The sequence below is a fragment of the Talpa occidentalis genome, unplaced genomic scaffold, assembly GCF_014898055.3.
Source record: "Talpa occidentalis isolate TD23 unplaced genomic scaffold, MPIMG_talOcc4v2.1 talOcc4.6, whole genome shotgun sequence".
In the NCBI taxonomy this organism is placed as follows: Eukaryota; Metazoa; Chordata; class Mammalia; order Eulipotyphla; family Talpidae; genus Talpa; species Talpa occidentalis.
This window is the reverse complement of record NW_023604972.1, coordinates 30,585,544-30,657,632: the sequence shown is the minus strand read 5'-3', so window position 1 is coordinate 30,657,632 and position 72,089 is coordinate 30,585,544. Positions and strand designations below refer to the sequence as shown.

The window sequence follows — 72,089 nt, the reverse complement described above, 5'->3', positions numbered from 1 at the left end:
AAAAATCAATCCAAAAAAAAAATCATAGCTTGGACTGTATTATTGCCCATAAACCTTTGAAGACTCCATATTGCTTGCTAAGTACAGATCAGCTTATTTGCTTTCAAGGTTTATTGTGTTTAAGGCCTTTTGTAATTTGGCCCCAGATCATCTTTCCATTCCAGTTTTGCATTTTTCTAATAATTCATGAATTTTACCCACCAACCAAATGGCTCTGCCTCTATGACTTTATTCATATTGCTTTTTTCTCTTTGAATGCTCTTTACTCTCATCTCTGCTTGTCAAAATCCTTGAAGACACAAGCCATATGCTTCCCCCCATCCCCTGACCCACCATGAAATCATCTCCACTCCCCCTGCCAGGAAAGTCTCTCTTTTGTGCATCAGATACTTGTTACATATAAATCTTAGGAAATATACCTCCCCCTGTTGCCTACTATGGTTATTTTTATAGATAACTTATCTTCCTTAATAAGAGGGAGAACACTCATCTAAATAAAAGTTTGGGGAAAAATCAGTCAAAATATGTAAAAGGGCTATTTTTTTTTTTCCCTCCTTCACATGTGGATCTCATTCCTGGCATTTCCTGTGCTCATGTGTTAGCCTCCATCTTAACCTCATAACTGGATTGTTTCTATAGCTTTGATTGTCACTGATTTCAATCCTGAAATTTACATGGGGTTTTCTGAAATGCACTTCAGGATTCCACCTTGTTTTTCTTCTTTGTTTAGGAGGAAGAGAGGCAGGGAGTTGGTAAACATAGCCTGGAGAGCTTCCCCAAACAGGCGGTTATATACTTTGATCATTAGTTCTGTTAAGCGTCAGTCTTCCTTTCTCTTACCTCACGGGGATCTATTTTCCAGGCCTGCTTTAAGGAAGCAGGAGTAGACACTCCCCCATAATCAAAGGGCCATGAAGCTCTCTTATAGGATGTTTGTTTCTTGTGAATTTAATTTCTTATAGTTGTTTTCCCCCCTTTATACTCACGTTAACTGGACAGTGAGGCTGCGTTTCTCATTCATCCTACCATATGGCTGAGAATCACCTGTCCACTTAGATCTTACTATGATTGCCATTTTGCTTGGTATTTGACTATTGGAATCTCTTCTTTTGTAACACAGATTTTAAGGTTACTAAAATATCAATGCAATCCACATCAAAATTCCAGTGGTATTTTTCACAGAACTATAATAAAATATTGTAGAATTTGTAGGGAATGACAAAGATCTTGAGTAGCCAGAGCAATCTTGAGAACAAATAAAAGCTGGAGGTATCATGCTCTCTGAATTTAAACTATATTACAAAGTTATAGTAACCAGCATAAAATAATATACTAATGGAATAGAAGCAGACACTCAGATTAATGGATTAGAATAAAGAAATCCAGAAATAAACTCACATGTATATGGACAACTAATTTATACAAAGGTGCGAAGAACATACAATAGAGCAAGTATAGTCTCTTCATTAAATGCTGTTGGGAAACTGGATAGGCACATACAAAGAATGAAACTATACTGCTATCTTAGACCATATACAAAAATTAACTCAAAATAGGTCAAAGATTTTAATATTATACCTGAAACTGTAAAATACCTAGAAGAAAGCAAAGGCAGTAAACTCCTGAGCATTGAGCTTATCAATGTTTTTATGAAGTTGACTCCAAAGGCAAGAGAAACAAAAGCAAAAGTTAGCAAATGGAACTACATGAAATTAAAAAGCTTCTAAATAGTGAATGAAACCATCATAAACATGAAAATGCAGCCTACTGAGCAGAATATACTTGCAAATCAGAGATCCAACAAGAGCTTAATATCCCAAAATAAATAACTCAGACAACTCAATCACAAAAACCAAACAACCCAATTAAAAAATGAGCAGAGGATCTGAATAAATATTTCTCCAAAGAGGAAACAGAGTTGGCCAAAAGGCATTTGGAAAGATGTTTAATATTTATCATTTGGGAAATGCAAATCAAAACCTCAACATATTATTTTACACATGATAGAATGGTTAATATAAAAAAGACAAGAAAAACAAGTGTTAGAGAGGATATGACAAAAAAAGAAACCTTGTACAGTGTTGGTGGGAATGTAAATTGATACAATCAACTTCTAACTGGCTGGATACAGAAAATAGTATTGGAGATTCCTGAAAAAATTAAGGATAAAACTTCCATATGATTCAGCTATGCTGGATATTTATAAGAATATAAAAACTCGGGTCTCCCTGGTGGCGCAGGCAGTTGAGCACCGCTCTGTGAAGCTGTCCGTAGCCTCTGCAGCGCTGGTTTGATCCCCGCTGGCCCCAGAGCGACCCACATGGCGCAGCAGACCTCTTCTGTCTTGCCCTCTGCTCCCCTCAGCAGTGTATTTCGTCAGTCTGCCTGTTCCATTCCCCACTCTGTCTCTGGTGAATCCTCTCACCCTCCTGCACATCTGGCCTGTACCCCGGTTCTTATATAAATAAAATAAAAATAAATCTTTAAAAAAAACCAGTAATTTTAAAAACTATATATGTTCATTGCAACATTATCTACAATAGCTAAGATATGGAAACAGCAAAGTGCCCATCAGCAGATGAATGGATGAAGATGTGGTACACACACACACACACACAAACACACACGGTGTATATCACATATACATATGGAATACTACTCAATCATAAAAAGGAACAAAATCTGGCCATTTGTGACAGCATGGGTAGACTTGAGCGTATTATGCTAAGTGAAATGGGTCAAATGGCGAAAAGCAAATATGATAAAACAAAACAAACAAATAAACCAAAAGTATGCTGGTAGATACAAAGAGCAGATTGGTGGTTACCAAAGGGAAAGGGAATTGAGGGTGTGCCAAGGAGGTCAATTGCATGGTGATGGAAAGTAGACTTTTGGTGGTGATCAGGTCATTGCAGCATGTGCAGATTTTGAACTATATATTGTACACCTGAAACTTACATAATGTTATAAGTCAATGTTATCTCAATAAAAAAAGAAAAGAAAATAGTTACCAGCTGAGGATATACAGTATTTCCCACATGGTTCTGCAGGTTTTGATTTAACTGGTCCCCAGACGCTTTCACCTGTCCTCGATTGAAAAAAGGTGGGGCAGACTTTCATTATGTTTTCTTTGTGTTCTTTGAGTAGATAAATGTGCTTATACTTAATAAAATCCAAGAACAGTCTTCTTTGAGACAAAAAAGATTGCTAAAATAAATACTACTTAAAAGAATCGCGATATGTCGACACAGTCAGGGGGATAAAAGCATTCCATTTTTCCAACTTTCCCCTCAACTCCATTTTTGCTCACCAAAGCTGACACCAGTGAGGTGTGGTAGTTGGTTGAAAACAAACTTAATTTTTTGATAGTTCTGAGCATATTTGGCTGTAGGAAGAATGGCTTAGCTTAAGCTGGGATCCAAGTCTTTGACTTGCCAGGCGTCACCAGAGGCCACAGACAGTACGCAGGAGCCAGGCACAGGAGTCAACTTTTAAGTGCAAGTTTCCATAGTTCATCAATCTTCACAGAGGAATCTCCATTAGCCTCTATCTGCTGCCCCGCCATCCTGGTCTCCTTCATCCTTTCCAGCACCTTCCTGATTGTTTCATTCTGTCCACATTTCTCCTGAGTATATTGCAGCTGTGTTGGTGCCTGGCACTAGGATCCTAAACTGTTACAAAAAACCCTGACCCCTACACACAGGACTTCTTGGTGTAAGAATCACTGCCCACTGGGCTTCAGGCCTAGACAGGGGTGGAGTAAGTGTTTATTAACCACCACCCATGTTCTGGGCACTGAGCAAATCGGACCAAAAGCAAGCAGAGTAGGAGGTGGAGGCAAAAGCAGGGAAAATAATCTGCTTTCATTCAACATTTAAGGTTCCCAGTCATAAGGATGAGTGATCATATTTATCCTTACTTTGAGGGAATGTGTATTTTTTTTTAAAGATTTACTTATTTATGCATACAAGAACTGGGGTACACGCCAGAGATGCAGGGGGTGAGAGGATTCATTTACCAGAGACAGAGTGGGGAGCAGAACAGGCAGATTGACTGAAACACACTCCTGAGGGGAGCAGCGGGCGAGTCAGGAGAGGTCTGCTGTGCCATGTGGGTAACCTCCCCCGCCGGCCGGGGAATCGAACTCATGCTGCAGTGGCTGTGCACAGCTTCATAGGTTGCTTCTTAACCCCTTGAACCACCAGGGAGGCCCTGGGAATGTGCATTTTCAGTTAAAGTCATCTCTTTGCTCTTCTGGCTCTGAACACCTGAGCCATGGGTTCCCAATTCACAAACTCCTGGTGTCTTGCTTCACTGATGAAGAAACTGCGATGGTTCACTGACTAGACCATGTTATTAACTCATTTATTCTTTATTTATTAATCTCTAATTCTCTGCAAAGACCTTGAGCTCACCATAGTGAAGGAAGGAAATAGAAATAATAAATTCCTGATGCCTGATTTCTGGGCTGGTAGCAAAGGGGATCTTCATACAAACCAGCCATCATAGAAATACACAGGAAAGAAGTATTTATTAGGGTATAGAATACACAGGCACAGAGAAAAGGAATAATTAACTCTGGAGAATCTCTGGAATTTTATTTAGAGGTGAAACTTCATTTGGGTCTTAGCGGATTAGTTGGATTTGTGTAGATGAAGAATGGGAGAAGGGCAATCTAGGTTGAAGAAATGAAATAAGCATGCTACTGAGGCTTGGAAACTGTGGCATATGCTGCTGTGGTCTCTGGATTCTGGAATGTGGGTGTGTAGATAGATGAACGGTGTTGAGGTAGGAAAGGTAGACTGGTGCTAGATTTTGGAAGGTCTTCAGGGCACTTTATTTTGCAGGTAAGAGAGAGCCATTAATGTTGTATAAGGAGGATAGTTAGTTGGATGAAGTTGTGATTAATTTGCTAGCAGCAGGGTAAAGGATGAGCTGAAGTGGAGAAGTTTGAGGCAGAGAAACCAGGTAAAAAACTTATCTAAACAAGAGATAAGGAAAACTTAAACTAGCACCATAAAAGGGATGCAAGACTATTTTATCAACCTAATCTACTCAGTTCTTTCCTTTCTTTTAAAAAATGCTTGATTTCCAGAAACACTTGAAGGATGAGGGTGGTAGTTTAATTTTTTAAAAAAGTAGACATAGAGAGGACATTTTAAAACTCTGTGTTAAACTACTAGTAGCAATGACACATTTCTCGAACATCTAGAATTGGGAAGGCCATTCTCGGAGATACATGAAGAAAAATGGCTTAACAAGACCAGTTTTATTGAAGAACCAGGCATTGTCTCATAAAATAATCAAGGATACCAAGCTCCATATACAATAGGGGATTAGATAATAAAATGAGGAGGCTTGATTTCTTTTATCCATTTCTTTTTAAGAATTCTGTTAGCTTTTTAATCCTGATGCCATTAACAACTGGAAGACAAAGGCAGAAGAGGAGTTTGGATAGTTTTGGGGGTATTTAATTGGAAACTGAAACTTTTGCCATCTCTAAGGCCTTAAACCTTGGCATATGATTATAACAAATCAAATACAAACATTCTTTGTTAGGATATAATTTAGTCGGTTAAATTGAACTAACTTTTGTGATGTATCTATGAAGCACAAGCCACTGCTCTAGAGTACAAAGATGAACAAGAAAAGATCCTTGTCTTTACTGACAAGTGGGAGAGCTGAGGTATTTACTCCCACAACTGACTGTATTTGATTAGAAGCCTTCTCATTGCTGATAAGATAAAGCCATTAATGAAGGTCAAATGAAATAATGGTAGTGAGCTATTTTCCATGTTTTCTCTTTTCTCATATTTTCAGAGATTTCACCAAATCACTGTTTATTTTTCTCATCTGAAATACAGCAGTAATATTTGGAAATGTGAAAGTACCCAGCTCATAACCCCTGGTATATAATAGTTAATTTTCTTTCCTTTCCTTGTTAGATGTGATTCCTCAGCCTCAGAACTGCACCTCTTTCTCAGGTGAATTTACTGTTTCTTTCAGTACTCCATGGTAGTTCTTTTTCCATTTTCCTGTTTGGTCTCTCACCTCCCATCTCTCTCTGATGATTTATTTCTCTTTTCCTCGGACTCTTTTTTCTCAGTTGAATTGTTCTCTATTCTTTTGTCTGCTTCCTGATACTAAATAGAGATCGAAGATTGAGTCTCCAGTAGAGTTTGAAGTTTCCATTTTAAGACTCTTGTGCTTCTTATATAAACCCTTGTATTTCTGATTCTAAATTTAAAAACAGGCAAATTTAATGTTTAACATGGATACATTTTTATTTTTAAAAAAACAAGGAGGTACTATTTACTTCACTTAACCTTGTCAATACTCCCATTCTCCAAGGAGAAGTGACTTAGGGTAAAAAGGTCTGTACCTTGGTATCTGCTAGAGATAAGAATTGCCCCACTGAATTTTGCAAATTTGATCAACCTGTTTCTGATTATGTTTCAGGTAACTACTAGGCTAGTTTTTGCCAAGTACCTCACTGTTAAGTATTTACTCTGTCTAAACCCAGTACTCATCAGCAGCCAGATTTCAAATCAGCTATTCTGAGCAAAGCTGAGCTCTGGAACAAATTTTGGAAGGTATTTTTTTTTTTTTTTTTTTTTAGGCTTTGCAGATCATTTGTTCTTAATTCTTTTTTTTTTTGATTTTTTAATTTAATTTTATTTTTATAATAAATTTTATTTTTATATTCCCCATACAATTGCAACCCCCTTATTTTGACCCCAATCCCTCCCCTCCCGCCCCCTACCCCCCATAGAGTGTCTCTGGTTCATAGTTTTTTGTTGATTTTGATTTTCACTTTCTTATAGTTATTCATTTTCCTGGTGCCTTATTTAAGTTTTCTAGATTCCTGCTATGAGTGAGACCATCTGGTATTTTTCTTTTTCTTTCTGGCTTATTTTGCTGAGCATGATCCCTTCCAGCTCCATCCATGTTGCTGCAAATTGCATGTGTTTATCTTTTTTGAATGCTGAGTAATATTCCATGGTGTATATGTACCACATCTTCTTGATCCAGTCATCTATTTTTGGGCATTTGGGTTGTTTCCAAAGCTTAGCTATTGTAAATAGTGCTGCTATAAACATAGGGGTGCAGGTGCTCTTTGGAATTGATGTTTCTGTGTCCTTTGGGTAAATACCTAGGAGTGGAATTGCTGGATCATATGGAAGCTCTATGTTTAGTAGGTCCAGAAATCTCCACACAGCTCTCCACAGTGGTTGGACCAGTTTGCACTCCCACTAACAGTGCAGAAGAGTTTGGAAGGTATTTTTAATGAAATTGTTTTGCCTCTGCCTTCCATGAGCACATGTTTGGAGAGGTGAACTGATCTCAGTGGACTCTGGAAATCTATGTCTGTTTCTCTTGCGTTACATAGAGGATAGTAGCATTCATTCATTCATTCATTCATTCATTCATTCATGTGTGTCTACTTTGTTCTGTAACTAGTACTCCATGTTGAATGCTATTGAATACTCTAAGTATTTTACATATGGGGAAACTGAAGCTCTGAGGGAGTAATGATGTTACCATGAGCAGATTTTTTTTTTAAAGATTTATTTATTTATTTATACAAGCACTGGGTATAGTCAGAAGCGCTGGAGGGTGAGAGAATTCACCAGAGCTAGAGTGGGGACGAGAACAGGCAGACTGACGAAATACACTGCTGAGGGGAGCAGCCGGCACAGCAGGAGAGGTCTGTCGCGCCACGTGGGACACTCGCCAGTGGCCAAGAATCAAACCAGCGCTCAACCACTGCGCCACCAGGGGAGGCCCACCATGAGCAGATTTTTGAGATTCAGACCCAACTCTGACTTCCATGCTACCTTCCTTTTTTTTTTTTTTTTAAACATGTGCTATTTGCTGGCCTATATGTAATTTACATAACAAAGGTAGAAACTAAGATTAATAGCCAATTGTGCAGGTGATAACTCTGGACTAATAGCTCAGACTTTAGTACTAAAGGGAATATATTTGAGAAAGAGTGGAAGGTAAGACTAGGAAGGCAGCCCAAGTTCAGGTAATTAAGGGGCTTGAATAATGCGTGAATGTAGACTTCATCTGAGGGGTAATTTGAGCCTTGGAGATTTTTTTTTTATAGTCCAGAGACCTATAAATATATATTTTTTTCATGTCACCATCAAGCCATGAATTCCTAGGCACAGGGCTCCCGCAGCCCAGGCGTCTTTCCAGGGTCCTAAGACAAGCGGGCTTCTCTGGGCGCAGTAGGCTGGCGCCCCAGTACCTCTCTTTTTGGCTTCCTTTGTATCTGATCATTTTCTTTCCATATTTCGGGAAGCCGTCTCAGCTCTTAGAGTGCTTAATATGCTCAAGATGAATATTATTAATTCTCTTGGCCAAAATCTTGCCCTTTCCTTGTGTTTACAACAATGCCAACTGCATGCTTGGTACACTGCATGTCTTCCAGTGTTGCCATGGTAACAGGTGCGGGGCATTCCTATTGGAACAGTGCCTCCCCTTGATGTCTGCAGTAATCACCTTTCTTGTGGATTCCATGTATGTGGCCAAAGGAACAACTTTGCTTTCCAAAAGGCCTAGGCAACATACAGCGGGGACCTCTCCTCTGTTCCTTTGTGTTGGTCATTTTGGGGACTTATTGGAATATGGTGATTCTGGCCAAAATTTGGAGTTTTGTTTTTATCTTTCAGCTTATCTTTCAGTTTATTTCTATAAGCGAAAGCATATTACCCAGACTTTTAAAGTTTAAAAATTGCTACAAAAATAAGTCACTATGTAAACAGACTTTCAAGTTTTTCACAGAAAGGAAACTTCTAAAACGAAGTGTCATTATTTCTTATTGCCTATAAAATGTGAAAGATTATTTTGAATGGGGCCTCCCCGGTGGCGCAGCAGGTTGGGCGCAGCGGGTTGAGCGCAGCGCTGTGAAGCTGTCCGTCGTCTTTGCAGCGCCGCTTCGATTCCCGGCCTACCAGGGAGAATCGCATATGGCGCAGCAGACCTCTCCTGTCCCGCCCGCTGCTCCCCTCAGCAGTGTATTTCATCAGTCTGCCTGTTCTGTTCCCCACTCTGTCTCTGGTGGGTCCTCTCACCCTCCCGCACATCTGGCCTACACCCCAACTCTTGTATAAATAAAAATAAAATAAATAAATAAATAAATAAAATAATTAAAAAAAAGAAAGATTATTTTGGAGGGATTTATAGAGGAACTACATGAGAAGCTGCAGTATGGAATGATGAAAATTTAAGTCACAGCAGGAAAACTATTAGGAAAAATCAAAAGACATAATGATTTGATATGAGCAGAAAATAAATCCGCTTCAAAGAAGCTGTCACTAGAACCAAGTTTAAGGATATTTACAAAGTCAGAGTTCAGAAGTCAAGGAGAAAGAAACCTTTGTGAATGGGTGTTTAATCTGAAGACGTTCTCACTGATTGGACACCATAGAATCCAAATTGTGTAAGTTTACTTTGTATCCATGAAAAATAATTGTCCAACAACTTGCCATGAAGATATTTAAAATGCTTAAGAGCGGAAATTATTAAGCACCTCCAAATGTTTCAGAAAAACATTCTATACATAATTTATGTACTATCTACACCTTATTTTTATTAGCTGCTGTGATAGTTTCCCAAGGCCATCTTTTAAGCCTCATTTTAATTAGTTTGGTTTTAGTATACAGTTTCAGGGGAAGGTACATTTATAAAATCTTCAAAAATATTCTTAATTAGTACACAGTAAAAAGATTTTTATTCTTCAAAGTTATATGTATATTTTTAGCATATTATACTAAATAAATCAGGTAGGCTTCAAAAATGCGAGATAGGTTATATGAGCCAAGCACATTCATTTGAATAAATTGACAATCATTACTTAATTGTAGACTTCAACCTGCTTAATATATTTGCAATTAGTATCTACTGATTAGAAGTAGAAACTTCCTTTTACTAATGGTGTTCAGAATATTTTGGGAGATAAAGGGTCAGAATCTTATTTCATTAAATTTGTTGTGCACAATTACATATGAAAATAGTTATTTTTTTTGGGCCTCCCGGTTTGAGCGCTGGGTTGCGAATGCGGCGCCGGTTCGATCCCCGGCTGCTAGGGTCCCACATGGCGTGCAGATCCCTCAGCAGTGTACTTCGGTCCTTCTGCCTGCTCTGCTCCCCGCTCTGGCTCTGGTGAATTCTCTCACCCTCCCGCGCTTCTGACTGTACCCAGTGCATGTATAAACAAAACAAACAAACCAGCAAACAAATAAATAAAGCATGCCTCTATAAAAAAAAAAAAAAAAAAAAAAAAAAAAAAAAAAAAAAATAGTTATTTTTAATTTGATGTAAGATCTAGAGGATTATGTGATTCAGGCTGAACATAACATAAAGGAAGAGTGTAGTATACACAGCTGACTTTAATCTTCCTTTTTATTCTCTATAAAATTTTATGTCAATATATGTAGGGTAGAAAGGGCATTGAAACTATTATCCTAAATAAATAAAAGCCTTCCATTATGCACTCTTTTCAATTATCTTTCTGTTTCAGATAGGGGTTTTCAAGTTTTTGCCTACAATTTCCAGACATCTATGTAAATTCTCACTTCATGTTTCATGGATACTGCCTTTTGAAGCTCTTCTCAGATTAGCCTGGTGTCCCAGGGAGCATGTTTTACATACTTTGAATTTCCTCACGTACCTGGTGCAGTGTTCTGTACACATTAAAAGCTTGATAAAGATTTTAAAATGAGTGGTATTGGAGTTGATGGTGATGATATGATAGAGAAAACACTACATTGGACACACAGCAATCTCAAAATATCAAAAACATAATGAAATATCATTGTAATATGAAGCCAGACAGTCCGCTATTAGACAGTGGTTACAGTTTAAATACATATAGAAAGCATACTCTATTTTTTTTTTTTTGGTAGTAGAATACATAGGGTAAAAGTAGACACTGATGTTGGATTGGCTGAGGTAAAATCCTTGTTGTTCTACTTATTAATTCAGTGTCTTTGTGCAAGTGCTTTAATTGCTCTGTGCCTTAGTTTCCTCACCTACAAAATAGACATAGTAGTATTTACTTTTTATAGAGTTGTTATAAGGATTAAAAGTTAAAAGATTGAGTATTTTATAAAGGTTTTATAGGAGTGCTTGCTATATTGTAAACAGTAAGTGATAACTAATATTTTCACTGTTATTAAAGTCCTAAAAAGATACACGTGTACTATAGAAAATTTATGAAGTTTAAGATATCCAGTTGACATTAATGATGATAAAATTAGGTGAATTTTAGGTCAAAACATTAGGCAGTCATTATAGAAATAAAATGTTAAGATTATAGAAAAATGGAAAAAGTGGAATAAAAAATGTGCACGTTCTATGTATTCAATTATATAAAATTAAATATGCAAAATAAAACTAGATTTAGTGAGGTAGCATTATGTGTAATTTATAATAATTTTCACACTTAGAAGACTTATTAGCATTTTTATTGCTAATTTAGCTTTTCTATATCAAATTTATTTTTTAAAACACAGTACCTGCTTGATGTTGGAAACAACTCAAATGCCCAAAAATAGATGACTGGATCAAGAAGATGTGGTGCATATACACCATGGACTATTACTCAGCATTCAAAAAAGATAAACACATGCAATTTGCAGCAACATGGATGGAGCTGGAAGGGATCATGCTCAGCAAAATAAGCCAGAAAGAAAAAGAAAAATACCAGATGGTCTCACTCATAGCAGGAATCTAGAAAACTTAAATAAGGGACCAGGAAAAAGAATAACTATAAGAAAGTAAAAATCAAAATCAACAAACAACTATGAACCAGAGACACTCTATGGGGTGTGGGGGGCGGGGAGGGGAGGGATTGGGGTCAAAATAGGTGGGTCGCAATTGTATGGGGAATATAAAAATAAAAAAAAATTTATATTAAAAAATAAATAAATAAATAGAAATTTGCAGTTAAAAAAAAACCTGGGTTGTTGGATGGCAGTGTGAACTCTGAAACCCCCTTGTACCTTGGGCCTGGGAGAAACGCCTTAACTAAAAGCAAAGGAGGAATTTGCTTGGAGTGCTTGGTATTTGCAAGAGACCAATGTGTTGATTTAGTTTGAGCAATTATGTATTCTGAGGTGGTGTTCAGATCAACATTAGTTAGATATGGTGACATGGAGATATGAGGACAAGCATCCAACGCAGAAAAAAGTCTGTTTGTGTTTGTGTGTGTGTGTGTGTGTGTGTGTATTTTGGAGGTAAGGAGGGAGAGGAAAAGCTAGGGGGAGGTACAAAAAGAAGAGGTGAGGGTAAATGAGATCTAAGAAATAGCAGCTAAATGGGAAGGGTTCATGGGCTAGAAGTCTGCAGGAAACATTTAGACCACTATGAATTACATATTTGGTTTTAGATGATAATCAACACTTTCCTCATATCTGCATTTCCTTTGCTACCATTTTTTGATATGTAAATAAAAAGGCACATTTGTGTTGGACATACACGTCATCTCTACTGGGAATCCTGAGGCTAAGTGACATAGTGACTTGGCAGGGTACATTGGGCGGGACATTTGCAAAACCTATAATATTGTCACAGGACAAATAACTTTATTTAAACTGCCTGAGGTTTTCCTAAAGAAGCAGCCAGGTTATTACACTGTACCTCCTGCTCTGCCAATGGTAACTTGACCCCCTGCCCAGGATATGTACCCATGCTTGCCAGGTTTCAATGAATTCCAACAGCAGTTTTTTTGATATGATTTTTGAGAAGCGGAGGTGGAGGGGGTACAGGCTGGTGAAAAACCTTAGGGTATGCAGAAATATTTATTTGTTGGACTCATTTTAGGAGCATCTCTTAAATTGGAAGGATGAGGTGCCTCTATTTCTTAGAACGGCTGCGTGTTGCCAGATCAGAATTTTCCTCATAAAACCTCTCCTATTGAATAGTTGTAAAAACAACAAATAACTCAGACATATAGCACCTCTCCCTATTAGAGAAAATCCCTAACTGGAATCAAAAGGACATTTTAATCTTACCTCTTAGGGTAAAAGAAAAGAATATCAATATATATTTTTTTTATTTTGCATAGTTTCATAAAACTTTATCTCTAGTTTTGTTTTTCTTCCAGCCCAGAGAAAGCTACAGTTTCAGGGATGCAGAGGGCCCTTTTGAATGTGGTTGCTGAACTGTCTATTGCCAATGTTTTATCAAAAGCGACATCAAAATGAAGGAAATAGTCCCCGTGAAAAAGGGCAGAAAGTGGTGTGTGCCTGGACACCCAAAGAAATATAAGAGCAGCAAAAACAGGAAGGAAAAGAAATTCACTTTCAGGGAGAGCTGGAGGACTTTGGAGGACTTCCGACCGTAATCCTATCTTCTCTCCGTGTGTTTGTGTAACTAATACCCGCCATCTGCGCAAACACATCAAGGGGCACGCATCTTTTGGGGTGTTTCTCTGGGAGGAGTTTTCTATCTCCGGGTGGAGGTGGAGGACTTCACACTAATTAATTCCATCTTAGAAGGCAGGATGGACAGTTAATGAGCACAGTTTCCTTAGCACATTTCAGAACGAATCTGTACAAAGTTACAGAGAGAAAAAAAGAGACTTGAACTTTGGAAATTTTAGCCTATTAAAATTTTTAGCAGCTTAATCTTGGACCAAATACAATTAACAAGTTTAAAACCCAGCAATACTAGCAGATAGATCCAACTGGCTTTTGGGAAACTCAGGGGACCATGGGGAATGTCAGTGGGAACTGATTTGCATATTCCACCAGGCTGTGGGTGACCGAGGGGTGGACACGGCTGGCGCAGGCATTTGTCACCACTGGCCTGGGTCTAGGACAGAAGTAAATATAAGATTCCTGAGCCCTCATCCTCCATCTGCTCAATGAATTCATTTAATCTTTTATTTGTATGAATTATGGATATTTAATTGTAGCTATACTCTCTATATTGGACTTACAGAGTAAGGCACCCCAAGGGCCTGTGTTCAAGGAGCTCAAGATGGGTGGACGCATATAGAACAATAAAATAGCATAACTATTGGAATAACTTCAGAAATATAATAATGGTAAGAAACACCACTTCTGAAAATTAACACACACACATATACAGTTTGTATATTGCACAGTATACATGTTTATGTATAGCAGTACATGTTCAAGTGATGTATATATAGCATATATATAGCAGTACATGTTCAAGATCTATATAGACCTATATAGAAATATAGATTTAACATTTATCTATGTATCTCTCTCTATATATTTATACCTTGATCTCTATCTCTATGCCCTGTGACTTAATAATTCCACTTCTCGGTATATACCCAACAAAAATAAGTGCATATGTCCACAAAAAGGTATATACAAGAAAGTTCATGATTGCTTTATTCATAGAACCTTATTCATAGTAGCCCTTATATTGAAGCAACCCAAATGTTTATTCAGAGTAAATAAATTATCATATATTGATGAAAGAGAATACTATACAAAAGAGTACTGTGCGATCCCATTTATATAAAATTTAAAAAGATGCAAATTAATCTATTGCAATAGAAGCTGGAACAGTGGTTACCTTTGCCGGGGCAAAGTAATTGGCAGGGAGGAGGTACAGGAGAGTTTGCTGAACTGCTGGAATGGTTGAGGTCTTGATCTGGGTGATAATTACACATACGTGAAAATTAATTCAGCTTTGCTCTTATGATTTGTGCCCTTTACTGAATGGGAGTTATGTCTCAAAAAATATCATACAGTGATTATTTTATAAATAAGGGAAAGTGCTATGGTAACATTGAAGAGGGAACCACTGATATTTCCTAGGGGAATGAGATGCACATATGAGGGACATTTGACCTGCTCTGTTGAAGGGGCTTGTTCCTTCAGGTCAAGATTTCAAGGAATCAAGAGGCAGTGTTAGTGGTACAGAGAGAGAGTTGATTGGAAGTAAAGAGGCAGTGGAATGGAAGGAGGCAGAGGTGAGGGCATTTCAGAGGTAGATGGGTCTCAGGTGACTGAAACTGTGTGTGTGGATGGGGAATGGGGTAGGAGGATAGAGGTGGGAAAGAGGAAATAAGAATAAAGACGAAAATGGTTCTAATTGTCCTCCTTTGGGTGACTGGGTTGCTGATACTCTTGCTAATGGTCTGACTTGGCAGCAATGAGAACCAGCATTTAACATAATTAACAGCATCTAATGTGAGTTGAATTCTGCTTCTTTTTGTTCTACAGAACGATCTCTAAGCATAAATCCCTTATTCTATGTCTATAAAAATGTGGATCCTGTATAGTCTTTTTGGTGTCTTAAGAATGTTTTTAAAAAGTTTAATCGTGACGATATTTATCCGTTGGTGTGCTTAGGCACATTCAAGCTCACATTCATTCTGAAGCACTTAAATTTTGTGAAGAAATGCTTATGCAAAATGCCCAACTGAGGATACACTCTTAAACCAAGTCCAGGAGCTTAGGTAAAGCTGCACACACACAAACACATACACCCATATGTATAGAGAAAGCGTGGGCTAACTTCTCTGAGTATTGTTATGTTTGCTGGGGTTGGGGGGAGGTGCTATAATTCATCTTGCTATTTATTTTGAGTTCTTATAGTTGAATGCTATGATGATTTAGGGTGATTTGACCCAGAGGAGCTCTTGGCCCCAAAAAAGGCTTTTGGAGAAGAGCAGAAGCTTTTGCTGCCTGGCAAAACTGTTATTTCCTGCTTTGTTTAAAGCCTAATTAATGTCTTTTGAGTATACATTCCTTTTCATTTCCTCAGCATTAACACTGCGGGATTATCATGTGGCTGTTGCAGTTGCATGGGATGCAGATGCTGTCTGCATTCTACCTACCAGCCCAGGTCGTAGGCTGAATAAGCCATTTTATTTCCTGGACTGGGTCAAAGTAACTGATATGGCTCCTCCTCCTACTCTTCCTGTTCTGGGGGCAGGGTAAGAATGGCTGACAGAGAGCTTCCTGTTTCCTGTTTGCCTCTAGGAGAACACAATTCTAAATGGCCCCATTTCTCTGCCTTTGGAAAGGCAATTGTCTTCTGCTCTTAATCAACCCTCATGGGAAGTCACCTGCAATTCTTCGGAGGGCCCAGCCTTCAAGAGATAACACTGTTGTTAAGAATTCCCCTCTGCTTATTAGAGAGAAAAATGCAAATGGTAAATTTGCTGATGAATTACAACTATTGTTACAGCTATTGTTAGAGTTCATTTGAGGAAGACTTTCTGAAATTACAATATAGTGAACTAATCTTTTGAATATGTCTATATTTCATTTGTTTCGAGCATTTACATGCTCAAATATAGCTTTAGCCACATTCAAAAGCATTTGTACTATGTAATTACATTTTTATGAAAATAAAGTACAGGTAAAAATAATCTATGGTGACAGAATTCAAAATAATGGTCACCTCTGGGAAACGAGGCACTATTATTGGGAATGAGGCAAATTTCTGGGATGATGTAAAAGTTTTGTACCATAATCTAGATATATACATGAGGATAAAAATTGCATTGAACTATACACTTAATATTTGTGCACTTTATATGGTGTAATTCAATACAAAGGAAAATATAAATATATGAAAAGAATGTCTTAAACTGGAAAGCTCTATAATAAAATATTGATTTACATTTTTTAAAAGCAAGAGAAATTATTTTTTATGTACAACCTGTTAAATTTATGGATTGGAATAAATTAGTTTCAGGCCTCATGAACTCAATGAAGATTTTTAGTTAGGTAATCCGTTTTCTGAAATGTGTAAAAGAGGATCACCAAATCCACATTGGGAGTCAGAAATTTACTGATGATATGATCCTTTGCCAGAGATTCCAAACTCTCCATACTCTGATTCCATCTGTGTAGTCTCAGTGCTTTTTATGCTGTGGGAATCCTCTATTCCTGTGAAACCCATCTACCCTTTGTACCTGCTTTGATTTATGCAAACCCCCCAAGAACAGCGGCTCTCAAAGTGGTTGAGTGTGCATCACTTGGAGGGATAGTGACAATACAGATTGCTGAGTCTCACAGGTAGGTCTCTGGTGAGGCCTGAGAACTTGTATTTCTAACAAATTATCAGAGAATACTGCTGCTGCTGGCTCAGGGTCCACACTTTGAGGACCACTGCATTAGACCTTTGCTTGAAATATCTGTGGTAGAATAATGGTCCGCCTGTGAACATACTGTGAAAGTACTAGGATGCCCTCCTTAGCCTAGCAGACAAGAGAGCAAAGCCACCCGCATAGGCTTAAAATCACGACAGGCTCTTGCTGTTCATTGAAGTAAGCCATACAAGAATCTGGTGTATGTGGGTAAAACCAACCCTTCATCCTCCACTAATGACCAAGGAGCCAGATAAAGAAGATTTAAACAATGGGGACCTAGCCTTGGTGTCTCCAAAATGCATTCTTAAGTCAGGAAACTGATTAAGCCCCAACATTTGCCCTCCCTTATGTATAAATGCATCACCATTTCATTAGGTCAAAGATAACTTGGGAAATTAAAAGATCTAAACCTATAGATGAAACCAGAAGCCCCCTGTAAAGAATAATCACATTTTTATGATCAGTGACTCATTTTTCTTTTCTGCTTCTACACAGATGCTACTCTGAAAGCAGGCATATAAACGGAACTCAAAATTGTGATTGTCAGAGCAGTTCTTACGGAGTAAAATATGGCACACTGTTTGTTGGGAAAGTTCCTCACTCTGGATGTGGCAAAAGGAATTATGTAGATGTGATGAGGAATTTGGTGGGGAAAGGTGATCCTGAATTATCTGGTTATGCTGGGTGTAACCACAATGGTCCTTATGAGAGAGAAACAGGAGGATCAAAGGCAGAAGAGAAGATTTGGTAACAGAACATTCACTTTGGAGGTAGAAGAAGGGGCCCCAAGCCAAGGAATTCAGATGGCCTTTAAAAGATGGGAAAAGCTCTTTAATTCGATGTAGTTCCAGCTGTTTATCTTTGCCTTCACTATCACTGCTTTGGGTGATGTGTCTGTAAAGATGTCTTTGATGTGCATGTCACATAGTGTTTCGCCTATATTTCCTTCTATATATTTTATGGTTTCAGGTCTTATGTTTAGTTCTTTAATCCATTTTGAGTTGATTTTTGTGTATGGTGTGAGGTAGTGGTCAAGCTTCATTCTTTTGCATGTAGCGACCCAGTTTTCCCAGCACCATTTATTGAACAAACTTTCTTTGCTCCAATGCATAGTCTTTGCTCCTTTGTCAAAGATTAGTGGACCATAAATCTGTGGGTTCGTTTCTGGATTTTCTATTCGATTCCATTGGATCAAGAAGATGTGGTACATATACACCATGGAATATTACTCAGCATTCAAAAAAGATAAACACATGCAATTTGCAGCAACATGGATGGCGCTGGAAGGGATCATGCTCAGCAAAATAAGCCAGAGAGAAAAAGAAAAATACCGGATGGTCTCACTCATAGCAGGAATCTAGAAAACTTAAATAAGGGACCAGGAAAATGAATAACTATAAGAAAGTGAAAATCAAAATCAACAAACAACTATGAACCAGAGACACTCTATGGGGGGTGGGGGGCGGGGAGGGGAGGGATTGGGGTCAAAATAAGGGGGTTGCAATTGTATGGGGAATATAAAAATAAAATTTATTTAAAAAAAAATAAAGAACAATAGAAAATGGAAAAAAAAAAGATGGGAAAAGCAAAGAGACATTCTCTCCTGGACCCCCTAGAAAGAAAAGCACTCAGTCAGCACATTGACTGTAATTCTAATTTCAGACTTCTGACTTCCAGAAATAAAAGAGAATAAATTGGTGGTGTTTCAAGGCACTATGTTTGTGGTAATTTTTTACAACAATAGGAAACCAATCCAACATCCTACCTATCCTATATTTCAGTCTACCAAAACCCTGTCCACTTCAGCTCAAATGTTAACAGAAGTCTATCTCAACCTACATCTTCATGATGCTTTTACTCAGTGAACAACTATAATTTCTGCTCTCAAGGATCTAATCTACGAGGAGAGACAGACATAACAGCACCACTTTAATAATATATGTCACATACATGAATATGTTATATAACTACATGTGATTTATGCATGTATCATATATCTATTATATTACCTTAGACTATGATCATTCAATTACCTATATCTCAATTTAGAAATTGTAACTTCCTGGTGGAAAGGACACCAAAAAGTTACAAGTGGCTTTTAAGAGTGCATCATTATATATCAACATCTGTATATAGCATATTATGTTCACCACTAGAAGTCTAAGTCCATCCTTCACCCTACAGTTGGTCTCTTTTACACTGTTTAACTATCCTCCCTACCCACTTCCCTTATGGTAACCACTAATTTGGGCTTATAGACTAAAAATTTATTTTTGTTTTATATAGTAAATTTATTTGTTTTGCTTCTCTATGGACCACAAATGAATTAAATCATATGTCTTTCTCCATCTGACTCATTTCCTAATACCCTCCAGGTTCATCTGTTACAAATGACAGGATTTAATTTTGTTTTATAGCTGAGTAGTATTCCCTTATGCACATACACCATGTCTTCTTTCTAATGGGTCTACTTTTTGAGTTATGTTCATTATTTTAAAAAGTCTGATAGAAAGATGATGCTTTTCTTATATTAGGATTACGTGAATCACCATTTTAGAAGTACAGTTTATTTAGTAAAGACTTTCAGAAGTTTCAGTCCTTAGTGAAGGGAGGGAGAGAGAGAGGAATTATCTTTTTCAGACCAATAACTTGCACTTCATCATGAAAAAACATTGAACAAGAGTTAAGAAGCCAAAGTTCTTGTTTTAGGTCATATAAATGTTCTGTGGACTGAGTGAGTTTTTTACTCATTTTTTAAAAAAGATGCTTTTAAGGACCCTGGTATATACCACTTGCCCTCTACCCAGTTCCTGCTTCTTGGAATGAGGAATAATGACTGAGTTTCAGTAATTATATTGGTTCACTAAGCCACAATAGTGGTTAATTTTATGTGTCAACTTGGCTAGACCGTGATATTCAGATATTTGGTTAAATACTAGTCTAGATGTTGCTGTGCAGGTGTTTTAAGATAAGATTAATATTTAAATCAGTAGACTGTATTAGTCTACTCCCTGTAATGTGTTATGCCTTACCCAATTAGTCTCTAGAAGAAGAGGGAATTCTGCCACAGTCTGATTTTGGACTCGAACTGAAATACCAACTCTTCCCTGGGATTCTAATCTGGTGGTCTATTGTATAGATTTTGGACTTGCCAGCCTCCACAAACATATGAAACAATCTCTGAAATCAATCTCTCTCTCTCCCTACTTATGTATGTGTGTATGTATGTATGTATGTATGTGTATACATATATATGTATATATACATAGTGTATATATACACACATACTCACATACACACATATACATCCTATGTTGGTAAGATTCCAATTTTCATAACTGAGCAGTATTCCAATGTATTTACATGCCACATCTTAATCCATTCCTCTGTCATTGGCCACTTAGGTTGTTTCCATACTTGGGTATTGTAAATAGTATTGCAATGAGCATAGGAGAATATAGATTCCTTTGAATTAGTGTTTTTGCATTCTTCTGGTAAGTACCTAGGAGTGGAATTGCTGGATCATAATATGGTGATTCTATTTTCTTAGCTTGTTTATTTGTCTCTATTTAAAAATATGTAAAAGGACAAGGAATATATATTTTCTACTATGGATTATTAATAATGAATGACCATGAATCAGGCCACCTAAATCTTTCAGGTTTATCTGGCCCTGCCACATGGAGAGAAATTTCTCTGGATTGATAATATACAAAGAAAAAGTGACTAAAGTTTTTTGCCTATCAGATACCAAATCAAAGCTAGAAATTAAACTGTTTTGCACTAGACTGTGTAATCCTGTGGAATCAAAATAATGTAACTGAGTTTTTATTTCCTTCCATTTGCCTTGTTCATCTGCTATGGCAGAGTTCTTAATGGTATCATTTATGACAGTGATTATTTTTTCTTGCTTTTAAGGATATAGTTGCTTTTCCTTTAATGACAATTTCTTGTTTAACATGTTGGAAGGAATTGATAGATGTTCCTGTAATGGATTTTTTTTCTGGATTCTGAGAGAAAATTCTACCCATGAATTTTCATGTGAAAGAATGCTGTATCATTGACCGAAGAAAAATTATGTTAAATGTTAGCAAAGTCAGAAATAAAGGAGAAACTTTGTGACTAATGATTAATACATTATTTAAACTAAGTTTTATCAGCTACATCATATCTATAATTGGTATGTCTGGGAAAGAGTCGGTGATACTTTTTTTTCAGCAGACCAGTAATAATTTCGCACCCCCAGCCCTGCTCCATTTGACTATAAAGTTAAAAAAAAAAGTTTACTAAAAGCAACACATTTTCTAAACCTGGGAGCTTATTTTGCTTTTGTCTGCCATTATCTTGAGAATTAACTAGGATGTTCACATTGTAAAACCACCATGGTCAAAAATGTGAAGGCCAAGAATGGAAAAAGACCGAAAATCAAACAGCAATCTGAATTTCTCCATCCTCTCTCCATTTAAATATTGTCATTAAAAATATTGCTTGTCTGTGATGAATATCTCCTGTAGACCTGTTGGCTCATAAGCCAAATTTAAATAGTTGAATGAGATACCTCTACTTTCTCTGTTCGATGGTATACTTTCTCACTTTTATCTATGTTCTATTCTACTGTAACTCTCAACTCTTTTTATGTTATAAATAACTGGTTTCCATTCCCTGGAAAAATTTCCCTCTTTTGTGTTCTACTTTATTTTGAAGAAAAAAGAGTTTCAATAGTTTAAAAATACAACAGAAAGTATATATTATAATTCACATGTACTACATTTAATTCATTATGTTAACTTCCTCTGTTTTCCTCCAATGCTGTATTATTTAATTTTTTAAACTAAACTTATTTTGAGGTAACTGTGTACTCACATCCAGTTTTGAGAAATAATGCAAAGCAATGGTGCACATACTTTACCCAGGTTTATTCAATGGTAACATCTTTTAAAACTACAGAACAATATCATAATCAGGACATTAATATTGACAGAGTCAAGCTACAGATTTCCATTACCAGAGGGATCCCATGTCACTCTTTTATATTATAAAAATGTGGTCTGCTTTCCCCAGACCACATTCCCCGCTTACTCACTGGCAATCACCAGTCATTCTACACATTTCTATAATTTTGTCATTTTCTGAATATTATGTCAACGGGAAAATGTAGTAGTAGTAACCTTCTGTTTGGATTTTTTTCACTCAGCATAATACTCTGGGGTTGAACATATTTTCATGTACTTGCTTTTTGTATCTTCTTCAGTGTAATATCTCTTCATGTGCTTCCCCATTTTCTAATTTCCTCATTTCTGTTTGGTTTTTTACCTTTCAGTTTTGAGAGTTCTTTATATTGGGCTCTGGAAAAGTTATGATGCATTTTTGCTTGAAAAACAGAAAAAATCATGACTTTTCCAATAACCTGGTATATTCTATATACTTGTTCTTTTTCAGATTTGTCATTTGCAAACACATTTTCTAAGCCTGTAAATCTACAGAATATATAAGCTTTTCATATTAGTAACAGGATATTAAATTTTTAAGCAAAAGTTTTAAATTTTTTGAAGTGTTATTTATCAATTTTCCCTTTTTGGCTTATTTTTTGGTGTGAAATGTACGAACTCTCTGCAGAGGCCAAGATTCCAAAGGCCCTCCCCTGTTTTCTTACTTTTATGTCTTACATTTAGTCTCTGACTTATTTTGAGTTAATTCAGGCCAATAATTTCTTTCCCCCCCTTTTTACCTGTAGGTGTCCAGCATCATTTCCTGAAAAGGTTATCTTTCTTCTATTGAATTGTTTTGTTCCTTGTTAAATTCCAGTTGTACATTTTTGTGTGTGTCTCTTTCTGAAATCTTTATTTTGTTTCATTGATCTATATGTCTGTCCCTTCATAGTTTTTATTATTGAAATTACATCATGCTTGACTCTCCTACTTTAATTGCTTCCTTCAAAATTATAATATAAGTAAGAGTAGAAACTAATGAAATTGAAAATGGGAAAAACAGTAGAGAATATCAAAATAAAGACCTGGTGCTTTGAAAAAATCAACAATATTGACAAGCCTCGAGCAAGACTGACAAAGAAAAAGATACAAAATGCCAATCGAAGTATCAGAATGCTAAAGGGATAGCACTACAGAGCCCACAGAGCAAAAAGAGAGGAAGGGAATACTGCCAAACATTGCATTAGTTTCTCCTCTTATTTGTAATATGTCTTCCTTCTCTATCTCTCCTTCTCTTTACCTTTCAGAGTTTCTTTTTTAATATTTGTTTTATCCATAATTTCTGGGCTTTCAATTGTAGTTAATGGGAAGAATAGGGGAAAGCACACCTACTTTATCTTCCCAGACTATATATTTTGTTTTTATGTGTTGATAATGCCTTTGGATTTCACTATTGAGGCATAGGTTGAGTTTAGCCTTATCCTTTGCTATGTTAAGGAAAAATCTTTGAAAATATTTCTTGTGTTGGGAAACAACTTTTTTATGGTGTTTCATTCTTGTCATGATGGATGATCAGTGAGTAATTATTGGAAGTCAACAAGTCATAAAACTTACGGTAAGTATACTTAATTTAGTGAATCATTACAGCAGATCTAAAACTTCCTCTACTTGCGGTAGGCAGCTGCTACTGTCAGGACTTACCCTCAGTTAGCTATTTGTTGGGGAGGAAAAGGAGCATTAGAATGAGAAACCCTGTGGTAACTCCTTTCCCCCTCTTAGTTTTCCTTCTCCCTTGCTCCAAAAAGATTTCAAATATGGAAAGAGAGAAAAAAATATGTCTTTCATGATAGAGATAATAGAAATCATGCTTGGCTTTAAATATCTATCCATCCACCCATCCATCCATCCATCCCAATAAACAGTTTGATTATATTCATTTACGGTTCACATTAACTGCAGGTCACTTTCATATTGCACTTGTTATCACTCTTTGGTTACCCTTTATCATTTTGATGTGAAAATCATGTTGAAGTGGAAATTATGCATATAATGAATATAACTTGCATCCTAGGGGCCTTGAAATGCAGTTTACTAAAGTAAACACAAAAGACAACAGTCTAAACATAGATCTCTCCATAGTCAAGCTCTTCCTGTGAAGGTTTAAAAAAAAAAAGCAACCAGGGGAATTGTCACACTTCCCATTGTTATTCACATGCCTGTTTGGAATCTGATGGTGGCAGCTGCCAGAAGCCTCGTATTTCAGCAAGGAGGAGAAGTAGGCAAGAGATAGAAGTCTATGGATCCAAATAGTACTCTCAAAATCACTGTAGCTCTTGGGCTTTCTTCAAAGTAGGTAAAGCTTGTAAAATTTGGATATGATTTTCTACAGTAATATAAATTCAGTTCACTAACAACATAACTGAACATTACAGAACACAGAATTAAAATAGCACCAACTCCTATCAGTAGCTTTAAACTCTGCTTATTAAATGGCTTGACATTCAAGTCAAGTGTTATTTAGCTAGAAAAACTGTGTGCTGGCACTGTTTTAGGGGCTGTTGGGTATACAAAGAAAAAGCCCCAGTCCCTAAATTTCAGGGCTAAAAAGTCTAGAGAGAAAATAAAAATGTATATAAATAACTGTTCTACAATGTGCTTGAAATGAGTCATTTGAACTGACTCTTGAAAGACTTTGTTTAGAGGTTGCAAGCAGCAGAGATGGATTCTGGTTAACTGACGTGGGGGAGGAAAGGAGACTCTACTGTGGGAGTGACTCCTTTGAAACAAAATTGAACCTCTAAGGAAATAGCCATGTGGATTGTCATATTAAATATTGGTGGCAGATTTTACTTCATAGCAAGGTCTGTAAGATGAGTCAACTCTGACACTATTGGGGTGGGTCTCGCCTCTCAACATGCAAATGTCAAGGCAAAAATACCTAACAAGATGACTTGGATCACCTCTTGGTGCCCACCTCTTGGTCATTGCAATATTAGGGGGGTCACTCCTTGAAGGGAGGTCTTGGGCTTAAACAGATGTCAAAGCTCTGATAATGTGTAACCAAATCACAGACAGGAGGAGTGAATGATTGAGTAGAGACACAATGATAAGAAATAGGGGGAGTGCCTGAGCATAGCAATGAGTCTGAATGAGGCATAATATGAAGGGGAGGACTAATTGGCAGTCATGAGAAAGAAGAGTCTCAGTAGAAGTGGGTGATGAAAGCCTTGGACACTATGTTTGGAATTAGTGATGGAACCAGTGGCTATGAGTGGGAGAAGATCTGGTAAAGTCTGTGCTTTAAGGACATTTCTCTGGAAACAGACATGTAAAAAGGCAAGACTGAGGATAGAAGTTTGTTTAGATGAAAAAGGGGAGAGAAGCCTTCTAATGATATTATAGCTTACTTGTTATTAAACAATGACAACAATGAACACTTTCACATACTTATTTTTACCCAACTTACTTTTCTAAGTACATATTGACTTACCAGTGACTTCTCATGAGTATGTACCTATGGGCTTACCATAGAGCCCGAAATGTAGACAGTACTTGGTAAAGGGGTGTACATTGCTTACCTCTTTTAACAGATATCAGAAGCTGAGGACCTGCTCTAGATCTGGGGTGGTAAGGAAGAGACAGGGCTCACCCTCAGGTCATCTGTGGAGGGCTTTCTCTAACATGTTATCCAGCTGACTCTGCCTCATTGCACCACAGATTGAGGCTCATTTTTTTTCACCAGCAGGATTATGTTCTATTGAACTTGTGCCTTTGGGTAAATAGCACCAGTACATCTGAGTCTTGGCTTGTGTTTGCTTATGTGCCCTGAAAGGGTTTTTTTCTTTCCCTTGAGAGAGATTTTTTAAAAGTGGTTTCAAAAATAATCTGTGGTTGTATTGAACCTATGTTCAGCAGCTAAGGGTAAGGACAGTAACAGAGTAGGGGGAAACAGAACAGTAGTTAAGAACATTGGGTTGTAGAGAGTCAGGTTGTCCAGGTTAAAATCCCTACTCTGCCTTTTACTAGCTTAGTTAAAATAGTTGACTCTCTAAAGCTCAATTTCTTCAACTGTAAAATGGAGGGATCTTTTCAATAGATTTGTGGGGATTATGTGAGATAATAGTTGTAGAGAACTTGAAAAGATACCTGGCATATAGTAAGTGCTCATTAATGCTACTATTAAGGTTATTATTATTATCTTAAATAAAACATGGCGGGAGAAATGTTCCAAAGAGTTCTGTGACATTTGAGCTTCGGTGCCATCTAGTGGCCAAGACATTTCAGGATGTGCCATAGGTTCAGGTGCTGCACCTCAGGTAAGGAGAGAGCCTGTGATGAATTGATGATTTCCGACGAGTCTGCAGACATGCAGACCAAGGCCAGGTGTACTCTCTGACCTCATTGCTGGCTTGAGTTGTCTAAAAAGTATGCCTTTCACTGTAGCTAGAAAAAGAAGTCAGCCCATAAGGCCTCTGGTACCTTTTCTCTGTTACACTGGCCACACAAGGGAACTCTTTTGTTTCCAGTATCTGTAGCAGCCTCTGGGAATGATGCAAGCTACTGACTGACTTACCAGTGTAGTGGTTACGAATGTGATTATGGTGCTCACATGTTTGTGACCGGTAAGTAACTTGACTTAAGTTTCTGGGAGTGTGGAGATGGTGTGGAAAACCCTACCTCACCGACTTTTCATGAGAATGTTCATTCGAGCTCTCCATAGAGCATGGTGGTGCTTAGTAAATGTTAGTCATATTTGTTTCTCAGTATTGCAGTAGTCCCTTATGTTAAAGGAGGGACATTCATTTGTTTATTCATTCCATTAATCATTCAATTGCCATCTCTCGATGTGTTCAGGAAACTAAGCTAGATGAGGCCATGCATGAAATACTCACAGCTCTTGGGGGATGGATATTACCCCATGTCCATTACCAAAAATACTCCTGGTTGGGTGATGGACATTAAATGAATGATTCCTAGGGGAGCCATGTATTATTGAACTCGCCTTGTAGACTGAACAAAGGACCTTGTATGGACCATCATTCACATCATACATATTGTAGATTTGTGCAAATTCGCATGATGCTTTTAAAATAAGTGGGAGTGAAGTTTCCTGTTTTTAGAAACAAAATCACTATAGAACAGTGACTTTTCAGAAAAAGAAAGTAAAGTGTCTTGAAGAAGGGGAGCCTTTACCTAATTTGTCTAAAAGTACCATGTGGACTGGTAGTGGACCTGGTAATTACATTAAAATATCTTTGAATTCATTCATTATTATAGTTCGGGCTCAGGTGACCACTTTCACTTTTTTTGAGGAGCTAAAAGACATGATGTTTATTTCTGCCGGTATTTATAATCAATGCAATTATACTCTTCCTCCACCTTTTCTCCGCATTAGTCTTATGTTTCTGAATATTTCCTGACTTCAGTTCACAGGAATTCAGCAAGTCTCCTGGTCTCTCTTCTTTCAGAAAACTACCCTGCAATATGTGTCAGAGATGGTATAATTCTAAAGCAGTGATTTTTTTTTTTGTGGGACCCTCACAGGTGGGGAACGAGCCAGCGCTGCAGAAGCTGCAGGCAGCCTCGCAGCCCAGTGCTCAACCGCTGCGCCACCAGGGGAGGCCCCTAAAGCAGTGATTTTTATGAAGGATTTGGTGAAAAGTGTTGGATAGAAGAGAAAGTAGTCATGTAGGCTTGGGAGAAGCATATTTAATATGATAATGCATTAAATAACATAATGCAAAGCAATACAATACTACATGCATGAAATATTTTTTATTATGCCAAATAATAGGAAATATGTATTCCTTTCATAATATAAACAGCAAAATGTAAAGCTCAATGAATTCTTCCTAGCTGGTAAACCTACAAAGAAAGACTCTAGGGATTCCTAAGGGTGTCCACTTAGAAAACATACTCAAATTTAGGTGAGACAGTAGGGGAAGATATTTCCACGTATCAAAATGAAACATGAGTTAAAACAAAACTGGCTAAGAAAGCTAAAGGTTGGAAAAGTTCTGTGTATCTGGTTTCAAATAGCACTAAATCAACACTGCTTGGGAATTCTCAGATGATGGCGATGGCATTGGTTTTGTGCCATACCCTGCTAAAAACAACGCTCGCGGCAGCTCCCACCCTCTTTACCATATTGAGGAAGTAGGTGAGAGAAGTTTCGGTGGTGAGGCTGCTACTCTTCCCACTTCAGCAAAGCTCAGTGACTTTTCTGGGGTCAGTTGACTCTTTTTTCTGGACCCCACATTCCTGCTCCAGTGCTGTTTGCTTCCTGAATAGCAAACACCTTCCTTGATCCTACTTGGCAGGCTGTTTCATAAATTAGTTTCCTCTCATTTAGGTGTGCTCTGCAACCTCTGGAGGATAATTAAAAAGTTAATTTTAAAATAGTTAATATTAGTGTAGATATTCAGGGTCAGGGTTTTTACTAAAATCCCACTTCTTTTATATTTCCTTTCCAGGCCCTATTGTTGAAAAGTCTGCAAAAGAGATTTCTATTTACACACTGTTGGCAGGGAGAGAACAGAATCTTTCCCATATAGCTGTTTTTTGACTTAAACATTTGGCTTATAAATGTGTTTTAGCCTCATAAATGTGGGATCTTCTTTTTCATTTTGTTCTATAGGATTGGCTGATAGCACTGACCAAGTTTTGCCTAACGTTACTATCAATGAATAGATTTCCAGCAGATCTTATTCTGAGATGGCATAACTTAGCATTACTTTTGAGATCATTAAGTTAGGGAGGAAATAGCCACATGATCAGAATAGAACTGTCTAAGTGTTGGCCCTTAACTTGTGTTCTCCAAAGAATAATTGTCTAAAATCTCACTCCTTTTTATGTACTATATGGGCACCTTATTGATTAGATGCCACACTGTGTTCATCAGTCTTGAACAGTAACCCTGTTACTTGATTCTGTGAGATAGCATGTCTTTATTCTGTGGAGGCTGGAGTTTTAGGGAATGGTACTTGAATCTCTTTTTTTTGGCATTTTACAAAAATGTTCCCTCTCTCCTGCTGGCTTACACAGGAAGCTTAAGGCATAATCAGACTATAAAGTCTCCACCAGAGAGGAGATGGTAATTTCAGCTACAGACTGGGCAGATAACAGACCACGGCTGTTCACTAGTCAGAAAGATAAGGGAGTGAGTTTGATTCTTCATTAAAAGCTTCTTGGTTTAAGTTTGAAGAAAAAAAAAAAAAAGCACTAGGTCTTTGCTTGTTAAGTTACATAAACAGAGTGAAGTGCCATGGGGGAGAATGGAAACTCTTGGTGTGACCTATAATTAGAAAATTTCCACACAGAGAATAAAAACAGAGACCACTTCCTGACCCCACTCACTCACAGAGGCCAAGCCATTGGTGGGAGACAGATAAGAAAACACCAAGGAAAGAAACTCCAGTCAGGGGGCCTGTTTGCTCTGATGGAGCTCTGCCCGAGGTGGGTGCATTGAACGTGCCCTTTTAATTTAAATCACCTCTTAGCACTGGGCAAAAGAAAAGGCATCACTTTCACGAGCTGCAATTAGCCTAATAACATGGTGCATCTATTCTCTCCCTGTAAAAAGACCTAGTACAGCACAGTGCCAATGATATAGCCAGCGACTGACGACTGGTTATAGTGGAATAAAGTTCTGGGCTCTTTATAGTAGAATAAAAGGTCTGGCTCTTATCCACCATTTCTGGTATTTGGGGCAAGTTTATTTTGCACCTCCTCCCCACCTTTCTTGTTGGCCTGTCCATAGAGTTAGGGGGATGATGCCTTCCCTGCCCTGAGGGTTGTTGTAAACATCCAGTGAGATGGTGCATGTGAAAGAACTAGCCACGAAGACTCTCACGAATGCTGGTTGTTATTATGTTGTATTTTTTAAAGTAGATTTTAAAAAATAATGTTTTTCTCACCAGTGAGGGATGTACTTGGTGGTATCAAGAGGCCAGTTGAGGTTGCCTCCACTTCTGCTGTGGCTCACAGACCATGTGCGCTGATCAAGGGGTAACCCTTGGCACCCCCTCCGCCCTGCCCCAGGCTTCCCAGTGCCCAGGCTGTGTGCATTCCTTGGTGAAAGCTAGGGAGTTAGAATCTGCTCTAGCACTTATTCCTTATGTAACTTTGGGAAACAATACTCACTTTTCTGAGTCTCCATTTCTACTTATGTGTATGTCTTTCTCTTGTGTATCTCAGTATATCCTAAAATGAAACAAGAATATTGACCCTGGTGGTTTTTGTAGTTCCCACGAGTCAACAGATTGATGTATTATTTCAGGAAACAGATTCCTTCCAAACACATAATACAGTGACTGGCACAGGGCTGCTCAATTAATAGGAACTAAAATAAGGGTAGCTCTTAGCATGATGACTGGTACATGATAATTGGTGGCTAGAATTTTAGTTCCATTTCCTCAATACATTTTTTTCCCCTTAAAAAAAGTTGCCACTAATTGGCTGAGTGACTAAATAAATCTCTTAATCTCCCTGGGCTTCGTTCTCCATCCATAAAAGAAGTCAGAGTAGTTGATCCCTCATCTTGGTTCTATCTGATAAAGATTTGCTCTTTTCAAAAATCAAGCCTACCCCAATGGAGGCCAGTTTGTCTCCAATGAAGATTCTGTAACTTTGGAGCTTGGCTTAAAAGCAGGTAGTCTTAAAAAAAAAAAAAAAGAGAGAGAGAGAGAGAAACCTTAACATTTTAATTGATTTTCACTTTTGTGTGAGACGTTCTCTATTTAAACCTGGATAGCCCAAATTCCCAAAAATAGATGACTGGATCAAGAAGATGTGGTACATATATACCATGGAATATTACTCAGCAATCAAAAAAGATAAACTCATGCAATTTGCAGCAACATGGATGGAGCTGGAAGGGATCATGCTCAGCGAAATAAGCCAGAAAGAAAAAGAAAAAGAAAAATACCGGATGGTCTCACTCATAGCAGGAATCTAGAAAACTTAAATAAGGGACCAGGAAAAAGAATAACTATAAGAAAGAAAAAAATCAAAATCAACAAACAACTATGAACCAGAGACACTCTTTGTCGGGGGTGAGGGGAGGAGGGATTGGGGTCAAAATCGGGGTTGCAATTGTATGGGGAATATAAAAATAAAATTTATTATTTAAAAAAAATAAAAAATAAAAAGACTGTATAAAATATTCAAAAAAAGTAAAAAATAAACTTGGATAGTTCTCTTTTCTCCATATCCGGTCCAGTTAGTATACTTACTTCTCAAAGTGTCTGGATTTAGAAGATAAATTACATGGTCACCAAACTATGAACGATGAGGGGAAGGGTTGCCTGGTAGATGACTGATCTTTTAAGCTCTCGGCAGAAGTAAGGTTCCTGCCTGCTGCATTGGCCAGACAGCAGTTCCAGACATGCTGTTGGGTCCTGGGGACCAAAGAAGATCCAGTACATTCGGAGACCTCTAGAGCTATGGCATGTGAAGAACAAACAACATTAAGAATAGTGGATCTTCTTGTATGTACAGTACAAAACACAACAAAGCAAAAACAGACAATTATAAATCAGAGACATCCTGCAGGGAGGAGGAGGGAGAGGGATGAGAGGGAGGGAGGGAGGAGCACAGGGGACTGAGGTGATGGTACACGGGTGCACTGGTGAAGGAAACTCTATGGGGACTACACCTGAGAGGGTGGGGGAAGCAAATATTGTTTAAAAAGATAAAAATAAATAAATAAATAAAAACATATGAAACATGGAAGTATATGGGAAATCTCTATACTTCTCACTCAATTTTGTTATAAACTTAAACTGTTCTGAAAAATAAAGTCTATTGCAAAAATTAAAAAAACAGAATATTGGATCTTTAGTTTAGAGAAAACTCTCACTTGAAGATTGACTTTAAATATTTTAAACCCATCCAGATTCTTCTAAGTGGCATCAGAAGGCTAAACAAAGACCAGTGAGGAGTACGGCTAAGGGAAACATTTTTGCTTAATCATGGACCATCTTGACAATGATAGCAGTTCTTGCATCAAGTTATCAGACTATGTCCACGAGATACTATTACATTTTTAATAAACTGGCTGCTGCCGTGCCTATACAGCCTGGCTCCATTTATGTAAAAAATGCATATGGACATAACTGTGTATAGATAGAAAATGGAATGGAAAAATCCTGTTCAGAGGAGGCATCTCTGCAAAATGAAATTTGGTAGAGTGTAGAGGGGGAATTTTAATATTTTACTTTACAAACTTTTATAATATGTTACAAAACAAAGTGCTGGGTTGTTTGTATTATAGATTTTTTTTTTAATGATAAATGAGAAAAAGGTGTAATGAGAGAAGGTGATACACAATTTTAGGAAGATAATTAGTATCATCAGAACTCAACAGAAAAAAGTCAGTTGCCTTTTGGAAGTAGTGAGTATCCCTTCTTGGTAATGCCCAAGATTGGAGAGCACCTGCTCACTGCCAGGGGATGCCAGTGGTGTTGAGTAAGTGACTTGTGAAGATCTGTCATTCCTGAGATTCAACCACACTGGCGATTCTAAGAGATAAAACCATTGTATGGTTAAATCTGTATGCATTTAAACTGCACTTGTGGGCTGAAAGCAGGAATTAGGCTATTATTTTTAAACTTTGTCTTAAGAATTCCTTTGTTTAAAGTTGTTATTCTTATTTGTGGTACTATTATCCCAGAATATTTCCTGAATGGCAACTATGTTGCAGATCCGGTGTTTTATTTACCTGATGTCATTCAATTTTCAAAACAGTGCACCACAGCATAATTATTATTCCCATTTTATGGATGAGGAAACTTAGGCAAAGAGAGGAAAAGCAAACTTGTACAGTGTCACAGAGTTAGTTGTGTGGTGGTGATTTGTGGTGTCAACCATTTACCATCCAATATAACCTTGGGAATGACCTCCTCTATAAAGAAAGTTTCTGATTAATCTAAGTCAAAAATTGTAATTACAATTAAAAATTTTAATTTTCCCTTTCCCTATTGTAAGCGGTTTAATGATTTAGAATTTGTTCATGTGCTTCTTCAGGTTCATCTTCCTGAATGAACAATCTTGACCCTGGGCAGATCAGGGCATCCATCTGCCTCAGTGGGTGGGGTGGGAAAATGCAAGGAGAGGGTGTAGAAGTTTGAAATCATACAGAATGCAAAGACAAAGGTGCAAGTAACAATTGCTCCTGACATTGCAAATGAAATTGCATACTGCAGGAAGACGGCTATTGTTTTGAGGAGGAATTTTCTGAATTCCTAAATTTCCCCTTAAAATACACAAAGGAAAAGGCTTTGCTTTCTCAAATAAGGATGAGAAAGCCTGGTTACTCGGCTTCTTGCCCTGCCATATAACATGGCTCATAAAGGAATATTCCACCCCTTTCCAGGCCCAAAGAGTGGTGGGTAGGATGAAAAGGAAGAGCAGGGAGAGGGGAGAAGCAGACACTCAGACCTGTCCCTCTTTGGGTTAAAACTTCTGAGGGAGGATATATATTAAAAGTGGTAAGAGATTATCTTTTTTGATTGCTGAGTAATATTCCATTGTGTATACGTACCACATCTTCTTGATCCAGTCATCTATTTTTTGGCATTTGGGTTGTTTCCATAGCTTACCTATTGTAAATAGTGCATAGATGGAGCTGGAAGGGATCATGCTCAGCAAAATAAGCCAGAAAGGAAAAGAAAAATACCAGAGGGTTTCACTCATAGCAGGAATTTAGAAAACCTAAATAAGGGACCAGGAAAAAGACTAATTATAATAAAGTAAAAATCAAAATCAACAAGCAACTATAAGCCAGAGCATACTACAGGGGGCAGGGAGGAGGGAGTAGGATCAAAACAAGGAGGATGGGAATTGTATGGGGACTATAAAATGCATACATTGTGCAAAAATGAAAAATGATGTAAAAAATATATAAAATTTAAAAAAAAAGTGGCAACAGAAAGAAAAAGTCTGAGGGCTAGTACCTTGTTCTTACTTCTCAGGCATAGCCTGGGATCACTGCAGTCTCTTTAGGGAGACTATACATACATCAGAGTATGGGAAAACTGGATGGTTTGCTGACTTGAGATAAGAGGTGGCTGTGGAGGCTTCTGGTGGAACAGAGTCCCTAGGTTTTGAGGTGCTGAGGCTAGTGTGATGGGCAGTCTGAAGAATCCTGCGGGCCTAGACTGAACAGTGGGTCATAGAGTGTGGTCAAAGGAGGGAGGCTGACTAGCTTCCCACAGATGTCCCTCATGCTTGGGAATGAGGGACTGGGTCAGTAGAATGAATAGAGACTGGCTTTTGTAACTTCCTCTGAAGTCAGGAAGTTGAGGGAGAGATGTTGGTACCTGAACGCCAGTGGAGGACCCCACAGTCAGGCAGTTTGAGCTCAAGAAGGACCAGTGACAGGCCACTGGGCTCCTGCCTGCCAAAGCAGGAGAAACCAAACTCTCTTCTCTACCTATCCAGAACCACTGGAGATCTCATCCAGACCCCATCAGCCAGGGAGGGGCTGGACGGCTAGGAATCTGCAATTGACTATTATCTGCACTTGATCTTGGCCAAAAGGCCGAGAAGCCATTATTGACTATTATCTGGAGCAACGCTGTCCAGTGCAACAGTCTGGGGCAACACAAACATTCTGAATGTCCAGTATGGTAGCCAAGAGCCACGTGTGACTGATAAACACTTGAAATATGGTTAGGATGCTGAGGAATAGAATATTTTTCAATTTAACCATTTTTTTAATTGTAGAAAACAGTATCACTACATTAAAGATCTTAAAATAGAAAACAATAACATTCAGAATCCTTGAAGCACAGCATCAAGTTACTTGTATATTCTCTTTGAGACTTGATCTCCTTATACCTCTGCTTTTAGAATTTTTCAAATCACAAAATACCTCTGAGATAAAAATCATTAAAATTATTTTATCACCAAGACTATCTAGGAATAATATTTCTGATAAAGGGCTGTGAAAATAAAACTTTACATATATTTTTTGAAAGTGATTTGAAAGAATTGAAAAAGATATCAAGTGGTATAGCTGTGGGGGAAATGTGCGAGGGAAAACTACAAAGCTAAGGGCTACCATCCTGGACAGTACATATTCTAGAGGGATTATTTAATGTATTATATTGAACTTATGTTGACTGAAAGTTTTCAGTGGCTGAAATGTTAATGTTTACCCTCCCACAAGTGGGTATTGCAAAGAAGAAAGATTAGATAAGAAAACTACTTCTTTCTGCATATCCAGTTGTTTCGAGGTACATTGGTGACACTATTCCCTGTCCCTCTCTTGCTACTGCATATGTGCTTATTGTTGAAAATCTGGAAAATGCAGATGAGCTAAGAGGAAAAAAGAACTAACAACTGTAGAAACACCACTTCCTCTTTTACTTTGATAAATATCCTCCTAATCGCCTCCTAGTGTAGGTATATATGTGTGTGAATAAATAATATTTAAGAATGGATTTATAGTATCTTATTTTCTTGTAATTTACTTCCCCACTGCCCTGATTTATAACCCTCAAGTATAAGATATGATCATTGATTTGATAAAAGTCGTGGCTAACTCTTTGTATGCAATCCTTTTTTTTTTTTTTTTGACTACTGCTGCCCTTCATCATATATCCTCTGACTTCTGTGAAATCGTCTCCCTGGCATATGCCATGTCCCCTTCTCTACAGCCAACTAATCTACCCCAAGGACAATGTCTTGCTCCCAGTGAGAGAATTATCAGAAGATCATTTACCTCACTTCAGAACAGTTGAGTATTTACCCAGATTGAGCTGAAAGGGAGAAGGTAGGCTCTCCTCCTGGTTGGGAGCTGGGCTCTCCACTTGTCTCCACTTAATATTTAAGAGGCAAACAGGCCATATGGCCATTTCCTGTTTATGGAAACCTCATCTTTCTTCACCTGTCCTTCCTGTTGCCTCCTTCCGAGCCTTGCCTTCCTGTGCCCCACAATTTCCTGCTCTGTGTCCTGTCATGGAGCTCATGGTGAGACTGTGAGTGGTCCCATGCCAGTGGCCCCATGTCTATTCCACTTACTCAGCTATAAGTTAGTTACAAAACATGATTTCTAATTTGACTCATTCCCACTGTTTAGGAGTAAACTGACTCCAGACAGACTTTACTCTCTCAGTGGCAAACCATGGCTTTTGTTCTCTTCTCTGAGACAGAGTCTTTAAATTACTAAAACTGGGGCATCCCTGGTGGCACAAGGGGTTAAGTGTCAGAACTATGAAGCAGTCTGCAGCTACTGCAGGGCGAGTTTGATCCCTGGCCAGGGAGGTGACCCACATGGCGCAGCAGACCTCTCCTGTTGTGCCCACTGCTCCCCTCAGTATTTCAATGGATCTGTCTGTTACTGTTCCCCACTCTGTCTCTGGTGAATCTTTGTACCCCCAGCACTTCTGGCCTATACCCCAACTCTTGTATGCATAAATAAATAAATCTTGAAAAAAATTGCTAAAACTGACAAGAAATAGGAGTCATTTGTTATCGATAATTGTCTTCACATTGTATGAATCACCCTTTCCCTATTTGTATGCAGAGTGAATAAGAACTTCCTGGAAAGAGTTGTCATAAAAGTTATATCATTTGTTTGGTAATACATGTACAAGAAAAAAAGATTAAGAAAGCCCAAAAAGGTATGGAATGAATTGTAATTCTTACCTCATTCCCAGAGAGGTTATTCTTTGCAGGGGAAACTGTTGTTATCAGTTTCTGTGGAGAGAGCAGTGCCTGTTGTGTCCAGTCAGGTAGTGACATTGTGTGTGCTGATGTGTGTGGCCGCACTGAGCACACAGAATGCAGCTCATCTGAACTGAGAAGAGATTTAAGTGTAAAACATGCAGCATCTTCCAAATCCTTATGAAAGAAGCATGTAAAAATATATTATCAATAACTTTTGTATTGATTGTTCATTGAAGTGACAATATTCTGGATAGTAAGTATATCAGCTGTTACTTTTTACTTTTTTAGCAGCTGCTAAAAAAATTAAAAAATGACAAATGTGGCTCACATTTGCAGCTTGCAATGTGTGTGTCTATTGGACAGTGCTGGTCTATACAGCAATAAATACATACCTACGTGTGTGTGTGTGTGAATGCACAGCTGTGTATGTAGCATAATATAAACATTTTTTCTGCAGCTTCCTTTTTCCACTTAGATGTTTTGAGAATTGTTTCACATCACTACATTAAGTGATTTCTGAAAAGTTATTCATGGCATGTTGTTGTGTAAAACTCTATATATACAACCAGTCCCTTTTGGTGGATTTTTGATGGTTGCTTCCAGATGCACCCCCCCACCCCCAACTTTTTACAGATAATGATATCAAATCAGCCTTTTATAATTCATGTTTATGTAGCTGGAAAAACTAGATCAGGGAACAGTTGTTTGTGTTTTTGATTTTGACAAACACCATGAGGTTGATCTCCTTAAGTATGTGACATTTTACATCATTTTACATACAACAAACATACTGAGGTACATGCACATTGCACGAACATGCTCATTTGCCTTAATTCCCTCAACACAATATGGTAGCAATCATTTTTATCATTACCAGTCTGATAACTGGTAAACTCTAGGATTAGAGTAGACAGCTTGGTCACAGATCTTTGTTTAAAATAAAATAAACCTGAGAGTAATAATTTTTTTAAGATTTATTTATTTATGCATACAAGAACTGGGGTACAGGTTAGAGGTGAGGGGGTGGTGGTGAGAGGACTCCCCAGAGACAGAGTGGGGAACAGAACAGGTGGATTGACCAAAATACACTGCTAAGGGGAGCAGCGGGTGAGCCAGGAGAGGTCTGTTGCGCCATGTGGGTCACCTCCTTGGCCAGGAATCGAACTCATGCTGCAGTGGCTGCGAATAACTTCATAGTGCTGCATCTTAACCTCGTGCATCACCAGGGAGGCCCCCTGAGAATTTATAATTATAAATTTTATGTAGCAAAGTATTTTCATATGTCTTCTTACTCTAATCTTACAATAACCTAGTGATACAAGCATTTTGCCCAGAAGCAAACCAAAGTTGAGGAAAAGAGGAGAAATGAACTTTTGTGTGTGGTAAAATATATAAAATATTTATATACAGAAATTCATTTAATTCTCACACAATATGAGCAGATTTTATGGGTTATATTATTCCCATTTTACAGATGAGGACTCTGAGGCTCAGTGTGGTTAAGTGACTCACAGAAAGCACACAGGTAGCACATGGAGGAGCTGATGCTGTGACTTGTCAGACTTGAATAAACTACTAGTCAGGTATATTTGGACAAGTGTATTGATGTGCAGAAATGGGGAGAATAAGAATACCCTTCTGACTGTTGGGGGCGAGGTTGTCAAATTAATTAAGATAGTGTATATAAATACTTTTCATAGTAACTGGCACAACAAGCCCGTTTGTGTGTGTGTGTGTGTGTGTGTGTGTGTGTGAAGCTCAAACCCAATTTCTTGGTTTCCTATGCTCCTGCCTCTTCATTTTTGTCCTCCTAGTGACTCAGTCCTTTCTGCATTTGTCTGACTTAGTTACTGTCTTTGTTTGAGGTGGGGGAGGGGCAGGAGCAGAAGGAGTTTCACATCTTCATGTGCCACCACCTTCTCTCCAGTGAGGTCAGGTGCTGATCCTCCCTGTATCTGTGTATCTTTCTATTGATAAGGGGGAGACTCTTGCAAGCTATCTTTGATGTCTCGGAGCAAAGTAAATTGGAAGCCACATGGAGTTGCCCATGAAAACAAGGTGACACTCATACCGGGGATTCATGGAAACTGCCCTCTGCCCAGGGACATACTGACTTGTCTGTGCAGGTCATGGTTGCACTTAGCGTGCCCCTAAGTCAAGAAATGATTGTAATACTATAAACTACAAATATGAAATTGAGCAGAATTCGCTGTGATTTTAGAATGGTCTTTGCTCTTTCCCTGTTGAAAAAAACGACAGGAAGTAAGCCATCAGGAAATGCAGGAACAATAGCCTTTTCCTGGAAGAGCTGCTCTCAGGCCATGACTAAACCGACAGACATGCGGGCCTAACTGGCAGCGGCTGAAGCCACAAAACCTCGCAGAGGGGCCAGAAGTACCTCATGGGAGATGGACAGAGCTGTCAGCCTGGCTGGAGTGCCTTATTTACTGCCCCCTGCCTGATGCAAATAAATCAGAGATTACGGCAAGGTTACCTTGGACCTGAGACCATCAAATTGTTAATTGGCAAAAACTGCTACCTGACTTGAAGGCTTTAACATTTTTTTAATATCATGCAGGAACAGCCAAGAGGGACTGTTCTCATTTGCTCTGATAAAGGAAACATTTTAAAAAACATTACTTAAAAATGGTAGGGCTACACACAGGTTTGTCTTGTGTGGGTTTTCAGTCTTTTAATCTACTGTATTTTGATTTGAAAGCCTTTGTGGGACTAATGGCATTCATTAAGCCAAAGGTTCTTTTCTCTCTTGAAAATTAATTAATCATAATCTGTAAAAAATAAAACTACCTCTCTGAATGTCTCATCAGCCTAAGGTAATCAGTGTTATCACATAGAATTAATGTGATTCCGGCCTCCAGCAGAGATCCACGCTGTTTAGTTGTGTTAAGCAGCCATGTTACAACAAATGCATGATTTCTCCCAGGCTTTGTGAAATGCTGAAAAGCTCCTCTTGGGTCCTTCTTTCATCTGTTCAGACCCTTTAAGGGACCAGGAGCCTTGGCATATGTTTTGAAGGATTCCTAGAAATTTAGGAAGTTTTGCCAGCATTCCTTGGAAAGGCAGAAGTCCCTCTCTAATGGAGCATCACATTCAAGTACCACTTGGTGTTTTTATTTCTTGAAATATGTTTAAAGATGAGAGAAAAATAGTCATAATTCCATTACTTAGATGGATTATATAAAAGTGTCTTCTTCTGCCCTTCTCAAGCTGTGCCCCAGAGGTAACACTGTAAAAAAAAAAAAGGATTATGTTTCTCCCACTTCTTTCCTTAACAGTGCAATTATATGTATGCCTGCTTTCTTAAACAAAATGGGATGCAATTTGCTGTATTTTACTTAGATTTCCCGTATCATTACCTAGAATGCTTTCTTTTTTAAATGGACAATATAGTTGACATTAAACAAAGTATATTAGGTGGTATTTATTCTTTTAAGTACATATTAACTCATTTGAATCCCCACAACACTCTATGAGGTAATCAATTTGATCACTCCCACTTTAAAGGGGTAAAGGATTGAAAACTTGAGAGGGTAAGTAATTTGCCCAGCAGCTTACAACATTAGTAAGGAGGCAATGTGACTGTCATCCACACAACTTGGCTTCATTGCCCACATTTGCAGCCACTGGGCCATGGATGAACCAATCATCAGCCATTTCAATTTTTTCTCCTTTGTTATTTCAGTGCTTAATAAACATCTTTGTAAAAACATGTTCATGCCTTTGCAATTTTCTTTTTGAAGAGTTAATCTCCAAGAAGTCAGATTTCTGGATCAAAGAATAGGTGTATTTAAACTTTTGACTTGTTTCCTTTTGGAACTTGTGCTAGATGCCAAGCATCTTTTCCTGTTTACCATCGTATTTAACCTTTACAATAGTCCACGCATGTGCATTGTTTTCTTTTGTAACCTGTGAAAGTTGAGGCATGTCCTGAATCCTATAGCTGTTCAGTACATGAAATCCCAACTCCAATCTCCTGAGCCTACTTCCTATATGAACCAATGTACGTTAGCTTTGAGTGCTCTAATTGCAATGAATGTTTTTATGATTTGTTCTGGTAAATTCAAATTTAAGCCTAAACCACCAGTAGCAACTCATCGGTATAGGGTCTGCTCTCAGTTAGAAGAGGGATATCTGCTCCTAGAAAAAAGCCAAATATATTTTTGGAGCTCCTGAATGTGTTTATCCTGAAAAATTATTTCTATAGTTTTATTGTTTCTAATATTTTGACATGACATATGAAAGAATACAGTCTATACATATTTTATGTTTGCTTAGTAGACATTCTAAAAAGAGAACCATAGGTTTACTTAAAAATATAAACATGGTTTGATCATGGAACAATTGATTAGGCAGTGTGTGGATTTTCTAGACTTCTTCTTTTCCCCCTACATTTGTGGCATGTTCCTGCTCTATAACTTACTGATGGGCTCCTGATGGGCAAATTACATTATTACTTTAAGCTATATTTTATTATCCAGAAAAATGGGAATGACAGAAGTATCCCATTCTTTAGAACATTATGAGGATGGAACCAGAAAATTCAGGCCCAATGTTTGACATTGTCCCTGGCACTGAGGAGGCCTGAATCACTGTTGGCAGGTGAGGTGGCAGCAGCATCAACCTCTGTCAAGGCTGAAGAGTCACTTCACAATCAAATTGGGTGCAAAATGCATCCTGCATGAAGATTTCCAAAGGAGAGCATGGAGAAAGCTTCCAGTGAACAAAAGGAGGTTCTTTGGCATACGAGTGAATGGGGTGAGAAGAGTCTAATATGAAATAAAACTGACTGCTCAGTGGGACACTTCTGGACAGCTCCTTCTAAGTTGGCCTCCATGGTAATCCTTCCTCCTCCATGTTTCCCCCCAGCTTCATCGACAATTCCTTATTTTCCTCAATTGGCTTCTTTACATCCTCTGTCTTCAAAGTTCTTTCTTCAACCTTTTCCGTTTCTCATTCACAGTCTCTCCCGGGCAATCCCTTTGTGCTTAGGTAGTTACAGAACAATAAAGAATAGATGAACATGAACATATTTTATATTAGGGGGATGGTAGGGATGATGGTTGGGAGCTTTGGCTAACCTGGAGATGGGAGTAAGGCAGGAAGAAATTCAGTGTAAAACGTCAACTTTTGTACTCAATTTTAATCATTGGCTTTTTGAGACTTCATTTAATTGAATCTTTCTGCCAAGATGATAAAATCCTCCCCTTTTGCATTTGGAGTAATTGATATGAATTAATCAGACTGTTTGATGTGGGTGAGGAGTGTGTGACCTATGTAGGTATGTGTGGGAGCAGTTTTACCAGATGTGAAAGTCAAATTAGTCTGTGTTGCTCCCTGCAGCTGGGGTGAAGGTTTATCTGGGGAAAAGGCTGAAACTGTTGGCTAAAACAAGACATTGGGTTTTATCCATGGTTTCCCATATTCTGTGTACTTCAATAATTAGGAGTTGGCTCTATACTAGCAATGTGGGAGCCTCAGAATGAATATGTAGGAGTTTGGGTGAATAATGTTTTGATGCTTAATATTACCTGGAGATCACTATTGGGTCTATAAGACTAGCCAGAAATTCTCATGAAAAGAGTTCCTTTGTTGATATATTGGCTCCTGTTTTATTATATTTGGTGCAGAGATCCAATGAAAACAATAATTTTTACTTTTCTGGTTTATTTGTGGGTTGGACCCAGAAGCTAAGGAACTCAATACTGAAAAAAGGAACAGGACAAAAATGAATTAATGAACCTCCCCAAAGCTCTGAGTGAAGAATGCTATAGCGATCATCTGGTTTGGCCTGTGTGTGCCCTTCTACACACAGAATCCATCTCTTTCATTTGGAGAATCACATCTCTCTGATACTGATCTTATGGTTTGGATTGAGATGGCATTATCCCCTGATTCTAGTGGGGATTCAACACCAACCAGTGAGAATACCGCATCTGTCTGGCTATAGTAACTAATTCTGGGGTGGGCCCTTGACCATGCCAGATCAAATAGAGACAATCCTAAGCATCTTGCTCAAATTCTTGGAAGAGAGATACTTTTTTTCTGTTGAGATTGCTAAACTGGCAGAATTGCTACACCTAGAGCTGTGGGAGGCCATCTTGCCACCATAGCAGTAGAGTCTTTCAGAGAAGGAAGCCAAAATAAAGGAAAACAGAGCCAGGAGTGGATTCTAACTCCTGATGACACCAAGGGAGTATCTGGATCCCCTCATACCTAACTGCAGAACTGCTGGGATGCTTTTATATGAACAAATAAACTCATTTGGGGGGATTAAGTCATTTTGAGCCCTTTTAGACCTCTAATAATTTGGAATATAAGTATTCTATACCCAGAAAAAAATTAATATATAAATGTATAGCAGTACATATAGTAGTTAAAATTTATAGTAATAAAATGTCGGAATATTCTGTGATTTTTCATGGTGTGGAAAACAGAAAAATATCTCTGTTGGCTGGTTTCCAGAATATGTCAGGATGAGAAATCATATTAGTCTTTTTCTTGTTCTCAAATGTGTTTCTGACAACCACATGGTGTTTAGACAGCCAGAGTTCATGTACAGATTGCCTGTATGTCTAACCTCATCTAGTTGTATCTGTTTGCAAAGACTAGGTACTTCTTCTCCCTATTCTGTCTTCAGTCTACACATTCCATCTCTTATCTGGAGGTCTGAGGAAGTCAAGTTTCTCTTTTCAGATGAACATCTCCCCATATTAACACATGAATCATAGTGATGTCACAGAAGGTCCTTACCCTCTAGGTCTCAAGGAAAAGAGAAGGCATGGAAGTTTTACGGAGAATGCGTGGTGTCAAGCTCCAGAGAAATGAAGCTGCTGAGATGAGGAGTGACAAGGAGGGGCTGATGGAAGCCCTAGGTTAGAGGATCCTTCCCTGGAGAGCAGAGTCAGTGCAGCTACTGGTGAGTATGTTCTATATCTTAGATCCTTGATGGGGGATTGTATAGTTGGCCTCATGGCAAAAGAGCATGGAAACTGGAACTTACTTACTGGCTCCAAATGTCTAGCTTTATACTGTAGGAAAACCAAGCTCCATGGACAAGAATTAATTTCATGTTCTGTATCAGTTTGTAGTGAACCATTTGCTGAGCATCTCTAGATTAAGGGTTGAAAATGGAAATGCTTGTTGGGGCCAGGTAACTGGCACCGTTGGGTGAAGTAGACCGTGTGGAAGCTGATTGCTTGATGATTAAGGGGTCTGTCACTGTGTAGCCCCTCTGAGAGGTATGAGCACAGGCAGCATGGGGCCTTCAGTGCTTTAGAGGGAGGCTGAAAACCCAGAAGGTATCAGTTTGCACTCTCTAACTTGATAACATCAATGATAATGCCAGATGGCTGGATCTTGGAGTGTGTTTAATTTAAATCACTGGGAATAGAACCCAAAGTGTGGTGTTTTAGAGCACAGATTGGTGTCAGTGTGACCTGGGTTTGTGGCCTGGCTTCCACTCTCAAGAATGTCCTGACCTTAGTTAAGGAATTTAATGTCTTAGAGATGCAGTTTTCACGTTTGTAAAACAGGGTTGCAGTTTCCACATCTGCCTCTTGGGTGGCAGACTCTCAGGTTAAATGACAATGCTTTTGAAGCCCTTGCACAGTGCCTGTGTAAAAGTTTAAAGCTTTAATAAATGCTGACAAGTCCATGACTGGTGCTGTCAGAAATCCATGTAAGCTTTTGTTTTTGTGCTCTCCAGAAACAAGGAGAGACAATATTGTATAGTGGCTTAGAGTTGTAACAAACCCAGGAGTCAAATATTGCTACCTTTCTAGCCGTGAATCTTTGGTTCCAGTTTTCTCATCTGTGCAATGGACATCTAAGTTCTCCTAGCCCAACAGATCCTGAGAAGGGTTGAATGAGTCAACACATGTAACTCAGTTCTCATTCCTAAAGCATTTAGAGCAGGATCTGACATACAGTGAGGAATATGGGGCTGAAAGGTTAGAACACAATAACTGCTGTCAAGTTTTAACAGCTCTTTATCACTTTTCACATGAGTAAGACTGAATACACAACTTGGAACTTGTGCTTTACATTATACTAACTTTGATAACATATTATGCAATTATTTTCCCCTTAAAAATTGGAAAAGTTTACTTACTAAGGGCCACTTCAAATCCACAGTGAAAGGTATAAAAATGTAGAGTATAAAAATCAGTGCAACCATGTCAAGTTGTTTAAAAGTAGGTTTCACAAAATTGACCTAGAGGAGAGGCAGGTAGATTAGAAAAAAATAACTCATTGAGAGTGTTTTTTAAGCCATGCACATTGCTAGTCCTAGAAACAAGGCGAAAACAATAAATGAGTGTGTAAGCACCCCTACTTCAAGTCAGCACACTAGATGGTTGGTGTGGAGGCTTTTCCTCCGATCTTTTTTACTCTCAGAGATTACCTGGCAGTGCGGATGTGCAGAGGGAAGAGATGAATAGTGGGTGCAGAGATAATACAGATGCCCACAGTCCTCAGGGCGGCGAGGTGGCACAGGCACCCAGCTATAAGGGAGAGGGCAGCAGGGAAGGGGACCGGATGGGGGCTGTTGCACGCCTGTGTTCTTCTTCCCAAAGCCTAGAGTGAGAGTGACTCTCCAAGGGCTTTCTATCCAAACTTCATGTGTGTCTACAAGAGCAGACTAACATCTGCCCTGGCTAGAAACCCACATGAATGAGCAGGTCTCCTAAGAACCCAGGGAGAGAAGCAGAGCAAGGGGTGGCCAGGGCTCGTGGCTCAGGAGGAGAATCCATCCCGTCCAGGACAGCAGGGTCATGCACTGCCAAGCAGTTCAGGCTGCAGGAGCCAGATGAAGAGATGTGAGGTGAGGTGCATGCTCCTCCGAGGCCAGAAGTCTGGGGAGCCCCTCTGGGATCACTCGCGTAGAACCTCTACTCTGTGACACTGGCCTCCATGAGGTCACAGCAACCCACAGCCTTAAAAACCCATGGTAGAGGACTGTCATCTCCCCATATGTGGGGGGGATGCCCACCTTGCTCCCCACCCTGTGCCTCAACCCAAGACCATGCTGTGCCTGATCAGGGACAGAAAGCAGTTAATCTAAAAGGGACTTGTTCTTTATTCACCAAAAAGTGGTGGGAAGTTCTGGAATCAGGATGAGAGGTGGTTTAAGGGAGGTGCTTTCCAGCTGGAAAAAGGGCAAGGGTGTTCTCCCCAGGGGAGCTGGTAGCAATACTTTGAAAACGTTAAGCACACTTCATGGATATGCAGCTCTGATGAGTTGAAAGTCTTGACTTCATACCCCAGGGTATGAAACTTGAGGGCGGTTTTTGTGACCAGTCAGAGTGGATGATGGTGTCAGAAAGCTGGGTCCACTAGTGGAGTGACCTCAGGTGGGTAGAGTCTTTTCAAGTCTCTGAGGCTCAATTTCTTCTTTACCTTGAGGATGACAGCAATCCCCAGCTACCTCCCAGAGCTCTGTTTAGGGTCAAATGGAGCAAGCTGAGTGAAAGTTCTTTATGACTAGTCAGGTGTAGAATGAACATCAGCTATTAAATGAATTTCAGATTCATTCCTCTATTTGCTGTCTGAGTCATCTCATGGTTTAGATATAGCTGCTCAAAATAGAGAGTTAAATATTAGCTCAGTTCTATAGATATTTATTGAATGACTCCAGTTGGAAGAAGCTGTCTATATGATTTGATCAATGTGGACAGTTGGTTAGAATAAAATGAACTTCTTACAACATTTGTCAATGGTGTTTGGAGGGGCTTGGGGGTGTATTATTGACTCCATCCGTTTCAACTGTTCCTTCATTTTAGTCATGATTGCCTGTTGACCTTCCATTTTTTTTATTATGGAAAACATCTGTGTTATCATGAATAATTGACTTTCTTTGTTTCTGTGTTATTTCCTACACCTAATTCATTCTGAGCTAGAACTGTACTTAAATACTATTAAATGGTTTAATGTGGGGTTTCATAGTTCAAGCTAAGATTATTATTTATCCAGGGGAAAAGTACAATTTAATTATTTACTTTAGTACAGTCATATTATTAAATATGTAGACAAACTCTCTTAAGGAGAGTTCCTTTCCCAAACACTATGTAATAGAGAAGGGAAAAGTCCAAAGTGGTATTTCAAGAAAAGGATGTATAATTTAACTAGAGTAATTTATAGATCTAAAGGCCTGACCCTGTAACTTGATTTTTTCATTATAATCTCATTATATTTAGATACACAGAACTGTATTCTCTTCTTGGAAGTCCAATCGCATGTATGGTTTCCACATAGTTTTAAAACTATAATCAAATTCTGCCTCATATCACCTAAATGTGCAGCATAGATATTAATCCAACATGAAAAAACAGTCCTTAGAGTGAGGTTATATTGCTTGTTTTTAGGTCTCTCCAGTTAGTATCTTCATAAAACTGAGCTCAAAGTTGTTGCATAATACTTTTGGCTCTATTAATTGTCCAGGTGCTTTTGTTGTACTGTAATTTGTTTCTTTTGAAGCAGGCACTATTTTCCCTATTTGGCTAAATACTCCACAGTCAACTTTCAATTTTTTGTAAATTTAAGCCTCTTATAAATTATCTTGGGCTCTCAGTCCTCTGTAATCATTTCCAGAGGATTCTCACTTCCCTTCTTTAAGCTGTATAAAATTAAAGGTATAACGTCTCTTAGAAATAGTTCAGAAAGACACTTGTGTGAATGACCTTGACGAAATAAAACTGGAGAAATGCTTTGCACTTATGCCCAGCCAACACAGCTGTTGTTGTTTGCTTTGGATTTTGGGTTAAGGCTCACAGAAAGTCATCCCCTTCAAGAGAGCCATCTTGGATGGTATTTAACCTCTAGTTTCAAGGGGGTGGGGGAAGAACCAATGATGCTTCTTTCATCACTGATCACTTTGGTGACATCAAAGGATTAAGGAAAGTGTTGTTTTTTTTCGCCCAGGCCTTTCACCTACTTCTCTTCACCCTTCCTCTTCACTCTCCATAAAGCTTATCTTGGACGCCAGGCACCATTTGCCATGTCCCAGTAAGGTGTGTGTAATACTTGCTCTGATAGGCTTGTGTTTATAACACAGATACATGAAGTTGTCATTGAGGCAGGAATGGCTTGCTATCAGGGTTTGTATCCTGAATGGGGATTACCAAGGCTGGCCTGTGGTCAGATTGTCTTCTTGACATAGCTTTTTTCTCTCTTTAATATCTATGCGTTCACTTATGAAAGTCCCCCCTTTTGGAGTTGTGATTGTTGTTCAGTTTCTTTTCTTATCTCAACTCATCTTGTGCTTAAACTTTTGTTTCATCCTGAGAAAAAAAATCTCTTCCAATTTCAAGGGGGAGGAGGTGGAGGAGAAAACAAAATGAAACGGAAAGCTGTTCAGATAACCCAGGAGGATTTTAAGACCCCTTTGTTATAACAATCCTTTTATGTTTGAAATATTTATTGGGCCTCTTCCTGGTCACGATCGGAAGGGAAACCTGAATTGGTGCCCTCTAAGCTGCTTGGGCAGACAGAAGAGCACATGTTTACAGTCAAGATGGTGCTTGATCTTGGAACGACAGGAAATGATTTTGCAAATCCAGATAAACTATTTTATCCTAGAAAGCATACATGCCAAACATAGTTTAAAGTAAACACACGAGAATCTTTTTGTTGTGCCCCATGGGTAGAATATTGGGAGAAATTAACCCTCTTCCCGATTAAGAATTATTTGGTGAAATACTTACCTCTATGGACTAGTTTTGCCTGTGTGTCCTCTATCAGTTTTGAGCTTTAGATTTCAAAATGGGGCCATGCATAGTGAATAGTGGAATTTGTTTGAATAAATGAATGAATGAATGCATGAGGTAGCTCTTTCCTACCCCATGACTTTTGGAGTTTGCATCCTTATGTGAAAAGTTGCGAGCACCTTCAGGTGGGTCATTATAGACTTGAACTCTTTTGGTACTAGTTCCCTACCAGACAGGGTAGAGCTGGTATCTGAGTTCTCCATTCTTCCATCCAAAATTATTTTTAAAATATTTGAAGTTTATATAGTGGAATATTATGGGATAAGATTATTTGAGCAATTATATATGTGGATACTATGAGAAATCACCAAGAAAGTTTTGAACAAGACTAGGGAAAGGGACTTGCCCCACCAGATTTTAAAATTTGTCCTAAAGTTGATAATAAAACAATATAGTACTCATATGTAGATTGTAGAACACAAGAGAGTCTGGAACAAATCCAATGATATATGCTAACTTTATATTGCTAAAAGGGGCATTTTTGATTAAAAAATTGTTTAATAAATGTGGCAGGACTTTTCAACTGGACCAGTTATTAACTAGCCTTTAGTGAGTATTTACTAGGTGCCAGGCACTGTTCTAAGAATTTTTCATGCATTAACTCAATCCTCATAACAACCCTTTGAGATAGAAAGTATTATTACCCTTATTTGAACATTAAAAAAAAAAAACAAAAAACAACACTACTGGGAAGTTTATTAGCTGATCCAAAGCCACACAGCTATTATGTGGTAGAGTTAGGGTTTGAACCCAGATAATAAAATCAGGTCATTACCTGTTTTATGCAATATAACAACTTAAATTCCAAATGGATTAAAAATCTAAATGTGTAAAATAAATTTTTATAACTTCATTATATTATTAGAAAATAACCCAGGACATTACCTATTATGTTTTCTTGAAATTAAAGAGACTTTTCAGCAAGACAGAAATCGCAGAAAAATTCAATTAAAAACATTTGACACCATAAAAATAAAACTTCTGTTGACAAGTTACCATAAACAAAATAAAAAGTCCAATGATTAGTCAGGAGGAAATATATTTGCACTCCATTTCCAAAAGAAGAGTTTGTATCTGTAATGTACAAGGAACTTCTTAAAATGACTTTTAAAAAATGTCTATTTGAAAAATAGACAATAGACATGAACTGGTTATTCATAGAAGACAAAATGCAAATAGTGAATAAACATGTAGCAATGACAATGCTTACAGAGTTATAGACTTTTAAGGAAACTCAATTTTTCTGGTCAGTCTCAATTCTCAGGAACAAAGATTTTCCTTGAAGTTATTTCCCCATCTCCCACACTTTCTGTCACCATCCCATCTTCCACTCCGAGTACTAACCTTTTGAGGTGTGTGACTTTGTTCTCCCTTGTGCAGAGCCCGCTCTCTGGTGGAGGACTGTCAGTGGTTGGAGAAAGAGACACTGACATTTCACACCTGAGTGTTACCTGGCAGCGACTTCCTTCTGCTCTGCTTCCTGATCCTTTTAGCAGAAGATATTTCTCCTTTTCATATTTCATGACCTCTAATTCTCATCTTTCCATCCCTCTCTCTGACCCTACTTAGGCTGGATCTTTTGCCTACAGTTTCCATCTCTTTCTTCTAAAATTTTAGAACTAGTTGGGATCAAAACAATTATTAGAGATATTTAAGGCAGCTCTTACTGTGCCAGGATAAGTAACAATCACAGTAAAAAAGCTAATTAGTGGAAGATAAGAACCTAGAATTTGGTCTTTTTGTTTGTTATTTATTTTTTAAAAAACTTCTTTATCTTAAACATTTTAAATTTCTTTATATGCTCACATATATACAGTAGTTTCCATTTATATGATAATAAGCATGCTATTTTTAGTATAAACTATTGATTTTTCATTCCTTTTTTAATACTTATCTCCTTCCTCCTTCCAACATTACCTTCCTCTCTTCCCCAAACTAATTAATACTAACAACATAAAAAAAATCACATTTTGCCTGTGGTGCTATGAATCTCCATATACACACATTTACAAATGGAATTTTTGTAACTATTGTACAAAAATGAGATCAAGTTTTATCTTTTTCTAAATGTTGCTGGTGGAATTCCCTCCAAATCAACGAGTGTCTATTTATTTCATTATTTTAAATACCTGCATAATACTGAACCATAGGGATATTTTTAATTTATTGAGACCATTGATGACTGCTCACTCATTGCTTCTGGTTTTTAATATAATTTTTTAATGGAGAATGATACAATGAACATCCTTGATTCCTTGACAGGGTCCATGGGTCAGAAACACCAGCATCACCTTGGAGTATGAGGTTTTTAGATATGACAATCTCAGGTTGTAGCCCTGATCTACTGAGTTCATATCTGCATTTTATTAAGTTCCCTAGGACATTCATATTTACATTAAAGATTGAGCACAGAGCTTGGATATACAATCTTTCATATAGTGCTGTCATTTCTTTTTTTTTTTTTAATTAATAAATTTTATTTTTATATTCCCCATACAATTGCAATCCCCCCATTCTGACCCCAATCCCTCCCCTCCCCCCCCACCCCCCAAAAAGTGTCTCTGGTTCATAGTTTTTGTTGATTTTGATTTTCACTTTCTTATAGTTATTCATTTTCCTGGTCCCTTATTTAAGTTTTCTTATGAGTGAGACCATCCGGTATTTTTCTTTTTCTTTTTGGCTTATTTCACTGAGCATGATCCCTTCCAGCGTCATCCATGTTGCTGCAAATTGCATGTGTTTATCTTTTTTGAATGCTGAGTAATATTCCATGGTATATATGTACCACATCTTCTTGATCCAGTCATCTATTTTTGGGCATTTGGGCTGTTTCCAAAGCTTAGCTATTGTAAACAGTGCTGCTATAAACATAGGGGTGCAGGTGTTCTTTGGAATTGATGTTTCTGTGTTCTTTGGGTAAATACCTAGGAGTGGAATTGCTGGATCCTGTGGAAGCTCTATGTTTAGTAGGTCCAGAAATCTCCATACTGCTCTCCATAGTGGTTGGATCAGTTTGCACTCCCACCAACAGTGCAGAAGAGTTCCTTTTTCTCCACAACCTCGCCAACATTTGTTGTTGCTAGTTTTTTTAATATGTGCCATTCTCACTGGTGTAAGATGGTATCTCATGGTAGTTTTGATTTGCATTTCCCTGATTGCAAGTGATGTTGAACATTTTTTCATAGTGCTGTCATTTCTATAGTTAGTGTCCAATGAGTTGCATTCTGGAAGGAAAGGGAATACGGACTTTTAATTTTAATAGCTGCTTTTACAGAATCCTCCCCCTCTTTCAGAATTGCAACACATTAGATTTCTATCAGCACTGTGCGAGAACACCCTTTCAACCCATGTTCCCATTAGCAGTGAGTATCGATGTTGAGACTTTTTGGGTTTTTGCTATTTCAAATTTCTTTGATTGCTGGATGCCTCTTTGGCTAGTGTTTGGAGGATCACTCTTCAATGCTATAATTGATGTAGTTTTCCAGTTGCTCATATTTTTGCTTGCAAACCACCTAGAACTCTTATTTCCTCTGTTGAACAGTGTTCTCTTTGACACTTTTACAACAAAACAGAACTTATGCTGTAATCACACAGCATAATATTGAAAAGTATGACTAACTGATTTGTAGAGGGTATTTATTATTTTTTCCCTTCTATTTTGAAATTATTTCTAATAGTTTCTAAAGATGTGCTTGTAGCTGCCTGAAGCATGTCTTCTTCCCTCACAGTATCACCTGGTTTACTGCCACGTGCTCCTGAACTTGTGGTTGGTCTTTTACAAGGATGTGAAAGCTGTCCTGGTAGATTCTGTTGCTGTTGTTGCTGCTGCCACAGCTGCTACTTTTCACTGTAGGCTTCTTATCTCTTTGGTGGCTTTTCTGAAATAAAATGTGTACCTGATGTCTATGGAATATCCTGGGATACATTGCTGCAACTGCTTTGCGTACTGAGCTGAATAGCCCTGTGGAGAGCTACTTCTTCATCTTCCATGTCAGTTTCTTGGCAACAGTGCCAGAGCCCTCTGCAGATCTTCCTCATCCTCGTCTAACATTACTGATCCTAAGACTTGTTACAGCTCCATCTTCTCTGTTTTTTCAGTTGTGTTAATTTTTCTCCAAGCTATGTTTTGGTCAAAGGATCTGTTGGACACTGATCATTTGCAGAGTTGACAGCTTCATAATCTGACAAATTGCCCTTAACAGCAAATATAGAATAACTTTCCTATTGTAATTGAGCCAGGAAAAGTGCAAGGTATGTATCTGATAGTAATTCGGGACCTGTCAAGAAAGAATTCAAGTTGAACCATTATTTTCCTAATATTCTAGCTCTAAACAAATGTTCTTTAAAATTGCATATGTGATCTTTCATTTATAGAATTGATCTTGAGCCTCTTATACTCTGGACTTTAATAAGATTGATTCTAAACCCCAAATGTTCAAGATGTTGCTTATAACTTGAATAGAAAAAAACCACTCTTGTCCATATTTTCAGAAGGCTGCTGTAAAAATGTGTGATTGTCTTAGCTAGTAACTCTCCTTTTGCCACTCTGATTTTCTTCTTCATCTAGCTGATGTGCAACTGATGATAATTCCACAGAGCTAAAATATTCTCCTTGCAACAGATTATTCAAGCAATGTTGAGTGCAATGGACTTTCTTGTTTCTTGTGCAAGATGGACTCCATGTTTGTTTTCTGATGTTGAGATTCTAATGGAAATTTGCTGTGAGAGTAATATTTGGGTTATATTATATTTTCCCATGTAATTGAGTTCCCCATGTAACTGAGTAAACATACGTAAGATAGTACTATTAGAATGATACCAATTTAGAATTTCAGAGTTCCAAGTCCAATGATAGAACACAAAACAAAAAAGCATTGAGGATAAAGACAGAGCTTCTTTAATTGAAAACCTCTCCCCTCTTCTACATACTTCCCTGGTGCTAATACAGGGAATGGGAACCCAGACTAGTGATCACGTGACTGGCCAGATATTGTATATTGCCTTGTTCACACTTATTTGCAACACTTTCAGATAACATTTAGGAAAAGAGGCAAAACACAGGAAAGGTTTATGCAAGTAGCCGAAGAGATGAACAAACTATCCTGACCCATTCCTGTGTATGGCCCCACGAAATTTGTATATCTTTACTTAGAGGGAGAGAAAGGACTCAATAGATAGTGCTGAGCAGGAGTTTTATCATCAGCCTAAATATTTGACCAAATATTAAACACTCCTAAAAAATTTGGGAGATCCAGCTCACTTCTTGGGGGTTACGTTTACTTACGTGATTTACTAGTTGGTTTGACTCCCTCCAACTCCTTCACATCAATGTTTCTTCTTCCTTATAAGTAAGAAACCAGCATGGTGGTGTGGTTAGGTGACAATGTGGTCAGACCAGCTGGACATGAAATGAATCATCTGCAGAAGATATGGGCAGACTGATGAGCTCGACAAGGGTCCAGGACATAGAAATGGGCAGGATGTCATTGTCAGCTCAGCTCATGTGCAGGTGACTGCCCCTGGACAGAAAAAAAGGTCAAGGGTCAGGAAACATGTGGACCTGTAGAGAACAGCGAAAGTACTAAGTCTAAACCACTTTTCCTGATTTTAGTCAAGCCAAGCGGAAGGCAAAGGGCTGTGTCAACCAACTTTCCCTGAACTGGTGCATCAGCAGAACAGACTGAGCCTCCCCTGCTTCTCTCCTGATCCCATACACAGTGTTGGTGGTGACAACTTGCTCCCTGCTCAGTGCTCCAACAGGCAAAGGTGAAGAAACGTCACTTGGATATCAAGAGCACTCAGTTCTGCTCAAGGGTGATAGCTGCCTCAAAATGTCATCGGGAATTGAGGGTGATCTGACTGTGACATTTGTCACCCCTATTGATCGCCAGGGTTGATTTGGCTAGGCGGGTGTCCCCTTCCTTCCTCACAGCTCCATGTGCGTCCCTCCCGAAGCTGCATGCTCAGTTGAAGAGGACAGCCTTCCCCGAATGGAGATGGACTGCTCTTCAGTCGAGGGTATATGAGTAGCTGTACTACCCTGCTAGAACCTCTAAACAAGCTCTCAAAATGTCCCCAGTCAGTAGAGCACCATAGCTACAGGTTTCCTGCATCTTAAACCATTAGCCCCTCACAATTTATGATCATGTCCAAGATCCATGTGTTGTTTCAGCTTTGAAATCCAAATTTCTGAGGCTATCAACTATTGGTTAGCACCAAAAAGTTATAAGACTCATCCATCTATTGCTTGAGGAAAATTAGATTCTCTGTGAGTCAATAACAAATACCTTTAAATAAAAAAATCTGTGTGTAGTGAACATTCTTCATGCTCATTTTTATGAACCTCTTGGTAATATTCTGCTTTGCTTTGAGTAGTGATCCCTAGGTTATTGGTTGGTAAAGCATAATGCAAGGCAGAAATGTAAATATTATACATGAATATTAATTAAACTGTTTAAAATTATAAATGTCCTATATGTTTAAAAATTCCCACCAGTGGAGAAATTAATACATTAAAAAAAACATTGACTGCTACTCCCACAGATGTTATTAACAATTTCTAATCTTGCCTCCTGGAATTGGTTTGTATATGAGGACACGAGGTCTCAATATCCTTTGGTGTTTTAACGAAATGGAATCATATGAGACATTACTGCATGGTGACATTACATGTCTCTTTTTGCATTATATTTACCTCCTTCTTTATTGCAATTATTAAGGTTATTTCTATTTCAATCTTTTTTTAATCATCTAATATTACAATGAATATCCATGTGCATGTAGATCTTCCAGTCATTACAGTACAAATAAAGTTTTGAAACTGGAAACAAGGTCTGAAGGCAAAATTAAAGGTTATGTCATATCTCTGGATTTATTTTCTTTAGTTTTGATCTTCAACTGCTACAGATAATTAAATCCTGACCATAGGAATAGGATAGAAGCAGAAAAGAAACATAGGGAATATGGGAAAGGATTTTCTTGGGTATCACGAGGTTTAGCTCTAAGGAGAGCTGTCATTTGGTCATTTTCAACCTAGTAAACTATTAAAAAGAAAATTATATCATGTGTCACAAATTAAGTGACATTTTCTAATCACCACCACTCAGATTTCCTATCATTGGCTTTTACTGCTTCCAAGGAATACCTGTGATATTTAGTGGTTATCCTGTAAATTTGACACTGTGCTTAGCCTTTTGTATTAACTTCTGGTTGATGTATTGATATTCAGATTTGTTAGCTTCATTAACATCTTCAAGGTGAACTTTGTACTCCATCCTCTGTACCACCCCTGCAGCACTATACAATGCTTTGGAAAGGGCAGCAAATACTTATTTTATGAGTTGATTCCTCTAGACACTAGAGTCCTACCTTATTTTCTATTCAACACCAGCAGATAAATTAGGGAAATATTTTTTACATCGCCCCTTCCTAAGATACCAGTGCTTGGCATTGCATTTGAGTTTCCCAATCTGTGTTTCCAAGGTCGGACTGGACCAAAACATGCCATTTTGGTAGACAATGACCATGAACCTTTGTTTTGTTTCCTTTCATAGGTCAGGTGGCCTTAGCTGGCACACAAGTAGAAACAGATGTTGAGGGGGCAAGGAGGTAAGTGGTGCCAATGTCTCAGTTCTGGGAAAAGGAAACACTCCATAGAGAATAGGTGCCACCTGTAAGAGTTGCAGTCTGCCAGCAAAACCAGTTTGGCTAAAGATAGCTAAAAATAATTCCCAAGAGTATAAGGTAATGTTTGTTTATACATGAAATTGAATGAGGGTGTGTGTGTACGTGTCTGTGTCTGTGTGCGTACCTGGTGCACGTTCCATTCCAGTGAAGTCTTTTGACTTGTATGTGTGAGTCCCAAATGCTGAAAGACCAATTTTATTGAATATTTGACCTGTTCAGAAAAACACAGCTGCTCAGTCTGAAAATTTTGAAAAAATCTCTTTCTGTTTCTTCATCTATTTCCCCGAGATTTCTTCAACTATGCAAAGAGGATTTGGGGCTTTGATGAACTATAAAACTACGCACAATGATTGAATATTACTCACACAAAATTGAGCAGAAGAATAGCTTCCTCCTAGCACAATTTGGTTACTTTGGGGAATTAATTTTACCTAAGACCACTAGTTGGAATTTAGTGCAAAAAGTGTATTTCTTTGAGACAAGATACAAAACTTCTTTACAGTTTCCTCTTCTGTAAAATGGGCATAATAATTGTACATATCTCATAAGATCATTGAGGAAGAGTGAATGTTCTAAGTCACAGAACATGGTACACAGAAAGTGACTAATGCCATTAGAATTAACATTCCTTCATGTTTTTCTCTATACCTTTTTTCCTAATTAACAATGCTCTTCAATAATTTAATTTAATGATGAAATTCCACTGAAATTTGAGAAATTTTCCTAGATATGGGAATTATCATTTTTCTTGGTGTTGGAATTGAAGTTATGAGTCTGATGTCGAGGGAACATTACCATATTAGGAGTTCAGTGGCTTGGATTAGTTGGAATCCCATCACTTACTTGCTTAATGACTCTGGGAAGTTTCCCTCATTTTTTCTGGGCTTCTGATTCCTCAACTGTAAAACTGAGGAGGTGGAAGAATGAAATGATTATAAGCTCCTTTCTGGGTAAAACAGAAGGATTGTCACTGTTATAATACATAGATATATAAAAGCACTGTAATATGTTAGACTACAAACTGAACCCAACTTAGAATTTATTAAAAATATACTTAAAAGTATTTAAAAATCCATCACATACAAAGAAGTTTAACTAGAATTGAACAAATTATTTTCTAAAATTAATAAATAGGGCTAAAGATAAGGACATTAAGCTATATAATCTTCAATGGCAGGGATAATGCATCCATATCTATCCTTGTAGCTCTAGCTGCTAGCAGAGGACCTGTTACATAGTAGGCACCAACATTTGCCAAATGAATCAAACAGAATTTAGTGTCACAATTTAGAGCCCATGAACTAAATAATATTCTATTTTCTAAATCCAGCATTTAAATTGCTAAAAGCTTGAAATTTCTGAAATCTGAGGCTTTGCACTGAAGGTGAATTCCTTTGTGGTTGCTGCACCAGTATCATTGTTAATACCTGGTAACTTGTTAGAAGTGCAGAGTCTTGGACTCTAGCCCAAACTTGAGAAACTTTGAAGATGAAGTCTAACAATCTGTGTTATTTAAAAAAGACATCATTTTAAAGAGCAGTTTTAGGTTCACACAAAATAGAGCAGAAGAATAGCTTTCATATACCTCCCCTCCCTACACAGCCTCCCCTGCCATCCACACCCACAGTAGAGGAACACTCTGTTGTAATCAATGAGACTCCATAGACACAACATTCAAAGTCCCTAATTTACAATAAATTTCTCTTTTGGTGTTCTATGTTATAGATTTAAACAAACTGACGACATGTATCCACTATTATGGTATCTAATAGAATAGTTCCACTGCTCTAAGCAATGTTTTAAGAAGCCCTTCAGGTGATTTTCATTTGCATTAAAGTTTGATAATCACTGCATTACAGATTAGAATTTTTTTAATTAAGTTGTAGAAATAGCCAATAAATTAAGACTATCTTAATTTTTACATCTTTAGAAACTTCTAGTGTCTAATATTATGCTTCCCTCTTGCTGAAATTTTAGGAAACCCTCTTTTCTCAGAATACTAATTGGAAAGTAGGATAGAGCTGTGGAAAGGACACTGATTTATTTTTAAGAGAAAATGTCTTATTATTGAAAATTTCAAACATATAGAAGAGTAGATAAAAGTATTATAAATCTCCATCTACTCATTGCTAAACTTCAATAGTTATCAAATTTTAGGCTATCTTGTTTTATATATATTCACATTCATCCTTCACCCCCATGCCAAATTATTTTGAAGCAAATCCAAGATAATATCTTTTAACCTGTAAATAGAGATGGCCCAGAAACAGAATAGAAGGAAACATTTCCCAATTAATTTTATGAAGCTGTTATTACCATGATAATGAACTCAGAGATGGATACTCCAAGGAAACCACAGAATAATATCACCCTTACACATGGGTTACAAAATCATTAACCAAATGTTACTCAGTCAAATCTAGTCATATATAAAAAAAGTTCACACATTATACCCAAGTGGGCTTATCCCAGGAATGTAAGTTTGGTTCAACATTCAAAAATTAATAGTGCATTTGCCAGAACACTGTATGATTATCTCAATAAATTCACAAAAGACATTTGAAAAAATTCAATATTCATTCATAAATACTTTCAATAAATTAGGTATGAAAGGGAGCTTTCTCAGCCTGATAACAGGAAATCTATGAAAAATTTGTAAAATTATACTTAATGATGAAAGACTATATATTTTCTTCCCAAGCATGGAGATGAGGTAGGGATGTACACTCTTATCACATCTACTTGGTGGAGAACCTTGCCTGTAAAATACACCAACTAATAAAAATGTTTATAGGAAAAAATGAAATGAACTCATCTTTATCCACAGAAATATGATTATCCACATAAAAATTCCCATAAATCTACCAAAAATCTACTGGAACTAGTAGGTGAGACTAGCAAGGACAGTTTACAAAAGCAACATAAAAAATTAGTTATATTTTATATAGTAACAAAAAGCAATTGGAAATTAAAACAAAAAATAGCCCCATTCAAAATGGCACCAAAGAACATGAAATACTTTGGGATAAATCAAACAAAATATTGTCAAGATTTGAATGCTGAAAATTGTAAAACACTAATGAGAAAAATTATATCCACTATAATCCCCATGAATCCTGTCTCTGGTATTCAAGTGCTGGTGTTAATGTCCTTCCACACCGACTAGGGCTGAACTACGTAACTGGTAGAATATTGTGAACTTGACAGTTCAAGACTTCCAATTCTAGAACATAAAAGACATTATGATCTCCACTTTGCTGCCTTGGATCTTTTGCTCTGGAAAAGCCAAGTTCTATGTCATTTAAGTAGCCCTGTGGAGACACCCAACTTTCAGCAAGGACTGGTGTCCTGCTGTTAACAGTCATATGGGTGAGTCATACCAGACGTGGCTTCCTTAGCCAGCCGACCCTTCACATGGCTGCTTCCCTGGTTGACATCTTGACTGCAACCTTATGAGAAACTTGGAAGTAGAATAACCCAGATCACACTCTGGAACTTCAAAACTGCTCTAATAAAATGCTTATTTGAAGCTATTAGGTTTTGTGGTAATTTGTCATCCAGCAATAGAAAACTAGCACAAGTTTTGGTCCAGATGTGAGGTGCTGTCATAACAAACTTTGAAGATCTGGGAGCAGCTTTTGAGTGGGATAATCAGAAGAGGCTGTCAGGACTTTGAGAAACATGTTAGTGAAAGTCTACAGAATTTTGAAGAGGTGCTCATGTGGTCTTTATTCTTCATTATGTTAATGTGGTGTATCACATTAATTGATTTTCTTATATTGAACCATTTTGCACCCCATGGATAAATCACATTTTTTATGGTTCATAATCCTTTTAATGTACTTTTTTAAATTCAGTTTGTTAATATTTTGCTGAGGGATTTGTCCATCAAAGTTCATCAGAGAAATTGACCTGTGGTTTCTTCTTGTATCTTTGCCTGGCTTTGGTTTCAGGATAATGCTGGCCTTGTTAAATGAGTCTGAAAGTGTTCCTTCCTTTTTAATTTTTTTGGGGGAAGAGTTTGGAAAGCATTGGTGTTAATTTTTCTTTAAATTTTAGTATGATTACTTTCAGTTATGCAAGATGAATAACTTCCAGAGATCTGCTAAACATTATGCTCATAGATAAAACTACTGCATTCTACAGTTAAAAATCTATTGACAAGATCGGTCTCATGTTAAGTGTTCTTACCACAATAAAACAAATCAATGTAAAATAAAATGAAAAAGAGAAAACTGTGGCTCAGCATGGTTGAAAGTGCCCACCTAGAACTGAGATTCTAATTTCAGTTTTTTGACATCAAAGCTCCTAGTCTTCCACTACAACACTGTACTTTCTTTTCAAAAACTATGGAAAATTGAGAAGAGAAAAATATCTTTAGGACAGTCCATTTGAAACTAAATACCTTAGTATGTTACTCCAAAGGAAATTAAATTTTTTAAAGATTTTTTTTTATTTATGCAAGAACTGGGGTACAGGTCAGAGGCACGGGACGGTGAGAGAATTCACCAGAGACAGAGCAGGGAGCAGAACAGGCAGATGGACCAAAGACACTGCTGAGGGGAGCAGCAGGTGAGGCAAGAGAGGTCTGCCACACCATGTGGGTTTCTCCCTGGCTGGCAGGGAATCAAACCAGTGCTGCAGAGGCTGCGGACAGCTTCACAGCACAGTGCTCAATCCGCTGCGCCACTGGGGAGGCCCCAGAAAGGAAATTAATTTAATTTAATTTAATTTAATAATATATTTTTAAAGATTTATTTATTTATGTATTTATACAAGAACTGGAGTACAGGCCAGATGCACTAGAGGGTGAGAGGATTCACCAGAGGTAGAGCCAGGGACAGAACAGGCAGATTGATGAAATACACTGGGGAGCAGTGGGAGAGACAGGAGAGGTCTGCTGCGCCATGTGGGATTCTCGATAGCCGGCTGGGATCGAACTGGCGCTGCAGTGGCTGCGGACAGCTTCACAGCGCTGCACTCGACCACCTGCGCCACCAGGGAGGCCCAGAAATTAATTTTAAAATAATAATGACAGCCTTTAACACATGAGGTAATGTGAATCCCCAATTATATTTTGACAATTCCTTTCCCTTCACAATCATGTGAAATATATTTTGAAGGATTTTCCCAATTTTCAGCCATGGGGATAGTTATCTGGGAACTTATTATGAAGATAGTACCTATACTGAAGAACTGAATAGGCATCAACAAAAATTTAATCAATCTGTTGAGGGACATAAAATAAGAGATAATGTGGAACAAACCCTATATATTGAAACTTCTCCAAGAAAAATGTTATCAAACCATTGAAATACGTATGTGCAGGAGAAAGTGTAAAAAAAAAGTATATTAGCAAAAGCATAAGGACACTTGAGAAGAGTTGCAGTATGGACATAAAAGGAAAATACTATTGAACCCTGGAGGCAGACAACTTAGTGGGAAGATCTGAGATGTTGTCTCAGAGGATGATGCAGTCAAACAGTTGGGCTCCTAAGAAACCTTAAAGCCATTGTCCCCAGCGGTCTCGGCAGAAGCTGAAAGCAAGAAACATTTAACTCAAAACAATTTATGGATGTGAATTTTGGCTACTAGAGAAAATCTCAAGCAGAATTGTAGGAGAACTACAATGTTTTAAAGAGAATTATGTCAGCAGAAATATTATCAACTTAGACTGATATCCACTTACTTTTCAAATTTCCTGATTCTTTCACAATTTTAATTTCTTTCATTTAAGGAGACTGGTTTGTGAAGCCAGAAAGATGCAGACTTCAATCCTGGACTCTTTCATTTTCTAGTGAAGCGGGCAGTCAAAGATGCTAACATTTCCTCAGTCACATTGTTTTGAAGAGAAAATGAGGTAATGTACGAACATTTTGTATAGCGAGAACTTAATATATAGCTAAGCTTTTAAAATGAGTTACAATTGATAATTTGTGAATTGATAACTTATAAATTTTGACTGAGATCAAGATCCTTGCTTTGACATTACCATAATCACATGTGGCAGCAGGGAGTGTTACAAGGGGATTACTAGAATGAGTATGGCCTTTAGTAAGTTAAATTTTTTGTCGTTACTATTATTAAATGCATTTTTATTTTCTGACATTGTTGTTAATTTTGGTAAAGTATCTGATTTCTCTCCCCAGGTGTAGTCCCTGTAGTTTTCCCACCACCACAGCACCCGTGACCCATCACCGTAGTCCCTTTACTGTCCCGCCCCTGTTTTGACCCTTCTTCCTCCCCTCCCTTGCCCTATGCCTCAGATCTAAGGTCAGTTTGCAAATTTTTAAAATTTATTATTATAAGTTTATTATTATTTATTATGATGCTAAATTATAAAACAGTACAGAGTAATAAATGAAATCTCTTCTCCCATCCCCACTCTAATCTTAAGGGGTAGATCTTTTTAAGATTCATTGTGTCCTTCAGGACTTTTATTCTCTCCATATATGTATAAAAAGATTACGTGGTTCTTGAAGAAAATTTAAGTCATGCATTTTTTTTCACCAAGAAATAATCAACTGCGAAATTCTCACGGGTATGTTTTTGGTCTGTTTTCTGTGCACAAGCACATACATACAGATGATTTTAAACATTTGGAAGCTCAAATTCTTAAAAAAATTTTAAATCTGAAGGTCTATGGCCCTCATTTTAGACCCTGAAGAATTCTGTAACCGGATAGAAGAGCTAGCTCTACACATGACTCCCATCCACTGGAATTTGACTTTTGACTTTAAAGGCCAGGAAGGGTGGAAGACAACATCACACACTGCATTGCGTTGCTTCTAGATCAGAGAAACCAATCTCGATGATTCATCTTCCTTGAGACTCAATTTGGGTGTCTTCCTCCCTGCCAACCTCCTCCAGGCAGTTCTTTCATTCAGAAGAGCATGTAACGAAAAGCATAACTTAGGGGGGAAAAGGGAGATTTGCCTCTAAACATAAAAAGCTTATCTTCTGTTTGAAGCTAAGACCTGGAAAGCTATAATTCCTTCTATCAGGATGAATTGCTACCAGACCGTTGACTTCACTCTTATTTCCTTGATGTTTTCTTCAGCAGTAGACAGGAACATTTTATGCTGCAAACATTGAATTGTAATTTGAAATACTCATGGGTGCACTAAGACCTTTTTATGGTAGAGGTGTTCTTACTTCTAGAAGACTCACCCTAGATCATGGCAAACATATGCACTCATGTCTTATACTAAATGGAGATTTTTTTCTGATTAAAAATATTCAAATGGGGCCTCCCCGGTGGCGCAGCGGTTGAGCGCTGGGTTGCGAAGCTGCCCGCGGCCTCTGCGGCGCCGGTTCGATCCCCGGCTGCTCCCCGGCCACCGGAGGAGGGTCCCACATGGCGTGCAGACTTCTCCTGCCGCCCGCTGCTCCCCTCAGCAGTGTACTTCGGTCCTTCTGCCTGCTCTGCTCCCCGCTCTGGCTCTGGTGAATTCTCTCACCCTCCCGCGCTTCTGACTGTACCCAGTGCATGTATAAACAAAACAAACAAACCAGCAAACAAATAAATAAAGCATGCCTCTATAAAAAAAAAAAAAAAAAATATTCAAATGTATTTTTAATAGTTTTGAATTTCTAAGAATAAATTTTGGTTTTATGAGTTACACTTTTTAAAATTCTCACATGATTTTGGTACCCTTTGAAAGCTCGCTGTGATTATTATACTCAATGAATGAAATAGTCCTGGACCTAAAATGCTTTCATTTCTAAATTTTGGAAGGATCTTTTTTGTTATCATAACAGTTTAATACAATGGTTATCTGCCTTGACTATACATTAAAATCACTCTGGAAGACACAAAAATGTCTATTGGTTAGACTTTTGTCTCAGAGATTGTGGTTTGATGGAGCATGGTGCCAGGTTCTAGTATTTTTTCAAAGCTCCCCAGACCTAGGAGAGTCTAACGTGCAGCTAGAATTAGGAAACACAGCTTTACAATTAATAAATAAGCTATCTAAAAAATAAATACTTAATAAAAATAAATTAAAAGTAAAATGATAAATGTCCAATAAAGTTCTTATTAAAAGCTAAGAAAAGTATATCTAGTTTGTGGCTATACTTTTAAAAAGTCTAAAATCCTGGTATTTTGCATAGATAGGTGATAAGTACCTTGCTTTTAAAAGTAAATTAATAATTTGCTGAATAAATGGGGATTGTTCAGTAATCTGTCATTTGTACTCAAGAGGCAGATTGTGGGCATTACAGCAGGTTTCTAGGTGTAGAATGTGGGACAAAACCCAATGGTGTTGACCTAGAAAAAGACTGTCATGTGCGAGGATTGTGTGTTGTCAGGTATGGTTGTAGAAAATCTTTTTAAATGCTTGTTCAATATGCAAAGATCTGTCTTTAGTGATCAATAACTTATTGACTGAATCTCTTGAGGGTTCCCCAGTCCTATATGTTCCTTCTCACAGGACAGAAAGAAGCCAGGGGGCAATTTGACATACCATCCCACGAGAACTATCGTCCGGAGCAAAAACTCCAAATACAACTGACATTAGTTCCTTATAGTTTTATTCTCTTTGGACCGTAAACTAAAAGACATTAAACATTTGCTGCTGGAGATCAGATCAGAAAAAAGAGTATTAAGGTTAGGAGAGTTTTGGATGAGGATACAGGATCAATTGGTCTTTAATATATTATTCTACAAGTCTAGCCAAGTGATGGATGATCACTTTGCCATTCAAACAAACGAGAAACAATAGGTATGTTATGAAAGCAAAATTGGCAAGATGGGTAGATACTCTGCTGGCTGGTCTGAAAGACAAGAAATACCTTTTCAGTGACTGTTTCATCAGCAGGTATACTTTACTGAGAGATGATCCAGATTTGAGTCTGTTTCAGAGTGTAGCATTGGGTTCATGTCACTTTGGTTCAAATCCTGGTCCCTCCCCACCCTACGTACCCCTCCCCCAGCACCCAAGAAGCTACTGGCATTGGGAGATTTACTTACTTTCTGAGCCTTGGTTTCCACATCATTGATGTGAGAGTAATAATGGTAAGGACTTTCTAGGTTGATGGAGAGATTTGAAGAAGTCAGCACATGTTACATACTTACAGTGGGGTCTGACATATAATGACTCAAAACCCTTGCTATTGTTATGATGATACCACTGGGTGAAGGGAAACTGCTTCAGAGAAAGAATGCAAAACCTTACCTTCGATTAATTGGGTGTTAGAGAAAAACAATTATGAAAGCCAAACCTGTTCTCTAGCTCACAAATGTAATGAGAAAGACAGACACATCATACCCAAATAAATCTGATGAAGGCAGGATATTATATATATGATATATCAGATATTGAACAATGTACTTTTGGGGTAAGGGGGTGGTTGGTTATCTCCTTAACATCCATTTCTCTTGCTTGCTACAAAATGCATTCTTTTTTCTTGGAGAAATAATTCCTTTCCTAATTTGAGTGATGTGGTTTTAATGTTATTGACCTTACTCTTTAATTGTAGGGGTAGATTCTTAAGTTTGATCTAAGCTAATTGGTATCCTTCCTGCCTGCTATGGTTTCAATGTTTATGCCGTCCCCTCAACTCCCCCAAATGCCTAACACCCAAAGGAGAAATATTATTAGGTAGGACTTTTGGGAGGTGATTAGGTCATGAGAGTGGTGATTTCCTGAATGGGATTATTGCTCTTATGAAAGACACACCATAGATATTCCTAGTCCCCCCATACTGGAAAGTTTGCAACCCCAAAGAGGTCCTCCCTCACCATGCTGGCACCCTGATCTCAGACTTCTAGACTGTGAGGAATGAATTTCTGTTGTTATAAGTCATCTGGTCTGTAGTATCTTGTAGCAGCCTGAATGGGCCAAGTCACCAGCCTGGTAATTGGTGTGGGGATGAGCAAATGAGATATGAGAGATGTTTACTGAGAATAGAGAGCTTATTTCGCAAGAGCTTCTGGCAGGGAACTTTCTCCTTCTGTGGACAATGCGGTTTGAGGAGGTTTAGTCACTTCCATAGGTGAGGAGGTGAGCATGAGGCAGAATTGAGAGTGTCACAGAGAAAATAGGAAGATGACACACTGAGACACTGGACAAAGCTATCTGAATCTAGCCTCTAACTTACAGCAATACGATCCTGTACATTTAAGTCCACTTTAGTTGGATTTTCTGTTGCTTAAAACCCAAGGAGTTCTGATGTGAGGCTGCAGTGAGGGAGAGAGAAGAACTCAGATTTGCATGGCAGGAGAATAGGAATGAAGGAAACTTCTTGGGTTCTGATTTTGAAGTGAGTCCAGTCTCCTATAGGCAGCTGTTGGAATAAATCACATTTAGACAAAGAGAACTCATTCAGCATAAGCATGGAGACGAGAGTATAAAACATTTTCTAGAAGTGCCTCATGGCCTATATGGCTGGAATATAGAATATGCACATGCTATGCTGGAACATAAGCTATAAATAGAAAGCAGGCAAGAAATGGATCCTTTGCACACAATAGGCTTAGGATTTGGGGTTTTATGCTATGTGCAAATGCCAAATGTTAAAGAAAAGATGAATGAACTTAGTGTTTTAGAAAGATAATTTTGTCAGCAGAGAGATGGATGGATTGGAATATTTCAGGACAGAGGCAAAATGGTCAGGAGTCAGGGCAGTCTGATCAATGAAATAGGGCATGGATATGAGAGATATAAAGAATATGGACAAGTTTAGATTCCGGCGAAAGGAAAAAGATGCCTGCAAGGTATGGAGCGTGAGCCTCTAGAAGAACTTTGTACTGGACAAGGCCAAAGGAGACTGTGCAGGAGTTCAGTTGTGAGTATTCAGAGTCCAAAACGAGTTCATTTTTGGACACTTTTAATTTAAAAGATTGATGAATATACACATAGAAATGTCCAGAGAGGCTTGAAGATTAGAACCTGAAGCTATGGTAGAAAATCAGAGCTGGAAAGCCCTTTTACAAGTTATCCCCATAAGGATGGTAACTGAGAGCACCACGGGGAATATGATATCTGAGAAAGTCAAGGAGGAGAACAAGGGATGAGGACAAAGAAGAGAGTCAGAGATCCCCTGTGATTAGGTCTGAGCAAAGAAAACTTGACTAGTGATGGACACTGGCTGGATAAGCTGACGTGTCTAGTGTTATGAACATCAAGCAAAGAAGAGCTTCAAGAGGCAATAGACAGAAGTGTGGATGTTGTAGCGAGGCCAGGCAGAGTCGAGACTGAGGAGAAGCTGATGTGTTGCAGGAGAGTAGGTGAGCACAGGCTTCTTCTCTTTCAAGAGCTTTTCTGAGGAAGGAAAGGTAGAAAGTAACAGACAATGAAGTTGTTTTAGGAAGAAGCAGGGTCAAGTTTTCTTTTTTAACAAATTGTTTTTTTTTTAAACGATTTTTTATTTGTTTATACAAGAACAGTGGTACAGGTCAGAGGCACTGGAGGGTGAGAGAATTCACCATAGACAAAGCAGGGAGCAGAACAGGCAGATGGACTGAAGACACTGCTAAGGGGAGCAGCGGGCGGCAGGAGAGGTCTGCCGAGCCATGTGGGTTTCTCCCTGGCTGGCTGGGAATCGAACCTGCACAGCAGAGGCTGCAGGCAGCTTCACAGCGCTGTGCTCAACACGCTGCGCCACTGGGGAGGCCCAAGGTCAAGTTTTCTTAGAATAAGGAAATGTGTATTCATATACTATCCAAAGACCATTTTAATGTCTAATATTTTCGATGTGTTGCTTTGTTACTGGACTTTTTCCTCCACATCTGGAACTTCTATTTATATTATGTGGTCAGATGCATGAAATGACTCCCTTATGGCCTTTCATCTGCCTGTAACCAGTCAGACCAGTTTTTGGATGATTATCAGTTATATCTGAAGTTGTATTTTTCATTTTTAAAAATAAAATCCTCATTGTGTGTGGTGTTCCTTGGTGAGTTATTTTATTTGGTCTTATTATGTGCACCAAGGCAGTGATATATTAGAAATGAACATTCAGAAACACTGCTTAGAGAATTTTTATTTTGTGCCTCAAGGGACTCCTCTCCAATGTTTTGGAAACTCTGGAGACTAAATTTATATACAAAGAACATAAAACTTTTCTGCTGTCATTGACTAGGGTTCAATGTTGGTAAAATAACATTACTGAGAAATAATATCTTTGTTCTGTAAAAATGGGAGCAGAGTTGCAAACTTACACAACTAAGCTGGAAGTTTACAAATCTTTCTTGTGAGGAAGGAGTGACTAATAACAATTCTCTAGGAAACAAAAGCATTTTTTTTTGTTCCATGCATTTCTTTGAAAACTTGATAATCTTTTAAGAAGGGAGATGGTATTAATTCTCTGGAAAATGATTACAATCTGTAAAAGGCACAGACGTGAAATTCAAGTCACACATTTCTCGTGTAACACATGTAAATCTTCTAAGTGCTCTTTTTTTCTTCATTTCTCAAAATCAAAAACAAAACTCCAGACCCCACTTTTTATAAATTAAAAGCTCTTTCGCTTTGTGCCTATGTAGGCATTATATAGTTCTATTATTCCAACAAGTTGCACTCTATAAAGATAATTGTGATGATTATCAAAGAGGCATGTAATTCTGGGGCAATAGAAGCAAGGGAGAAAGCAAGAGCAGCAGAAAGGAAAAAATGTCAAAAATTATTTGAAGTTCATCAATGTATTGAGAAGTGAATATGAACAGAAATTGTGTTGGGTCCTGAAAATACAAAATAAATTTGGCCTAATTCCTGCTTGAGGGATAACTCATATGATGCATTATCACATATCACATGAGTGCGATGTGTATACATGAGAAGAAAAGTGATTTCCTAATTCTGTGTTTAACAAAATGGCCCACATTAATTTGCCCAGGATGCAGTAAATACTCAGTATAATCCTTGATATATTTATTAAAGGTATGACTATAATTTCAATGTGAATTTTAGAACCATCATAGAAAGTACATATTATACAGCCACATATACATTTAACACCATGGTAACTTTGACAATAGCTTTATTTAATTAAACATGTCACAGTAAGTCTTTATTTCATTAAACATATGTTTAATTAAACATAATTTAATTAAATATGTTTAATTCAACATATTTACTAAAATATATTATAGTAAATAAATATTATCACTTGTTTCACCATTACTTGCTATATTTAACAACTACCTTGCTCAACTCAACTACTCAGGTAAGATTTAACCTCTGCCTCTTCCTTTTGGGAGGGTCTCAAATGAAGAAGACAGCTGAATAAAATCTAAAACACACACGCACCACCATCACCATCACCAACCAGCATCACCACCACTAACAAGAAAAAACTGACATATCACATGGGAAGGACATTTGAGCTGGATACTGAAGGATGAATAAAAGGTTTCCAGAAGACAAATGGGAAAAAATCCATGGCAGAAAAGAAATACCTGAAGTGCACAAAAAACTGTGTATAGGAGCAGCTGATCTCCTTTGCAGGGGAAGATCAGTGATGCAGGAGTTGAATAGAGGGGGAAGGTCTACTTTGTTGGAATTCCTGGGGTAGGGGAGGAGAGATTTCATTGCCTGTCTTTCATTCTTCCCTGGTCATCTGTCCTGTAGTGATTCTCCTAAGTCACTCTTGCATTTCACTTGCCTAGGAAAGTGGAGGTCATCATCATGGAGAGGCTGAGACAGCCAGTGGCATCAATTCACTTGGCCTCATCATTTGAAAGAGATCAATCCTCAAGAAGGAACTGTATGTGCTGGGGTGGGGGAGGGTCTGTCTTGGATTTTTCATACCTCTCTCCTCAATCTTGATTCCACCATGGATAGTTGCAGGACTTTGGAAAATTTTCTTAACCCTTCTAAATCTCATTCCTTCCCCTTCTATGAGAGTAACTGTAGCATCCTCTCCATTGAATTATTGTGAACATGAAAACAAGATAATTTAAGGAAAATACCTGCTACCTAATAAGTACTATGCAATTCTGCCTTAAAGAGTTTCTTGATTCTTACCACATAATTTTTTAATGGTGAGAAAGTATGCATTAACAGTTTGCAAACAGATAAAGCAACTTTTTTGGCAAGAATTTTTGGAAGGCAAAGGAACATTTACCTATATAAATAATTTCTTGTCTTTACTCTCTTTTTCCATTAAAATTTGCTGCTTGTGCTCGCTGCTTTCATGAGGTGTTGTAAGGATGAAATGAGGGTGAAGGGAAAGAGTCAGAGCAGCGCCTGCTCAAAGGATGTGCTCAGTGAGTGCTGGCTCCTTTTTACTATTTTCTCACATCCCTCTTTGAATAATCTAGTTGGTTCTTTAAATTCCCTGCATGCTTTCCAAATTCTAAATTGTTATATTTATCCATACGTGAGCTATACCAAGAAACCATAAGGAGTGTTTGGGGAGGCACCTAGGTGTACATATTTGTAGTAACTGAGATTTTTCCTTTGCAGGTGGCAAAGAGTGAAGTTCTGTTTCACAAAAAGGGTGGTGGTGTTTGCTTGCTATTTATCAGAATGTAAGGTTTTATTCATAAAAATCAAATGGGTAGAAACATCCTCGGCAAGTCTGGTTTGGTGGTGACATAGCCATTTCCCTGAACATACCAATATATTTTAAGATTGAGATAAAGATATAAAAATCACACAGTAAAACAAACGTGAGTGTATAAGGAAAGTGGGTAACGAGAGACAAGGGTACACTCAATCTCGCAGGCATGTGATCATGAGTGCAGATGGACTGTGACACGAAGCCAGCATCTTGCAAGGTAGTCAGTCACAGGCTTTGCAGAGTTCCAGCATAAGCAAACATTGGAGAGAATTAAATGAAGTAAACACCAGAAAGTATCATGTAAATATGTAATCAACAATATTTGAAAGTATAGCAACCACCGCAAAGAGAGGTGAGCCTGATTTGTTTCTTTGATTTGAAAAAAGAATACTTTGTCATTTTGACAAAATGTTAGATCTCTAGGAAGTAAAAAGGGCACATTCTCACCCACCAGCCCCTCTGCCTCAGTCATTTCCCAGAAGTAATGTCAACACACCAGTAGTGGAAAAGTCATATTATGCTAGACAGAGTGTCACTTTGACCATAGTTATTTAAAATAGAGATTTTTTTAAATCATGGAAATTTTTAAACATAAAGAAATAGAAATAGTAATAAACCCTTATATACTCACCAACTTACCAAATAGTAATTTTTTGCTAGACTTTATATTTACTTTTTAAGATTGAAAGTCCAAAATACTGGTGGCCGTGGAACCAAATGTGGCATCCTGGAGTGTCATTTATGCAGTGTGCTTTGGAGATATGAATCATGCATATTCATTGTGCACAAAGCATAGTGAAGAAGTTGGAGGTGCAAAGTAGTGATTAAGTTAAATTTGTCCCAGATGGAGCTGTTGTGATGACTGCTCATTTATACTCATATTACTTTTATTTTCCCCATTGCAGCCCTATTATCTAGTACAACGCCTACCACATAGCAGGTGCTCAAAAACTGTTTTTAAATAAAAGAGCCTTGTTTATAATTTAGGTCTTGACTGCACAGAGGAGACCATGTTTTGCAGTGTAACTACCTTTGCAGGATGTTTCATTTTTTTTTTTTAAAGCATGACTGAATTATATTTGTATTCCTAGAAAGAACTTTAAACAATCTGTTTTTTAAAGATTTATTTATGCATACAAGAGCTGGGGTAAAGGCCAGAGATGTGGGGGGTAAGAGGATCCACCAGTGACAGAGGGGGAATAGAACCGGCAGGCTGACTGAAAGACACTGCTGAGGAGAGCAGTGGGCGAGTCAGGAGAGGTCTGCTATGCCATTTGGGCTGCTCCCTGGCCGGCTGGGGATCGAACTCATGCTGCAGAGGCTGTGGATTGCTTCATAGTGCTGTGCTTAACCCCTTGCACCACCAGGGAGGCCCTCAATACATATTTTTGAATAGAATCATAGTAACAAGAT

At 38.0% G+C, this 72,089-nt stretch overlaps 2 long non-coding RNA genes and 1 pseudogene across 4 annotated transcripts; 1 reads left to right on the top strand and 2 right to left on the bottom strand.

Moving 5' to 3' along the window:
• Positions 1–39,838: 39,838 nt before the first annotated feature.
• Positions 39,839–59,343, bottom strand: LOC119261097 (uncharacterized). Of its 2 annotated transcripts, XR_008549278.1 has the most exons (6): positions 58,488–59,343; positions 57,599–57,674; positions 57,015–57,078; positions 56,296–56,382; positions 53,770–54,004; positions 39,839–39,949 (listed from the first exon to the last, which is right to left on the bottom strand). It is a non-coding gene; the product is annotated as an uncharacterized LOC119261097 (long non-coding RNA). The 2 variants fall into 2 exon arrangements; XR_008549277.1 differs by lacking the exon at positions 58,488–59,343 and having other exon boundaries at positions 57,599–57,774.
• LOC119261096 (uncharacterized) lies at positions 43,475–70,635 on the top strand. Of its 2 annotated transcripts, XR_008549279.1 has the most exons (6): positions 43,475–43,639; positions 56,039–56,093; positions 61,909–62,031; positions 69,781–69,878; positions 70,313–70,380; positions 70,580–70,635. It is a non-coding gene; the product is annotated as an uncharacterized LOC119261096 (long non-coding RNA). The 2 variants fall into 2 exon arrangements; XR_005128909.2 differs by lacking the exons at positions 43,475–43,639; positions 56,039–56,093 and adding an exon at positions 59,425–59,540.
• On the bottom strand, positions 52,111–53,198 carry LOC119261095 (ataxin-3-like; annotated as a pseudogene).
• Positions 70,636–72,089: the final 1,454 nt, after the last annotated feature.